This window comes from Quercus lobata, chromosome 4 (assembly GCF_001633185.2).
Source record: "Quercus lobata isolate SW786 chromosome 4, ValleyOak3.0 Primary Assembly, whole genome shotgun sequence".
In the NCBI taxonomy this organism is placed as follows: Eukaryota; Viridiplantae; Streptophyta; class Magnoliopsida; order Fagales; family Fagaceae; genus Quercus; species Quercus lobata.
Genome location: NC_044907.1, coordinates 80,021,515 through 80,093,603, shown reverse-complemented (window position 1 = coordinate 80,093,603; position 72,089 = coordinate 80,021,515). Strand labels below are relative to the sequence as shown.

At 34.4% G+C, this 72,089-nt stretch overlaps 2 protein-coding genes across 2 annotated transcripts; both read left to right on the top strand.

Moving 5' to 3' along the window:
• Positions 1-33,975: 33,975 nt before the first annotated feature.
• On the top strand, positions 33,976-37,545 carry LOC115985895 (protein ACCELERATED CELL DEATH 6-like). The gene is made up of 3 exons (XM_031108788.1): positions 33,976-34,503; positions 34,696-35,158; positions 37,202-37,545. The coding sequence occupies exons 1-3, from the start codon at positions 33,976-33,978 to the stop codon at positions 37,543-37,545; spliced, it is 1,335 nt and encodes a 444-aa protein (XP_030964648.1).
• Positions 37,546-58,442: 20,897 nt separating this feature from the next.
• Positions 58,443-68,050, top strand: LOC115987265 (nucleolar complex protein 3 homolog). The gene is made up of 13 exons (XM_031110776.1): positions 58,443-58,705; positions 59,519-59,688; positions 59,919-60,106; positions 60,614-60,822; positions 60,963-61,065; positions 62,557-62,720; positions 62,804-62,942; positions 63,361-63,540; positions 63,625-63,761; positions 65,198-65,527; positions 66,400-66,539; positions 66,634-66,731; positions 67,258-68,050. Exons 1-13 carry the CDS (start codon positions 58,545-58,547, stop codon positions 67,756-67,758), a joined length of 2,520 nt encoding a protein of 839 aa, XP_030966636.1. The 5' UTR covers positions 58,443-58,544; the 3' UTR covers positions 67,759-68,050.
• Positions 68,051-72,089: the final 4,039 nt, after the last annotated feature.

Genomic DNA, 72,089 nt, shown 5'->3' with positions numbered 1-72,089 from the left:
AAACATATATTTAATAGAGTTTTACTTAAACTAAACTATTGTAACAACCTAAAATAAAAAGAATCTAAAAAATAAAAAAATAGTGGTGACGTGGAAAATTGTGGGAGCTGCAAAAACTTCGATTTTATATATATATATATATATATATAGATTATATCCCATTTTCAATTTATAATCCATAGAAAATCTTATGGTGATTTTTCTAAACTTAAAATTTAAGTTAATTAAATTATTGAGAGTTATGGAACAATAAATTGAAAAAAAAAAAAAATTTGTTTTAACATTTGATACTCTCGCTGTGAATAAATGGGCTTATTGAATATATAAATTTCACTTTTTGGCTGAATGAATATTCACCTATTAATGAATAAGAATTTTGACTAATAAAGTAGTGGTGATATTAGGAACCATTTTCTAAGCAAGCCCACATTATAAGCCTAAATTTTTTCAAAAGGATAAGGAGCCCAATATCAAGGCTCAGTTGGTCTCCATCGCCATCATCATTAATTTATGGTTCAACGGTTCAACTAAATATTTACCTGTAACTTGAATTAATGATCCACGGGTACAATCAACCAATAAATTGTTTTAGATTTGATAGGTCCCAAGCAACATAAATGATTTGAGGGGGACCATCATAAGGTTAAGGTATATTCACCTAGTCTCATCTCATGTATTTTATGTGTGGGCTGAGCTTGGTGGTGAACATGGAAAGGCACTTGTGCTTGGGGTTTATTCACATTCATGGGGGAATAATCATGTTGGCCATAAATTTCAGTGTAATAATATATAACGTTTGTGTATGGGCATGATGACCTTTTAACAAGAAGCTCTTGGTCCCCAGTCCCCTCCAAATTTTGTTTGTACCAATATCATTTGTAAAGAGAAATTAATGTTACAGACAACAAGAATTCTATTGTTCAATTCTCATTTTTTAATGCACGAATTACAAAGTTAAGATGAGAGAGGTTTGAACTACATAGATAACTATAAGAGCCTTACGCAAAAAATGAAAATGGGCAAAGATTAATCACTTGAGATATGCTTTTATTTTGTACCAGAACCATCTAAAATCAACTATTACAATGGTTAACTATAAGAGTCTAAACACAAAAAAATAAAATAGAGAAAATATGAATTACATGAGAATTGCCTTTATTTTATACCAGACCCATCTGAAATCAACTATGACTATTGCTACGAGCCTACAAGATAGCCTTTTACAGTCAATGGGTTTGATCGAATGCCATTTGTTGAGACTAAAAAATATACTAGGATCCAACAATGACTGGCTCCCATCTTATGACAGAATATGAATTATTATAATGTGTGGCTCTGTAGGTATGATGAGTAATTCTTATAAGTATTTTCGGTACACGGAGAATAATATATTTTTTTTTTCTTACATTTTGGTGCATTGGATCTATTTATTAAATTCATGGTGAGGTTCAACATAAATATAAGATAAAGAAATACCATTTATCTATACTCCACAAATACTTAAGAAGTCCATATATGACACTCTTTAACTGCAACTAAACTCTCCTGCATACTTTCACACTTCTTGGCCAGATCTTCATACACAGTGGCGGCGCCACATACAACTCAGGGTGTTCCTAGGAACACCCTGAATTGAAAAAAATTAAAACAAAAAAAAAAAATTATATTTAAGCTGTATTAGGAACACCCTGATCACAAAATTAGGAACACCCTCAATCACAAAATTAGAAACGTCCTCAAATTAATAAAAAAAAAAAAAATTATCTGTTCTACTTTCAAGCAAAAAAAAAAAAAAAAAAAAAAAAATTGTAATCGAGCCAAGCCCACGGCAAACCAAGAAATTGTGACCGAGCCAAGCCCACGGCAAGCCCAATAGATTACAGAGGTAGCAAACCCACCCACGGTTTCTCAAAAAAAAAAAAAACCGATGCAGAGAATCAGAAATCAAACCCTTACCCACAGTCACGTCGCTGGCAGAGAAAACCAAGCCCCAATACAGTCAGTCCATAAAGAGCAGAAGCAAAACAAACTCCAATACAGAGGAGGTGTTTTAGTGTTTATCAAAAAAAAAAAAAAAACCCAATAGAGAGCAAACCAAAGGTCCAAAACCAAACCCACGGTCACGTCGACGCCATCGCCGTAGATAGATCGCAGATCGCTCGCAGGTCACGTCGCCGTAGCAGTAGATCGCTCGTCGTAGCCGTAGATCGCACGTCATCGCCATCGCTCGCTTGCCCCTCATCGCAGATCGCAGATCGCTCTGCTTCGGTGCTCAGTGCTCGGTGCTCGGAGCTCGCCGCTCGTCGCTCGCAGCTCGATGCTCGCCGCTCGGTGCTCCCTTCCTCAAGGTATTTCTCTCTTTTTCTCTCTGAATCTCTCTCAGTCTCTCAGTCTCTCTCTCTCTCTCTCTTTATCTCACTGAAATGAAAACATGAAACGAAAGTAACGAATGGTTCTCACTGAATGGTTCTCTCTTTATTCTTTAATATCTAACTTTACTCAGTATCTCTCTCTCTTTTGAATTCTCTGATTGGCTGGCCGAATTACCTCTATTTATATTTTGCTTTTTATCTGTTTTTTTGTTTTTTTGAATTTGGCTGTACTCTATCTGTTGGTGTTGGTTCTGGTGCTGTTGTTGGTGAAATATTGGTTGTCTCTTAGTATAATGTGTACTGTGTATTGTGGTTGTGAAATTTTATTGTGATTGTGAAATTTTCTGATTGGCAGGCTATTGTGATTGGGGCATTAGGCTTGTGCTTATTTGTTGAGTGGGAGGAGTAGATGGGCTGATGGGCTGGAGTCGGGTAAACAATAATTAAAACAGTGTAATGTGCTGCATATTACACTACTTTAATTATTGTGCTACACATGAAATGTGTAATGTGCACAAGGGGCTAAACAATATAATAAATTAAAACAGTATAATTAATGACAAACAAATTAAAGTAATATAATTTATTGTTACGCTAAACAATAATAATTAAAGTTGTATAATTAAATTAACCAATACATTATAAAAGATAAATAAATTAAATTATGTTAGGCTAAATAACAATTAATAATTTTATAATTCATGAAACAACAAATTTTATAATTATAGTTTATAAAAGATAAACAAATTAATGAAACAACTAAACAACAATAATTAATAATTTTATTAATATTTCAAATGAACTTATAGTTTATTGTACGGTTACTTTTGTTCATTTCTTTTCTTTTCATTTTTTTTTTCCTTTTGAGGTTTTTTGGTGTACAGAATGCAAATTTGCTTTGGTTTTAAGAACATTTTTTTTTTTTAAGCACAAGTTTCATGCCAGCCAAATCTTAAATTTCGGCCTGTATTTACCGAAACGTCCCAAAACACTTGAAATAAACCAAAATGACCCGAAATTTTTTCAAAGTGAAATAGGAACACCCTGGACAAAATTCCTGGAGTCGCCATTGTCCCTCCCTCAAGGTATTTCTCTCTTTTTCTCTCTGAATCTCTCTCAGTCTCTCAGTCTCTCTCTCTCTCTCTTTTTATCTCACTGAAATGAAAACATGAAACGAAAGTAACGAATGGTTCTCACTGAATGGTTCTCTCTTTATTCTTTAATATCTAACTTTACTCAGTATCTCTCTCTCTTTTGAATTCTCTGATTGGCTGGCCGAATTACCTCTATTTATATTTTGCTTTTTATCTGTTTTTTTGTTTTTTTGAATTTGGCTGTACTCTATCTGTTGGTGTTGGTTCTGGTGCTGTTGTTGGTGAAATATTGGTTGTCTCTTAGTATAATATGTACTGTGTATTGTGGTTGTGAAATTTTATTGTGATTGTGAAATTTTCTGATTGGCAGGCTATTGTGATTGGGGCATTAGGCTTGTGCTTATTTGTTGAGTGGGAGGAGTAGATGGGCTGATGGGCTGGAGTCGGGTAAACAATAATTAAAACAGTGTAATGTGCTGCATATTACACTACTTTAATTATTGTGCTACACATGAAATGTGTAATGTGCACAAGGGGCTAAAAAATATAATAAATTAAAACAGTATAATTAATGACAAACAAATTAAAGTAATATAATTTATTGTTACGCTAAACAATAATAATTAAAGTTGTATAATTAAATTAACCAATACATTATAAAAGATAAATAAATTAAATTATGTTAGGCTAAATAACAATTAATAATTTTATAATTCATGAAACAACAAATTTTATAATTATAGTTTATAAAAGATAAACAAATTAATGAAACAACTAAACAACAATAATTAATAATTTTATTAATATTTCAAATGAACTTATAGTTTATTGTACGGTTACTTTTGTTCATTTCTTTTCTTTTCATTTTTTTTTTTCCTTTTGAGGTTTTTTGGTGTACAGAATGCAAATTTGCTTTGGTTTTAAGAACATTTTTTTTTTTTTTTTTAAGCACAAGTTTCATGCCAGCCAAATCTTAAATTTCGGCCTGTATTTACCGAAACGTCCCAAAACACTTGAAATAGACCAAAATGACCCGAAATTTTTTCAAAGTGAAATAGGAACACCCTGGACAAAATTCCTGGAGTCGCCATTGTCTTTGTGTGTTGAAAAGAGTGTGAGTTGAATTTTTTGTATGAGTCATGTTCTTGTTTCATTTTTCCACTTTTTTTTTACCTCTTTTGCAATTAATTTTACTTCTAATTTGGGTTTCTTGGTTAGCTTTTAATGGGCTCAGTAGCTAGTCTTCTACCATTCTCTCTTTTTGCCCTATTATCCATCATTTCTAACTCAATGGGCCTGGATATTGTGGGTTCTCCCTTGAAGTGGAACTTGGCACTTTCAATTTTAATGGCCAGAATTGCCTATTTCTTGGGTGGGTCATTTAATTTTTCGCACGGTCCATTTTTTCATGAGAGAAGTTCTAAGATCTACAAAAGGGGGCAATGAGCTTTGAGCCCAATCCATGGATCACGAAATTTTGGGCCTTTTGGGTCCATGATATGGAATTATAGATTTTTCTACCCCTCGTGCCCAATTTGTGTGGCAAAGAGATTTGGGTCCATAAACAATCTTTTACACTATATTACACCGTCTAATAACTTTTTCTTAGATTAATATTTAAAAATTTTCATTGTAGGATTAGATGTTTTCTAAGTTATTAACGCGCATGCCAAATTTTATATCAACTGAATGTTGTTAACCATGTCATCTATCAAATATTTGAATTTTAAATTTTCGAATTTTAAAACTATGCATAAATAATAAGTTTTGGATTAAGTAGTAAACAACATTCAATTGACATGCAATTTGATATTCTTCTTTAGAACATAGAGAATATGTAATTCAATGGTAAGATTTTCTAAATATTAATCTAATAAAAAGTTATTAAATGATGTAATATGGTATAACTTTTAAAAATGTTATACCACTCAATATTTTTTTATTGGATTGTGAACTTCAAAAAATCCACTATTGGTTACATTATCTCTTATACTTTTTGTACTTGCAAATATTTAAGATGATCAAAGATCAATAACTATGTCATCAATCAACTTTTTATTATTTAAGTTTTTATAATGAGTTTATAGATCAAATAATAAATAACACTCAATTGGTACGGAATTCAACATGCATGATAAACATATAAAGGACATGTAATAAGGTAGTGAGATTTTCAAATTATTAATCCAATAAAAAATTATTAAGATGTGTAACATTCCGTAAGATTATATGATTATATCAGGTATAACTTGAACCCCCAACATGTGTGTGTGTCTGTGTGTCATGGTTTTAAAAATTGGACTAGGGGCAAAAACTGATTTTGCCCCCGATTCTCGGTTTAATTTGGTTTTTGAGTGATTTTCATCAATTTTGGGGGTTTTTGCCAGACCAGACCAAGCAAGTGCTCGGTTCTTGATTGAACTAGTCGGATTGACTGGTTCGGTCTAGTTTTTAAAACCATGATATATATATATATATATATATATATATATAATATCTTTTTTACTAGTTTAATTTACTCATAAAAATATTTTTGCACACATTAGCCTAAATTTTTCCAGAAGGATAAGGAGCCCAATATCAAGGCTCAGTTGGTCTCCATCGCTATCATCATTAATTTATGGTTAACAATTCAACTAAATCTTTACCTGTAACTTGAATTAATGATCCACGGGTACAATCAATCAATAAATTGTTTTAGATTTGAAAGGTCCCAAGCAACATAAATGATTTAGGGGGACCATCATAAGGTTAAGGTTTATTCACCTAGTCTCATCTCATGTATTTTATGTGTGGGCTGAGCTTGGTGGTGAACATGGAAAGGCACGTGTGCTTGGGGTTTATTCACTTTCATGTTGGCCATAAATTTCAGTGTAATAATATATAACCTTACTGTATGGGCATGAGGACCTTTTAACAAGAAGCTCTTGGTCCCCAGTCCCCTCCAAATTTTGTTTGTACCAATATCATTTGTAAAGAGAAATTAATGTTTCAACAGACAACAAGAGTTTTGAAGTTCAATTCTTATTTTCTAATGCACAAATTGCAAAGTTAAAAAGAAAGAGGTTCGAACTACAGAGATAACTATAAGAGCCTTATGCAAAAAATGAAATTGAGCAAAGATTAATCACGTGAGATTTGCTTTTATTTTGTACCAGAACCATCTGAAATCAACTATTACAATGGCTAACTATAAGAGTCTAAACACAAAAAAATAAAATAGAGAAAATATGAATTACATGAGAATTGCCCTTTATTTTGTACCAGACCCTTCTGAAATCAACTATGACTATTGCTACAAGCCTACAAGATAGCCTTTTACAGTCAATGGGTTTGATCAAATGCCATTTGATGAGACTAAAAAATATACTAGGATCCAACAATGACTGGCTCCCATCTTATGACAGAATATGAATTATTATAATGTGTGGCTCTGTATGTATGACGAATAATACTTAGGTATTTTTGGAACACAAAGAATAATATTATTTTCTCTTACATTAATGGTGTATGAGATCTACTTATTAAATTCATGGTGATGTTCAACATGAATATAAAAGAAAGAAACACCATTTATCTATACTCCAAAAATACTTAAGAGATTTCCGTATATGACACTTTAACTGCAACTAAACTCTCCTGCACACTTTCACACTTCTTGGCCAGATCTTCATTCATTACTTTGGCCTCAATTTATTTATTATTATTTTACGAATCTAGTACTATGACTTTTACTTTGGCTTAATATGCTTAAGGTATTTCTCATTTTGTAACTTAGATAGAGAAAAATCTTAATATGCTTAAAGCCATTTTGGCTCAGGATGTATTGAATTTCTCTTCTTCTTAATAAAGTTGCAGTATTCTTATTTTAAAAAAAAAAAAAAAAAAAAAAAACATAAACATCGGTGGACATAAAATTTGGGTCAACGTTATGATTTGAAAATTCTTTAAATTGTCATTTGTAATTGTTTGGTTTTTTTTAACCAATCTCCCCCCCCCCCCCTCCCCAAAAAAAAAAAATCTCTCTCTTTTGTGGCTGTATGTTTCAAAAAAAAAAAAATTATATATATATCAATTACACACAAAAGCACAAAAATTTTACATGAAAATTTTGTGCTTTTGAAGGAGGAGAAAGCCACAAGACCAACTTTGAATAAATAAAAAAATTTAAAGGTACAACAAAATCTTACATTACATGAGATGTTTCGTTGAGATGAGAATTTTCCTAATTGTTAGGTTTGTTGTTTCAATGATATATATCACCAATGAGTGGTTTTTAGGGGTTAGTGTGATACTAATAACAATACACATAAACATAAATAACATAAAAATAAAAATCAACATAAGATAAAAACTAATGATTACCCTAAACTCCCAATTACTGGATGATATATCTTTGATTATTGAAAGAGAATCTTATTCTAAGATAAAAGAAAAAGATTAAACTAATGACGATAATATACTTCATGATTGTGATTGTGTTTTTGAGCAATACCCATAAGCTTCCATCAAAATGATATTTCAAACAAAAATGAATAATGAAAATTCTTAAGTATTTGGAAGATAATAAAAATTCACATGAGATCTTCACTCACTTTAGATACAAGAATTTTTTGTGATTGTAATACCTCGAATCTCTATTTAGGGTAAAGTTTGGAAGGAGGGGAGGTAAGAGGGTAGAGTAGAGTTGGTTGAAAAAAATGAACAAAAAGATTGATCACTTAGAGTTGAAACATCTTCTAAAGAAAAAAAAAAAAAAAAAAAAAAAAAAGAGTTGAAATGTAGTGGTCAACGGACTTGTAGCTCAGATTGCATCTCCTAGTATTTTTTATGGAGGCTTAAAATTAAAATCCGTCCACCACAACTATCAAATTATTGAAAAAAATTGAAACATGATCTAGTTAAAAAAAGAGAATTTACCTCCATGGTTACAATCAATCGTTGCTAATGTAGATCCTAGTCTATTGGTGGTATCAATAATTCATCATGCTGCCGAGAAAGACATGGTGAATTTATTATTTGGTGGCACACCACTGGTGAGCAAAAAAATGATTGCAAGAGATGCATAAAAATTACGAAATTGAAGGTCATACAAGTGACGTAATTTGTGTCCTTTGAGTGAGCCAGAATAGATTTACCAGCCCCACAAGGATATTCACCACAAGCTGCCCCTTCTGTAAAGCTCGCCTGCCATAAAGGATGAAAGAAGAAAAAGAAAAAGAAAAAGAGAGAAGAGAGAAAGGAATAAGGGATGAAAGAGAAAATGAATAAAAAACTTTTTATTTTTATTTTTTTAGCATTTCAATTCGTACCGTTCCATGCTACCCCTTCTGTAAAGCTCGCCTGCCATAAAGAAAAAAAAAAAAAAAAAAAAAAAAGAAGAAGAAGAGAGAGAAGAGAGAAAGTCATAAAGGATGAAAGAAAAAATGAATAAAAAATTTTTTTTTTTTTTTTAGCATTTCAATTCGTACTGTTTTCAAGATGGTATGGTAAAAATTATAGTATTTAGGGTGCGTTTGATTTAGGTAAAAATTATAGTATTTAGGGTGCGTTTGATTTGGGTGAAAATGATTTCAGGAAATCATTTTCCCCCAAACCCGCATGTTTGGCTGTCATGGAAAATAATATTTTCCGGAAAATGACTTCCGGTTGACCAATATTTTCACCTTTGACCTGGAAATGATTTTACACCCTTATTTTCATTTCAAATCATTTTCGGGTCACGCAAAACACAGAGAGAGGGAGAGAGAAAACGCAAAACACAACACAGAGAGAGCGAGAGAAAGAACAAAAAAACCATCGCAGAACACAACACAGAGAGAGCGATTGAAAGAACGAGCGAGATCGAAGCCAACGAGCGAGATCGAAGCCAACGAGCAAGATCAAGTGCGAGAGCTTCGATCGATCCAGCCACTGAGAGCTCCGATCCAGCCAACGAGCGAGAGAAAGAACGAGAGCCAACGATCCACAAACCGACATCGATCTACCTCACGCCGGTCATGCCGAGCTCAGCTAGACGATCACCGCGCCAAACGCCGCAGACCCACAGTGAGTGAGAGCTCAAACTCACACCGATCCAGACCAATGCACCCGATCTAGCTCAGCTAGTCGATCACCGATCCAGCCACTCCGATCACCGAGCCAAACACAGACTCACGGTGAGTTTTCCGGAACCGATTGACCGCCACACACTCACCTCACCTCCGACCCACACGTTCGATCCACACACTCACTCACCTCCGATCCACTCACCTCATCGGTCCAACCCATCCTCCCGATCCGATCTCTGCACTCTGAATTATATATATATATATATATATATATTTATATAAATATTTATATAAATAAATATAAATATTTATTTATGGTATCAGAGCCACTCTTTTCTGGCCGGTGGTAGTGTGGTTGTGTTCTTTGTCTTCTTATCAGTGTCTACCCGAACGCTTGATATTCCGTTGTTGTGTTCCCTTCTTACCGTCGTTGGCGCCACCCTAGTCGTAAAGTGAATTCCTAGGACCTAGCTGTAAGGCCCGTTTGAGCCAAGAGAGGGCGTGTAGGGCATGAGAGGTATGAGGTTGGTTAGGGTATGTGTTACGAAATGCAACGGTTGTGAGAAAAACATGATAACTGAGTGTTAAACCTAAGATAGTATGGATAAGTTGTGGAGATCCAACTCCTCTATCAGCTCCAGGACTAGTTGTCCTCCTGATATTGTAAATGAAGAAGATCACACTATTGATGATAATGAGGTGATCCCTGATTTTCGTAAATGGACAATTCCTAAAGTTGATACTAAAACTATTTATAAAACTAGTTTTGTTGAAAGTACTTTTCATTCTGCTTATAAAGCTAGAACTGTTGAACAAATTTTCTCTATCTCGAGAATTCATGAAAAATGTTGTTTATTCACTAAAAAGAACATTAATGATTTCATTGCTGCTAAAAAATTCTATTATTTACATATTGGTATGGTTCAAGTTGCTATTAAACCGCTTACCCGAAAGGGTATTAATGCTTCTGTTCTTATGTGTTTAAGAGATGCTAGATTTAAAATTTTTAAAGATAGCATTCTTGGTATGATCATTGCTTCTTTGTATGATGGTCCTGTTTATTTTAACTGTTATCCTGATCTTACTCTTGCTTTGGATGATCCTAATATTGTTAAAGCTTTAACTTTGAATATTGCTTCATCTGGCTATCACATGGAAGAGGGTAGTAAGCCTTTTGCTTTAATCTATCGCATTTATTACAAACTAATGTGTACTCAAATGAATCCTTGTGCTATAATGCCTAGAGAACCTTCAGGTAAAACCATGTTAATTCAATGTTCAACTCCTAATGCTAAAATCCAAGTTCCAAAAATGATTCAATGGCACGATGTTAAACTTCCTAAGGATTGGTTGTTAGAACAAGAAACCCCTCCTGCTAAACCCATTTTTGATGAGCTTGATCTCACCCATATTCAACAATATCTTGATGGTACTGTTAAAATAAGTTTTCAAAACAATCCACCTTTGAGGATCAACGAAGGAAGACATTCCTTTGCTGGATCTGAAAGTATTTCAAAAAGAGATCGCGAGATCAATGAATTTTTGAAAAAGAATTTAGAAACATCCTCTGATTTAAAGCTAAAAGGTATTTCAAGTGATAAATCTCAATTCAGCTCTGTTTATTATTCAACTAAACCTGAAACTTCCACTCCATTTAGTAAAACTGCTAATGAAGATGAGGAAGATACTGTTTCTGTTACTCCATCTGATTTTGATTCTCCTATTGAAACTCCTCCTGTTTACCAAAATCAATTAAGAGTTTTGACTGTTTTAAATGATGATTTTGAAATTGATTGGGATTCTTTGTACAATGAGTTTATGCTTGCAACAAACAAAACCAAGAGAAAATATTTCCAAAATAATTTTGCTCAGTCTGATAAAGACCGTGTTAAAAGAAAATGGTTGGAAATGATGAATCAATTGAAAAAACATATTTTGTTTTTTGATTTTCTTGAAAACCATTATGTTTCAAATAATGAAGTTTCAAAACAACATTTAAATGTGATAAAGAAATCAAATTTTGTTAAGACTGATAAAACCGTTATTAGGTCTAGTCATCCTCCTCTTGATTCAATTTTGATAACTACTAAGAAAGATGAAGTGACAAAAGAGGAAGTGAAGGCTTCTCCTTTCAAAATTGCTGATGATAAAATTCCCATTGTTAACCTTATTGAACAAAACAATTTTACTAATCAATCTTTGCATATTATTGGTCAACAGCTTGATCGTATTGAAGAAAAAATTGTTGAAAAATCTGTTCCTGTTAAAACTGAGAAACCTTTGATTGATTTACCCAGTCAAAGGGAAAAAGTTATGTTTCAAACTTCTCAGTCCAAGACTCTTGAAATTGTTGAAAAAATGCTTTCTGATTTAAAAGTTAAAACTGAGGGTACTCCTACAAGTACTCCAACTGCTCAAATTATTTCCAAAAAAGAAATTGTTTCTGAAGAAAATACAGATTCTGATACTGTGTCTTCTGTTTCTGCTGATGAACTTTATGAATGGAATATTGATGGTTTGTCTGAACTAGAAATCGTTACTAAAATGATTCACATGTCTATGGTTAGTATTGCTTATCAAAATAAACATGCTCTTGATCAACCTGATATTATTAACTTGCTTGTTACTGGTTTTTCTGGTGCTCTTCGTGGATGGTGGGATTCATATATCACTGAAGAATCCAGAGAGTCTATTAAACATGCTGTTAATAAGAATGATGAATGTTTGCCTATTTTTGATGAAAGTATTATTTGTAATGGTGTCAATACCTTGATCTATACTATTCTCAAACACTTTGTTGGTACTCCATCCAATATTTCATCTCATGATTATTTAAATGATTTGAGTTGTTCAACTATGTCTGAATACAGATGGTATCAAGATATTTTTATTTCCAGAGTGATGCTCCGGAAAGATTGTCATAAGTATTATTGGAAAGAAAAGTTTGTTGACGGTCTGCCTCCTATCTTTGCTCATAAGGTAAAACAAGAATTAATGGCTAAAAATGATTCTATTGATTATAATAATTTAACCTATGAAGATATTTTCAGTACTATTAAAAAACTTAGTACCAATAGGTGTAATGATAAAAAATTGTTAAAACACCAATTAAGATACAGATATAACTTTGTTAAACCTAATTATTTCTATGCTAGGAAGAGACGTGTTAACTGTGGAAAATCTGGATACTTTAATAAAAATTGTAAAAGAAAACCTAGTAATTTAAAAAACAAATTCAACATACTAAATATTGATTATTCTTCTGATATTAAAATTGGTAGTAGAGGTTCTTGCTGCAATGTTATTAAAACCAATGTCCTCACCAAGAGTAAAGAGGATAAAATTTTGGGAAAATTTAATATAAAGAAACCTAAAGAACTAACTGTTAATGATTTACAACATGAAATTAATATTGTTAAACAAGAGATAAGCGAATTAAAACATAATTTTAAAGATATTAAAAGTGATAAAAATAATCTTAAACAAGGACTTGAGCATAAAGATGGAGATGAATCCTGTCACCAAGCTCTTCTTTCTGGTAAGGGTATTCCTAATGATGTCACTACTTCTCAACTTGCTCTTGTTGATAAAATAATTCCTCCAAAATGGTTTACAAAAGTTAAAATTGTTGTTTCCCTTGATTATCATTTCACTGTTATTGCTATGATAGATTCAGGAGCGGATATGAACTGTATCCAAGAAGGACTGATTCCTTCAAAATACTTTGAAAAATCTACTGAAAGATTGGTTTCTGCTAATGGTTCCCAAATGAAAATAAAGTATGAATTGAATAATGCTCATGTTTGCCATGCTAATGTTTGTTTCAAGATTCCTTCTGTTCTTGTTAAAAATATGACTGATAAAGTGATTCTTGGTTTGCCTTTTATAAATGCTTTATATCCTTTTCTTGTTGAACATGATGGAATTACTATTGATCCTTTTGGACAAAAAGTAAAGTTCAAATTTGCTTCAAAGACTGATATTGATACTAGTATTGCTTCAAACATAATTCATGCTAAAATTAAACATCTTAAATTCCTTCAGCAAGAGGTTAGATACAAGAAAATTGCTGAACAAATTTCTGATAAATTGTTGCAATCCAAAATTGACGATTTTCAGAAAATATTGATTAATGATGTTTGCTCCGATGTTCCTAATGCTTTCTGGCATAGGAAGAAACATATTGTTGATTTACCATATGTTAAAGATTTTGATGAGAAAAATATTCCCACCAAAGCTCGTCCTATCCAAATGAATGTTGAAACTGTTGAATTTTGCAAAAAGGAAATCAATGATTTGTTGCAGAAAAAATTGATTAGGAATAGCAAGTCCCCCTGGTCTTGTTCAGCTTTTTATGTCCAAAAAAATGCTGAGATTGAAAGAGGAACCCCAAGATTAGTCATTAACTACAAACCATTGAATAAGGTTTTAGAATGGATTCGGTATCCTATTCCCAATAAAAATGACCTTGTCCATAGGCTAAGTGGAGCTGTCGTGTTCTCCAAGTTTGACATGAAATCTGTGTTCTAGCAAATTCAGATTAGTGAGAATGATAGGTATAAAACTGCTTTTACCACTCCTTTTGGACATTATGAGTGGAATGTTATGCCATTTGGCCTTAAAAATGCTCCAAGCGAATTTCAAAATATCATGAATGACATTTTTAACTCTTTCAGTCACTTCTCCATTGTTTATATTGATGATGTTCTTGTTTACTCTAGCTCCATTGACAAACACTGGAAACATTTGAATTCGTTTCTAGACACTATTAAAAGAAATGGTCTTGTTGTTTCAGCCAAGAAGGTTAAACTGTTCCAAACCAAAGTTCGTTTTCTTGGCTATGATATCTCTGAAGGACAAATTCGTCCTATAGATAGAGCTATCCAATTTGCTGATAAGTTTCCTGATGTTATCATTGACAAAACACAGCTCCAAAGATTTCTTGGGTCATTAAACTATGTTGCGGATTTTTACAAGGATATGAGGAAACAATGCAAACCTTTGTTTGATCGGTTAAAAAGTAATCCTCCTCCTTGGTCTGATGTTCATACTTCTCTTGTTAAACAAATCAAATCTCATGTTAAGACATTGCCTTGTCTTGGTATTCCTACTGTCGGTGCCTTCAAAATTGTTGAAACCGATGCCTCTGACGTTGGTTATGGTGGTATTCTAAAACAAAGAGTTTCTCCTGAGTCACCTGAACAAATTGTTCGTTTTTATTCTGGTATTTGGAATAATGCACAGTTAAATTATAGTACTATTAAAAAGGAAATTTTATCTATAGTACTATGTATTTCAAAATTTCAAAGTGATTTGTTAAACCAAAGGTTTCTGTTACGTATTGATTGCAAAAGTGCTAAATATGTTATTGAAAAAAATGTTGAAAATATTGCTTCAAAACATATTTTTGCCCGATGGCAAGCTATTTTGAGTGTTTTTGATTTTGATATTGAATATATTAAAGGATCTCAAAATGCTATCCCTGATTTCCTTACCCGTGAATTTCTGCAGTGTCCCAATGGCAAGTAGAAGGTCGAATGACAAGACACCTGCCACTACTAATCCAATTGTTAAAAAAGAACCTGTTTCCTCTTTGGATATTGTTAATCGTTTTACTCCCCTAGGTACCATCCCCAAACCTAATTATTCTTCTATTTTAGCTTCACAATATGATCCTTATGCTTTAGCCACTGTTCACCAACCTGTTAAAACTATTTACCCCAATGCTTCCAATACTTCCCAGTATGTTAGAAAACAATATATCCAAAACCTGTTCTTCGTAGAGCCAAATAGGGCCTCCATCACTAACCCTTTTTGGCTTGCTACCAGTTATTTTCCTCCAAATTTTCACTGGATTCCGGAACACAGCCAAAAGACTGTCCAATATTATTCTGAAATGCTTTGACATGAGAATTCTATTGTTATCAAAGCCATAACTGATAAGGCTAATAATAATAGGATTATTTATCACAGTGCTTACATAAAAAATATTATTTCTGAAGAAATGTGGGGCTCCAACCCTGCCGCCACAAGAAGATTACCAAATTTCTCTATTCCCTATTCATATCATGATTATGTTACTGCCTGGTTCAGATTCATGCTCCACCAAAATGAAAATATGTCCCATTCATGGTTTATTAATTTTGATAAAGAATTTGATTCTGAACTCCCTCTCTGGTTCATCCGTTGGTGGACCCAATTTGGTTCAATTGTTGAAATATTCCCTGTGCCATTGAAGGATTCTTTCCAAAATTTTACATTAAGGTTCAGAACTGATGATCATGGAGCTAAGTTCACTCCCCTGCTTCATTTCACTAAAAAATACAAGGTTCCTTGGATTCTAAAATGGCAGTATGTTAAAGATGGTGATGTTCTCACTCGCTGTTGTTATGTTAAATGGTGGGATAAGTTTGCCCACACCCAATCCATCATTACCAATGTTGCCAGAGATTTCCCTTCCCCAAGTGCTTCCCCATTACGAATCACTACTCCTATGCAAAAAGCTGTAATTGGCGCACCTGCTTCCTCATCCGCTAAAAATGTTAAGCCGCCTGCAAAGACTAAGAAGAAGAGTTCTCCTTTGGATGCAATCCGCAAAGACCCTGATGCTTTATATGCCCTGCTCACTAAAATGGTTAAAGAAGATGAAGCTGCTGATTCAGATGATAAGCGATCCTCTCAAGCCTCTGTTTCAAAAGACCCTTACTACCCTTACAATCAGGAGTGGTTTGGTCATGATGACGAAGATGCTGATGACTTAGCAAAAGATTGATTGAAAGCTTGATTCCCCTATTTGTCTGGCCTGCATAATGGCCAAAAATGTTGCAATGTTTACTTTCCAGTCAAATTCTACTATTGATTTCCTCCACTGATGATAATGTTCTTAAAAGATGATTCCCCATGTTTCCCGTGACTTTTAGTCACACCAAGATCGCTTTCAGCAGAATTATTACTGTTAACTTTTACTTTTCACTGTTAACTTTCACTATTCACAAGTACTGTTTATTCAAAAATATTGCCTATTAAAGGGGGGTTGTCCCTTAAAAGTTTTTTAAGTCAAGTTTACTTCTGATTTCTCTTCCCTTAGAACTGGCCTTCTTAGAGAGAGAACTCACCCTACTTCTACTACTACTACCTTGTTCATCCTTATTCACTACAAACTTTGTAATTCTACAAACCTTGTAACTAGGACTAGTTCAAGCTTTGTAACTATTAACCTGTAACTGTTGAGATCTTGTATTCACTACTACTACTGTAAGTGTTTATCTTACTTTCAATAAGAAGTATTTTCAATTCTATGTTCATTACTTTACTTGTTGCTACCACCACCTTGGACGGATTACCGCCATACCGGATGGTTCTAAATTGCTTTCATTTATTTTAAACTATTGTTCTTATTTACTTTGAATTATTTTGATATATACTGCTTGGCTGGTTCTACCGCCTTATTATTGTTCTTACATTCAAGTTATTTACTTTCAAGCTATTTATTTTCAAGTCTCTTTACGTTATTTCCATTTACATTATTACTGTGCTTCCACTCACACTCTTCAACAGTGCGTCCCCTTCCCCCTTTATGGTATATTTATATAATTATTTACATGTTTTTATTTATTAATTTTTTTAATTATACATTGTTTATTAAACAGTGTATTTGTGAGTTATGCGTATGAAATTTTGGGCTTTTCTGATTGCAGGTTATTTATTAATTTTTTTAATTATCCATTGTTTATTAAACTGTGTATTTGTGGGTTATGCATATGAAATTTTGGGGCTTTTCTGATTGCAGGTTATTTATTAATTTTTTTAATTATCCATTGTTTATTAAACTGTGTATTTATGGGTTATGCATATTGTTAGAGATATATATTAAACATATTAACCCAATGTAATAGGCCCAAGCCCATTCCTGCTTGTACTAGTAGTCTAGGGTTTAGTCGCCTATATATACTCATGTTAGGGTTCATTGTAACACAGGAGGTTATTGTACTACACTCTCATATAATAAAGATGTAGCCCTTAAGGGATTCCTCCGTGGATGTAGGCCGTCAAGGCTGAACCACGTAACCCTCGTGTTCTCAGTGTTCCTCTTCTATGCTTCCTCTTCCGCATCCACTCTAGCATACACAACATGATATAACACATCTCTATGCTAATATTCTTAACACATATGAAATTTTGGGGCTTTTCTGATTGCAGGTTATTCCCGATTGGTTTGTGGTTTGATTTTTTTTTTGAATTTTGGAGCTTGACTGATTATGCATGATTGGTTGTTGCTGTGATTTTTTTTAGAATTTGGCTAGTTGGGTTATGTGTAGAACTTTTGCTGTGATTTTTTGTTTAATTTGGCTAGTTGGGTTATGTGTAGAAATTTTGGAGCTTCACCCATGCTTGGTGTTATTATGTTCTTGCAGTAGAATATGTGTGTGTTTAAACCTTAATTGAAGGTGCTTTGAGTATATAGGTGATTGTAAATAGAATGCAATATGATGGTATTGTGATATATCAATGTGATGGTATTGTGATAGTGTAAATAGAATGCAATGTGATGGTATTGTGATATATCAATGTGCAATTATCAATGTGATGGTATTGTGATGGTGTAAATAGAATGCAATGTGATTTGGTATTCGTTATCAATATGGTTTGGATGTTTTATGTTTGTGGCTGATTTTATTTATGGTGTAATCAATAGCATACTTGTTTACATACCTCTTAGACCACAATGTTTGTGATTTTGTTAGATGAAGAAAAAAACCAAATCCGCAATTCTTGCCTCAGTTGCATCTGTCCTCCTTGTGGGGGTTGCATTGTTAAGGGAATTGTGACGTAGACATAGACAACTGCCTAAGGCGCCTTATGTTAACCATGCCGCCGAGAGAGAGGAATACATAAATAGTGTTCTGCATGGAAGTGAGAGACATTGTGTGAATCAACTTAGGATGAAGCCTATAGCTTTCCACCACTTATGTCACATTCTCACTGAGGGGGAGCACGTACGTCCGACTATTCACATGTCTGTTACGGAGCAAGTGTTCATTTTCTTACACATTATTGGTCATAATGTGAGGTTTTGTGTAATGGGTAGTCGGATCTATAGATCAACTGAGACTGTTCATAGATACTTCAAGGTCGTCCTTAAGGGGGTCTTGAAATTATATAGAGTTCTAATAAGACTGCGTAGCAAAGATACACCTTCGGAGATAAGGAATAGCAGAAGGTTTTACCCATATTTTAAGGTAAATATTGCGACTTGTGTATTTTTGTAAATTGTGAAGATTTATGTAATTTTAAACCATTATGTCTGTCGAAAATTAGGATTGTGTTGGAGCAATAGATGGTACACATATTCGTGCATCTGTGCCACTTGAAATACAAGGAAGATTTCGTGGTCGCAAAGATGGAACCACGCAAAATGTGTTAGCTGCCATTAGTTTTGACTTAAAGTTCACGTATGTATTGGCTGGATGGGAAGGCAGTGCACATGATTCACGTGTGTTAAATGATACATTTGCTAGGCCAGGGAGATTTTCAATTCCCGATGGTATTACACGATTACTTCACCTTTTTGGTTTATTAGTTTAATAAATATTGTGCGTTTTCCTAAGCATAATAGTGATTTGGTTTTATTTTTTAATATATGTAGGTAAATATTATCTTGGTGATGCTGGGTATGGTAATAAAAATGGAATATTGTCACCGTATCGGAGTGTGCGATATCACTTGAAAGAGTTTAGTGATCGTCCTTCTGAGAATGCGCAAGAATTGTTCAACCTCCGACACTCTTCATTGAGAATTACCATTGAGCGAGGGTTTGGAGTGGTGAAAAAACGTTTTCGAGTGTTGGATGCAGAACCATTTTGGTCTTTCCCAACCCAAGTGAAAGTAGTGTTAGCGTGTTGTATGGTTCATAATCACATTATGGGGGTTGAACCAAATGACCATATTATGGAAGATGCAATGAACCAAGTAAAGTCTAATGACCACCAACAAGAAACACAATCACGTCGGGAGTCCGTCAAAAATAGTAGATCATGGAATGCTAAGAGAGATGAGATATGCCAAGTCATGTGGTCTGATTATATCAGGAGTGGAGAGTAGTACTTTATTTAGATTTCTATGATTGTAATGTGTTTTTTCTTTTTGTTTTTTTGTAAAGACAATGTATTTACTATAGACTTTTGGTGGTGTAATGAAAAAGTATTTTTAGCATTACATTGTTATTTGATGGTATTACATTGTCATTTCCATAGTTAGCATGTTTCATTCTGTTGTGCACATTTATAAGCGTGGTTGTATGTGTGTTTGATTTGTTGTTCATGTTCCGAGCATAATTACTAAATGCTACTCTCATTTTTAAATGTTACTCTCACTATACTATTTTCATATGTAGTAATGTCAAAGGGCAAAGAAAAAGTTAGCAGCAGCAAGCAATTTAGGTGGCTGCCACCCATGCATGAGATGATGCTTAGGATACTTACAGAGGAGGCTGCAAAGGGCAATAAACCCTCTAGTACTTTTAGGGCCGGCTCCTTTGCTCTTGTAGCGAAGGAGATAACGGCCTAATTCGGGGTTGAGTGCCACCCGTCCTATGTTGACAACCGGATGCAAACTCTAAGGACCATGTGGTCCACTATTCAAACTCTTAGAAAGAAGAGTGGATTTGGTTGGGACGAAAATCTGAAAATGATAACTTGCGACGCTAAAACATACCCAGAAGAAGTTATGGTATGACTTCCAACTATATTTTCTTAATATAGATAATAATATATGTTTTTGCCTTTTATATGAAATTTATAGTGTCATTCTTTTTCGGATTCCATTGCTTTTATAAGGTTTTTCAAATATAACTTTCATGTCACCTTAGCTATGTATTATATCTATACATACCTATGTGTTTTGTTTTGTGGCATTACTTCAAGCTAGCTAGACATGTATAGTTTTGAGTTTTTGAACACTTATTTAAGCGGTGAGTTACAAACAGAATAGCAGCATGTATGGTAATTTTCATTCCTCTTAAATTTTCAGTTCTCAATTTTTGTGTTTATTATGAGTTGCTAAAGATTGATAACAGTGGAGATGATTTTGTTTAGATTTTATAAACAAGTGTAAATTTGTATACTATGTGAACTTTGGTGTTGTGTACTTTACATGGTGAAAAGTTCTTTTTAGATCAATTGAAATTTTCTTCTCTTTTATTTATTTATTTATTTATTATTTTTCTTTCATATTGCATGGTGTTTGAACTGATAGATTAGACTAGGTTGATCAGAGGGAGAAAACTAGCGTGATTCAACTTCTGGTTGCACATAGAATGTTACTGCATTGTTTACTTATGAAAGGTGCTTAAACCATATAGCTCACAATCTTGGTTTTTTAATTTGATTGAATGATGTCTTCGTTCTGATATTTGAATGTCCAATTTTAAGATTCTGCCCATGCCAAAAAACTTGTTTGATTACTGAGAAAATATAGGAAAAAGTATGGAGTATTTGCTTTAATTGTTATTTCATAGTCTTTTATATTGAATTTATGAGTGAAGTTATTATTGCATTGTTATATACGTTTCTTTCTCCCTTACAGGCACATCGAACGCATGCCCAATATCTGAACAAAAAAATTGAGTTTTATGATGAATTAGCGATTGTTGTGGGGAAGGACATAGCCACAAGTGGCTTTTCTAAGTCCTATGTGGATATCGAAAATGAGCCAGAGAATGGGGATAATGGGGATGGTGCGGAGTTTGTTGCAGATAATGTGGAGGAATATGTGGTTGAAAAAGGGAAGAACGCAGTTGAATCATTAACCACTGGGTCGGGAATTTCCAAGTCCCGCAAAAGAGGGCGTGCAGCTTCTAATGCTGATGATAGTGTGCTGACTGATCTGTCTGATCAGCTGAAGGAAAAAGCTGTCGCTCTGAAAGAAATAAATCGGGTCCCGGTAGATTACACAGCTTTGTACAATGAGGTAATGGCTATGACGGCGGATGGATATAGCGAAGATATGCTCGCTACTGCCTTCGACCATCTCTATGAAAATGAGAAGACGGCACGTGGATTTTTAGCCAAGAATGCTAGGTTGAGGAAGCTGTGGTTAGATGGTTATTTTTTCTCACAAATTTGATTTGCTTAGTTCATGTTGACTGTGATGGTAGATTTAGGAATTAACCTTTGTTGTAGTATTAGTATTGACCTATCAATGTATTATATATGTACTCTTTTGTATTATTGGGACGGTACAATTGCCCAAATTATGTATTTGTACCGTTCAGATACCACGAATAGGTATCATTTTTGTACACCATTGAGGTGTAATGCCAATGATGAACGATTGATGTGGCTGTTTTTATATAAATATTATGGGTATATTCAAATGATTATGTTTGATGTTGAACCAAATGACCATAATTTTTGTATTGTTATAGATATGTATTGGGAATGCAGGTTCTTGAATTTGAATGCTTATTTTTGATGTTGAAGTGGATGATTAGTTTTGTATTGTTACAAGTTTGTCTAGATAATGCAGGTGCTTGAATTTGTAACACATTTTATATTTTCCGTAAAATGATCCACAAACCAAACACCAGAATTGGTTTTCCGTAAAAAACGAATTTTATTTTTCGTAAAATGTTTGACCGAACCAAACACCAGAATTGATTTTCCGTAAAGTATTTTCCGTAAAATGTTTGGACGAACCAAACACCGGAATTGATTTTCCGTAAAACGATTTCCGTAAAATATTTGGACGAACCAAACACCGGAACTGATTTTCCGTAAAACGATTTCCGAGACAGCCAAACAGACTGAATACATTTTCCTTTTCCGAAAATTAGCATTTCCAGAAAATATGTATTTTTCGGAAAACGTTTTACAGCAACCAAACACAGCCTTAGAGGAATTTTTTGATATTTGACATTTGTCATACTTGAAGATAATGCTTGCTCCCCATGTAGGACTGTTGTTGCTTTTGGCACAAAATACCAAACTGTTAAAGGCGGGCTCTTTTGTTAGAGCTCCGAGTTTTACTCCTACTGTCCTTCACGAACCTGTTATGAATAGTGAAAAAAGTCACTATTTCTTCCACTGCAAAACAATCATTTCTTCCACTACTCTCTTTCCACACTCATTTCTTCCATATTACTCTTGTTCACAAAGCTTGTAACCAGTTTCAAGCCTTGTTGCTAAACTTGTTGTAATCCTATACAGGGCCGGCTCAATGAATTTGGGGTCCTAGGCGAATATTTTAAATGGGGCATTTTATTTAATTTAATTATAAATTCATATATTTTTTTTAATTAAAATTTGTTTTTCTTGCTTTTTGAGAGTCAAAATTACTAATTAAATTTTTGTATTCAAGTTCTGCTAACATTTCCTTTTCAATTGATAATATGGCTAGTCCACTTAATCTTTCTTGTGACATAGTTGATCTTAAATAGGATTTTATTAGTTTGAATTTTGAAAAACTTCTTTCTGCGGAAGCAACTGTAATAGGTATAGTTAGTAATATTCTAAAAGCAATACATGCATTTGGAAAAGATTCTAACTTCTTTATATAATTTAGTACATTAATTGGAGAGTTATCATTTATTTGCAAAACTTCTTTTAAAACTTTTAGTTCTGAAAATAAATCTAAGCCATCAATATCTGAATAAGTTTCATGTGTAAGAAAACATTCAAGATTAAGACAATTTTTTTTCAAACTACCATTATCTAGTGATTTTAGTTTTTCAAAATTAAATAAAAAACCAAAAATATTTTTCATATATTTGAAAATTTTCAAACCTACTTTCAATTGAAGAAATAGCTTGATCTACTACATATAAAAAATAATTAATTCTAAAATATTCTTCAGCGGATTGTGTTGGCTCATCATTGACATTCTCATCAAACTTTTTCTTTCTACGAATTATACGTTTTTCACGAAATATAGGCTCTATTTCCATTTTGGTTGCAATTTCTTTGGATGAATTCATAGCAGATGTAAATCCATCTTCTCTATATTTTTTTAGAAAAGACATGAGACCTTTTAATTGATCTATAGCAACATCAATATGCATGTCTTTTGATTGTAAATTTTTACTAACAGAGTTAACAGCAAATAATATGTCATACCAAATAATCATAGCTAGCAAAAACTCAAAACTTTCAATCTCATATGTTGCTAAACAATTAGTTTCACTTTTTGTTTTTGGATCTTCACTTGTGTTTGCCAATTGTAACAAAGCATCTCTTATTTCTAGAACTTGAAATTTTATTGCTTTTACACTTTCAATTCAACTTTCCCAACGTGTTTGTGACAATGGCTTAAGAGTTAAACCTGTCACATTATCTTGTAAAATTTTCCATCGCTTTGTGGAAGAAGAAAATAGCGTGTATATACGTTGTACTACTCCAAAAAAAGATATAGCTTTAGGACAAGAATTAGCCATATCACATAAGACAAGGTTGAGATTATGACAACCACATGGTGTGTAAAATGCTTTAGGATTTATATCAAGAATTCTTTTTTGTACCCCTTGTTTTTTCCCTTTCATATTAGACCCATTATCATATCCTTGTCTACGTACATCATTAATATCAAGTTCAAGATTTTCTATTGCACTTATAATTTCATTGAAAAGACCTTTTCCAGAAGTATCATCTACCTTTAAAAATTCCACAAAATGTTCATCTATTTTTATCGGACTTACTGAAATATCCACACATCTTAGTATGAGAGTCATTTGTTCTTGATGACTTACATCGGGGGTACAATCAAGTATAATTGAAAAGTATTTTGCTTCTTTAATCTTTTTTATAATTTTACTTTTAATTTCATTTGCTAATAATTGTATCACTTCATTTTGTATATTATGTCCAAGATAATGATTATGGAATGCACCATGTTGAATACGTTGAACATGTTCTTGCATTATTGGATCAAATTCTGCAATCATTTCAATTATACTTAAAAAATTTCTGTTATTTTCTTGATAGATCTTTTCATTTTTTCCTCGGAATGCCAAATTATTTTTACTAAGATTTTTTACCACCGCTATTATCTTAATAACACTTTTTTCCAATGATCTTTCTCTTTCTTAATTTGTTCTTGGACATTTTTATCAATTGTTTTATTCTTCAATAATCTTAGTTCTAAATCAATCCAAGTATTCATATTAGTAATATGCTCATTGGTTGTTTCGTGATTTTTAAGAATAGAACTAATATTTTTCCAATCCTTAGTTCCTCCATTAGCTAGTTGATTTGTATTAGATTTTGAATTAAACAACTTGCAACAAAAACAAAATACTTTATTTAGATCTTTCGAATACACTAACCATTTTCTATCATGTTTCTCTCCATTTGGTAATTTTCGAATATAATGCATAGTAGAAAAATGTCTAGAGTTCTTATCTATAGGAAAGTTTAGATCATCAACTCTTATTGGACCATTTTCTACTAACAAATCTCTTAATTTTATATCAATAGTTTTCCATTGACTTGGATCAAAAATATTTGTAGGAATATAATTAGGTTGATCATTAATATTTTCACTCTCCTCTAAATTATTTTGAGCTTCATTATCAAGAATGGTGACATTACATGTTTGAACATTATCATGACTATATTTGTTATTATCATTTTGTTGTATATTTTCATTATCTTCCAACTCTTTTTGATGAATTTCTTGTTCATTTATGAAACCTTCACTCAAATTTTCTACAAACTTTTGTTTTTTAAAAGTAATAAATTTGTCCATAGCTCCTTTTTGAGATTCAATTAATTCTTCTCTGTCTTTTTTTTTTTAGTTTTTCATATCCAGATGGATATTTTCTAGTAGACATTTGTAATTAAAAAATATTTATGAATAAATGAAAAAAAATCTATAATAAAAAAAAATAACAATTTAACTAGAATAATATAAATTTAATGTATAAAACAATAGAACCTGGTTTATCAAAAGCACAATTGTAGCTCTACTTAATATAATCACTTTACAATTTAAACCTACACAAAAAAAAAAAAAAAAAAAATTTAAAATTAATATTAATACAAAGTAAATTATTCTAAATTTATAATTTTGTTATCACTTATCAATACTCTTTTTTTTGTGTAGCATTAAACCTTTTTTTAGCAAAAGATTGAATCTACTAAGACCAACCCACTAGCAACATGTGTAAGACCCAACTTGATCCACACTAAAACTATGACCAGCCTAGAGCCCATTATCCCTCATGGTTCCATCCCACCAAATCTGATTTCTTAAAAAAAAAAAAAAAAAAAAAAAAAAAAAAAAAAAAAAAAAAAAAAAAAAAAAAAAAAAAAAAAAACATGTAAAGCCAAAAAGAAGAATAAAACAAAATGTGTAAAGCCAAAAGCTAAAGCTAGGTTCTATCCCTCTGCCTTATCAAAAGCTAGAGCCCACTATCCCTCTGCCTTAGTCTTTCTTTTAATGTATCCATTTGACCAAAAAAAAAAAAGCTAAAGCAAAAAAATACTTTACATCTTTAAGGGGTCTGACCCTTCCATAGACAGATAGGCTTCTAGAGAAATCTGTAGCCAAAAAGAAAGAGCTAAAACCCAGCAGCTCCTTTTCCAAAAAAAAAAAAACTCAGACACGCAGCAGCTGAAGAAGACGAAAGAGGCAAAGGAAGAGAAAGCAAAAAAGAACCTGAAATGAAGCTCTGTGAACACACCAAGTCTATTGCTAACACCGATTGATGAGTAAGTTAACTAAAAACAGTGTTTTTTTTAAAAAAAATCAAGATGGAGAGAGAGTCAGAGAGTGAGAGTTTTTTTTTTTTTCTTCTTCCTTTTTTCTGCCTTTTCTTATCTGTTTCTTCTTTTTGCGGTTTTGCCTATAAGCTAAAGATTTCTGCCTTTTGCAATCTTTTCTTCTGCAAGCAAAAGATTTGGGGATGGGAATAGTATCACTTCAGTGTGAGAAACGACCCTTTTTTTATTTATTTTTTTATTTTTTTCAGATGGGAATTGGGATTAGCTTTAATGTCAGTTCAGTGTGAGAAACAGCTATTGGGATTAGCCTTCACGTCAGTTCATAGACCTCTTTTTTTTTTTTTTTTTTTTTTTTTATGGGAGTTGGGATTAGCCTTCAATCTTCATGGGCTCCTTTTTTTTTTTTTTTTTTTCCTTCATGTTAGGTTCAGAGTGAGAAACGGGGCCATTTAAAAAAAAAAAAAAGAGAAATTAATATTATATAATATATTATATTACTATTTGGGGGCCCTCTTAGAAGTTGGGGCCTTAGGCGGTTGCCTAAATCGCCTATAGCTTCAGCCGGCCCTGGTTACAAGTATAAGGAATCTTATCACTATCCTGGCCTATCCCGAAATACTAACCTATAGTTGAACCTTTACTCCAATACCCAATTGAACTTGATCTTATAGTAGCCTTCTCTCATTTGTTGCACAAATCTCCAATTTGTGACTAACTCCTTTGTATGGATCCTAGTATGTGACTAACTCCAGCAACTTGAATAATTATTGTTGGCTGTAAAGTTTTTCACTTCATCAACATTGAAGATTAGGAAGCACTTGGTTACAAAACACTATGGAGTACAAATGCAGTATTTTTTCACAGAGAAAAATAAACTCTTGATCTCTGTATTTGTGTGTGATGGCTCTTAAAAAAAAAAACCTTATATATGTCTAGGGTTGTGAGACAACAAACCTTAATCAAATACATCAACATAGGCTGAAATTCAAATTTGAAAATTCTGAATTCGTAAAACTCGATAGATCGAGCTTTTGTCAAGCTGCCATTAAATCTTGTAGCAGCTTGTTGTCGAGCTATCTGTCAAGCTTCAGTAAAATAGCTTTTTTTCACTTGTTTCTTGGAACAATCTTAATGTCTTTAATACAAACATTTGATGTGTATCAAACCCAACTTAGATCTACCCAATTTACAAATAAAGTGCTTTTTGTCAAAGGATTAGCCAATTACATATAAAATATGACCCTAACAATTTCCCCATTTGGCAATTCGTGACAAAACCACAAGCATAATTATGAGAGAAGTATAACCAACAATCTCCATAATTGTTACACATAGAATTACATTAGCCTAACTAATACAATGAACTCTTGAAAAACTTTTTAAGAAAATAGATTATGACATAAAGGACTTGCAACCTGTCTTATTTGAAACACTTAAACAAGATTCATCAAAGCATCAAGTGTGAAACATAGACAAGTAGTATAAAAGAGGAAACATGTGTATAAAAAGAGAAAAAAAAACAACACATGTAAGATAAAAGTGAAGAAACAGACATCATCATCATCATCATCATCATCATATATATATATATATATATATAGCAAATGAGTACAATGTATGTAAAGTGGTCACAAAACCTCACTACATCTCTCAAAGCACTCTTTCCCTAACTAATCTTTCTTTATGCTAGCTCTCCTCCTAACAACATGACTACTCTCTCATAACCAAAACTACTCCCCCTTTTTGTCATGAGTGACAAATGGTGAATCACTGAGAAGTAGTCATCTCATCATCATTAGAAGACCCAAAAGCATCATCTCCACCATCAGAAGAATCCTCAATAGGCTTGGGTGAAGGAGAAGGAGAAGGAGTAAATCCGCCAAGACAAGACTAATGGCGAGCAACGCGACCAATCCTGATGTTCATATGACACATCTCATCTGAAAGATGGTCAAGACGACTACCAAAATCAGCATGCATGTGCTGAAGCTGATCCAAGATGGTAGCAAGCGAAGCCTCCACTCTAGAAGATGTGGATGGAGCAGATGAGAAGAGGGTTGAGTAGCATAGGTAGCATCCTTAGCAGCATGGAAGGCAGCCTCCTCTTGTTGAGTGGGGGTGGACTCATCACGAGGCCGCTTGGCCTTAGAGGCCAGCTATGCATCACTCTTCTATAAAGATCCTTGAGTAATGGCAACCATGATCAGAAAGAAAGGAGTAGAAGGGATAGTAACGTGCAAGTGTGTGAGAATGCGTGTGATAGCTGAAGAAAAAATTAGCTTATCATGTCTAGCTATGTCTTGATAGATATCTATTATAGATACTATCATATGTGAGGGAAAGTCTATAGAAAGACCTTCCAAGCGAAAGAAAAGAAAATGAGCACAAGGCTCAATGATAGTGTTATAATGTGACCATGGAGTGAGAACAAAAATCATCACCATAATAAAGATTCAAGGACCCTTAGCAAAGTCAGTGGTGGTGAAGTTTTGAAGTCCACCCCACACTTTGGCCATTTCGCAGAAATATGTGGCCAACTCGTCTCGAGAGAGAAAATAGAGACAAGGATGACTAGGATAGTCTAAATGAGCTACCCTAAGAATGTGTAGTACCTCAGAAATGAGCTTCGGAGTAACTACGATACGTGTGTCTCTGAATACTGTAGTAAACTGAGGGATAGAGGTATCGATAGCGTGTATGTTAGAGAAGAACTCCTGTATACACACGTTGGGAAACGTCAAGGGTTTCTCACATAGAGATTCCCAACCCCGAGTGTTAAACGCACCGGGTAGAGGAGTGTCTAGGAAATTAGACAGAATGACTTGGCATTCTAAATGAATTGCCCTATCACTGAATCAAAATCCTTTTGGGAGTCTGAATCATGGAACCTATCCCTAGCAGAAACAAAGGGGAGAGAAGAAGAAGAAGAAGAACCACGTCGAGTGATCGGGTTCTTGGAAGGGACTGACTTTTGGGTGCCATAGTCATAAAACTAAATGCGAAGAAAAAGAAAAAGAACAACACGGCAAGGAAGATGTGTAGGAAAGAAGGAAAGAGAAGTGCAATGCATGGTAATGCATGAACATGTTACGTGCAAACCAAAAAAATTTGCTTCATAGGCAAAAACCTAATCCAAACATGCACGAAGGGCATTTTCATCCCGAAGCACAAAGGAGATAGAAAAAATTATACCCAAAATTATTTCTTATCAAGTTAATAAAAAAATGTGAGTATTGTCAATGCCCTGCGATGATTAACCACTCATCGCGATGATGCTCGCACACCTTTTTGGCTTTTGCAGAGCTTGGTGCTATGGAAGAGGGTTAGGAAAAAGGTGAACCTCTAGTAAGTGACTGAATTGAATCAATTTTAACCTATTATTACCAAAGGCAGTAAAGTCGCCACCAATCATTGGGTTTTTTCTAAGGTGTAATTGGTCACCTGACTCTATTTAATTTTATTACCAATCCTAGAGAAAAATGGTTGTCTTTCCTAATCTAACGTAGACGGTAAAAAATCTTTATTCTTGAGTTCAAAAGTCTGGTTATGTGTGAGGAAGGTATTAGGCACCCCACAACGCCTGCCCGAAGACAGTTCTTTGTTTTGGTAAAACCTTAATTTTCAGACATTGGCAATTAAAAACAAGCTATTGGCATTAAATTTTGGCGCTTTAAAAGAATTGATCTTTGAGGTTTGATTTTGGAAAGGGATGTGACCTTTATCAATGCTTTCCTAGCACATTTGGAATTGTTGCCAAACTTCCACAATGAAAATTCGGTAGCATTTCGGGCCAAGTGCATCATAGCACACAAAACACTATTCTCACTAAGTTTTCGCTATGAGAATATGGCAAAATGATGCCATATTTTCACTACAAAAACTTGACAGTATTTCTCGTTTGGTGTGCTATGGCACACCAGTGGGGTTTTGTGCCTGTGTATATGGCATGTGTAAGTATGTTCATACTAAGGTAAGCTAGAGCTTACAAAAGCATTAAACCAATTGACACGTGTTGCATACACGGGGAAACCAATGTCACTAGTTGACATGGATTGAGACAATCATGCACACAATGTAACATGAATATGCATTTATAGCAGTCGCCTTGAATGCATACCCACACTTGAAAGATCAAGAGCACCCATGATCATGAGGGGGTAACCTCCTAACCACATGAGTCCATCATACAAAGTGCATGACCATTTTTAAACAAGCAGATATATATATATATATATATATATATATATCCAACATGCACAATGCAAACACACAAAGCGGGAAAATAAACCAAACATTGCCTACATCCCAAGGGTATGTCCCAAGCAAAGTATAGGAAAGAAAGTCCTAATCTAAAGACATGGTTCTAAAAAAAAGGTCAAGAGAGAGAGAAAACCACTTGGAGAGGCTAAGCTCCCTAATCTACTGATCATTGCCCTATTTGGGCTTGCTCCTTTTCGGGCTTGCTCCTTTTCTTGCATTTTTGCCCTTTTAAGCTTGCGTTTTGGAAGTTGTGCATGCGCTCCAAACGTGTACATGCAACAAACAAAGAAAATACAAAGCCAGCAGACAAGCAAAAGATATAGCAAAGAAACAAAGAAAACACTAAGCAAACAAGCAAGACAAGCAAGCAAAGGAAATGAGACATGCTAACAAGCAAACAAGTAAAGAGAACATACAAAAGAGCAAACAAGCATGTTAACAAACAAGCAAACAAGAAAGGGTTTCCTAGAAGGACAAATGTAGATTTGGGTTTGGTGTCTGTAGTTCCATTAGATTGGAGTATGGACGACACATATGCCATCAAGCAAAGCTCCTAAATGGGGATCAAGATTTCGTGTACAAAAAGGGGCATGAACCCGCAAGAAATCATAGGTAGGAGCTATACTTGATGACACAAACAAGCAAGCAAAGGCACATGCATGAACATAAGCGAAGATGCAAATAAGCAAACAAAAGCAAGGAAACCAAACAAGAAGGCATGAAGCAAGAACAAAAGAGGCTAAGCATGTTATCACACAAAGGGGAGAGTCAATCATGTTATAAGGCACATACAAGGCTAACACAAGAAACCATAACATGCAAAGCTAAACAAATAAGAAAGGCAAGCAGCAAGCAAACCAACATCACTAGGATGTACTCTCACCACTCGATTGCATCCACACAAGCCACAAAAGAGGAAAAGATGCAACCAAATAGACAAAGAGGCACCGAGGGTGCAAGCACTCAAACCCACAAAGAGAAGACAAACATGTGAAGCATGGCAAGAATGCAAGAAATGAGATCTAAGCATACAAGCATGAATTCAACCAAAAACACATGGAAAAGAGTAGATAAAGCACAAATATGCAAATAGAAACTAATTCAAACCCTTTATTGAACTTAGGTGTACGGATGTAAGCCTAGACCACTAGATCTAGATCTACACCCTACCCAAAAATCAAAAACAAGAAAAAGGAACAAACAAGACATTTAAAGCTATAAAAAGCATTAAGCATAGCATCCAAATAAAGCTTTAAGTATAAACATGGCAAAGAGCACATAAACATGGCAAAGGTAGCAAAAACAAGAAATTTAGACATATCCTAGCCCAAGAAGGCTAGGTCAACAACATCAAAGTAATAAAACATGTTAGGAAAGCAAGAAGACATGGTAGGAAAGCAATAAAACAAGCTAGGAAGCAAAATAAAGCACTAAACATGCTAGAAAAAGTAAAAGGAAGCAATAAACAAGCTAGGAAATTAAATGGGTGTAGATTGTAGCTAAAAAACTACATCTATTGGTGCACCCAAGGTACAAGGACCAAGGAGAGGGAAATGAGAGCAAGAACACTACCTCTTGATATGTAGGGAAAAAGGAAAATCAAAGGTTTTTTTGTGTGTTTTTGGAGAGAAATTAGTAGAGGAGAGAGAGGGAGAGAAATTTTGTTTTTAGAAAAAATGCTCCCAATGCCCAAAAATCTTTTTTTTTTTTTTTTTTTCAATTCTGGGGGGCTCAGGGTTTTATAATTTTTTTGTGACCTTTCAGCTATCGATGCACCCTTAGAGACTGACGAGCCTGGCCTAGCCTACGGCCCTTTTGGGTGCATCGAGCCTATATGTTGTCATCAACAATCTTCTCCATTTCCCTTGCTTTTCCACTTTGAATTCGATTGATCATTTGAAGGCCTTTCCAAACTTCGATTGAGCTAATCTTGGTATCAATGGAAAGGTATTGGTGTATAGTTTCCATAACACTTAACAATTTGAAAATCCAATGGTCGGATCAAAAGGTATGGCCTCGGGAAGTGAGCTTATGCACCCAACATGATTTTCAAGATATCTCAACTGTTTTAGCTCTGATTTCGATCCACAAACAGTCGTTGGAAAAGGGAATTACATACTCTTTGCAATGATATTGGTTCCAACCTATTCTGAATGGTTGGATCAAAATTAGGTTTTTGGGGGCTCCTAGGAGTCAGCCTCGGGTCAAACTTGGTCAAAGCTAGTCAAAGTTAACAAAAATATTTAACAAGCTCGAGTTTGATGTAAAATATGGAAAAAAAAAATTTTGGGATGGTTTTGACCAACTTTAACTTTTGCTTAACCTAGGGTTAACTAAGGGCATTTGGGGTCAATTTGACCTAAAAAGGTACTTCAAGTGCTCCGATGCCCGAACGAGTTGTACCATGTCAATCTAGATGATCCCATGGTCTCCTAATAAAAAATTGATATCTTTTGGAATTTACGAGGTCTTGCAAGCAAATTAAGGTGGACAAAATACAGTATCTACAAATGTTAGAAGGTTTTTGACATAATTAGGCCATGCGATTCATGATAAGTTTATTAAAGTAATTAACATAGTTTACTTCAATTGAAACTATATTAGCAAAGGCTTTTTTTTTTTTTTTTTTAATTCTTTAAAAAAAATTATTCTAGTTAAAACCTATTATCAAAAGTGTCAAGATATGTAAGATGAATTTCTTTAATTATTTTAAATTCTTTTATAATCTATTATATTAATATATACATATATATATATATATATATGATGATAAAACCTTTTTTTTTTCTTTTGATAGGAATGTATGATAAAACTTCAATTTACACTATCTTGTAACTAAAAAGAATTTGTGTGCTTTTATTCTACTCTATATATATATATATATATATATATATTAATTAAATTAAATTATAAAATAAGAGTATTTATTTTAGGTTACATATAATTATTGATTAAGTTGCCGTATTTCTTAGTCTTTCTTCTCAAAAAATAAGTTGCCGTATCTTAAAAAAAGGGTTATATATATGCACTGAAAGCTTTACTTAATAACTAGAAACAAGTAGAAACATTATGTCCACTTCTTTGTTTTTTTTTTTTTTTTTAACATTATGTCCTCTTTCTTTGCATTTGCCTTTTTCATATTGTCTAATGTGAAAAATATAATTTTTTTTTTGGAGAAACAAACACACACACATATAAGGGAGAGAGAAAGGGGTTTTAATACAAAGACACACCATAACTCCACTTAAAAGCCATGTTAACTTTTAACGGAGGGTGTGGCAAGTTATACTACACATAACACACTCTCTTAAGTAATATGGGACAATCGAATTGCGTAAAGACTAACTACCAATTGATGAGGTTGTTAATTTTTATCGGACAAAGAAAGTAAAGGCCACATCATAACAATAAACTCACTCAATTATCTTCTTTGTGTCATTTATAAAATTATTGCAATATAACATATGTCAATATTCTCATAGGAATGACCCAAAAAATTCTGGGAAACACAACTCTTTCAGTTCTAACTAGACAAGCAGACCAACAAGGTTTGACTCCGCTTCACTTGGCTGCATCCTTCAATTCTCTTCGTACAACAATCCCGTTGCTTATGGCTGATAGGCATGTGGCATACATGAAAGACACAGAAGGCAGAACAGCTCTTCACATTGCAGCTTATACTGGCCATAAAACAATCATGGAAAAGATTTTATCAATTTGTCCAGATTGTTATGAACTAGTTGATAAGAGAGGCTGGAATGCACTCCATTTTGCTGTGAACTCATTTTATCCTAGAGGTGCTGTACGTTTAATCCTACAAAACTCGACTCTCAAAAGCCTTTGGAATGAGAAGGATGCCAATGGAAACACAGTTCTCCATCACCATTCTAATTCTTCTAGGTTCGTATTGCAACTCGGAAATGACCCGAGACTTGATCAGATGGCCTTCAACAAACAAAACTTAGACGCTTTTGACGTGGTCGCAACTAATGAAGAAATAGGAGTTGGAAAGGTAATGCAATATTTTCTCTTCCACTCATATTATCTAGGCAGTGTTTTGTTTTTTCCTCTGCAATTTTTTTTTTTTTTACTTCAAACTTTCGAGAACATTGTGTCCCTTTTCAAACATCATCTTTTCATAAATTATGCAGTTGTCCTAGTTTTCCATTTCTCAAACTCTAATTATTCTCCATGTTTTGCATAGTTTTTAGCCCTTCGGAAACTTACATTTGGGAACTTGTGTCTATCAAAGCGTGTATTTCGGAGAATGGTCAAGGTCGAAGGCAAGGAAACGATTATGAAAAAAGATGATATCATCGAAGAAAAGTTTATAATTAAGGTGGAGAAAGCAGCAGAAGCCCATTTGGTAGTGGCCGCACTCATTGCAACTGTGACCTTTGCAGCAGGTATTGCCGTGCCTGGAGGTTTTGTAGATGGAAAAGACACTGACGCAGGCGCTGCAATTCTGAGAACAAATGTTGCTTTCAAAGCATTCATTATTTCAAATAGTATAGCCATGGTGCTATCTACTATTTCTGCCTTAATCCAGCTATTCGTGCCAATGTGGTTTCACCAATACTTTACTTTTTCAGGTGGCACTCTTTTCTTTGTGGCCTTTAGCCTAACCGTTTTTGCCATGGGAGCAATGATGTTGGCCTTTTTCATGGGCATATTTTGTGTGTTAGGGATTCACTCTAGTTTTCATCTTCCCAAATATTATTTTAGTGGCGGTCACATTCCCTATGGTCTTCTTATTCCCTCTCTTATAACCTTCTTATGCTTCTGCCTTCCCTTACTTATGATACCAGGATTCGCGACCTCTTTAAGGATGCATTTATCCCTTTTTTATATGATGGCAAAGCTCTCTTGGAGTATACGGAATGACAAAAAGTGGTGCCCCCGAGTATTAAACAAATACTACCACATTCTTAAAACGAAACAAAAAAAAAAGATCGATCGAGGTTCCCAATTGGTAAAACAAATTAAGCCAAACCATTTGGGAACCAAACAGATATTGTTTCTAATCGATCCCAAATTCTTTTTTCCACTTCTTACTTAAAGCTTCTCTCTTTTAAACCCAATTTCCCAGGAACCCGCTCAGTTCCTTTGTCTTTTCCCTTCAATTCCCGCAATGCAACAGCACCTCATCACTCTTGCTTTGTCGGACTCCTAACCCAAAAGCATGTTGGAAGTCCTTTCCCGTACACCATCACTAAAGCCGTTGTCCAAACACCACCTGTTATGTTCATGCTATTGGAAGTTGCCGTTGAAGCATCTATTTGTGAATTTGAATAATGTGTGAAATTATCCTTATCAATTAGGAAGTTTTTGAGTAAGAGTTGTAAGCATATATGGTGCTTATCTTTATTTGTTTTTTGTTTTGTTTTGTTTTTTTTATTTATTTTTTTTCAGTTTGGAGTTTGTAAGTCTATAAACAACTTAACGCTTTGCAAAATAATATCAATCAGAAATTTATCACATATGTTAGTCTTTTGGGAGGTTTGGTTTTTCCTTGAATTAAAATCATTTTTTTCTTTCTTTTGCTAAGATAGTTATGACATTTCACCATAGCTCCCTACAGTAGAATCTGCGACAACATTGATGCAACGACTAGAAGATTCTGGTGGAAGCCTAAAAATCCGAATGGAAAATTCTTGGCTTGGAAAGCTTGGGAGGATTTATGCATTCCGAAAGGGAAGGGTGGGCTCGAATTCAAAACTACAAGAGCACCAACAAGGCTCTTCTAGCAAAAATTGGCTTGGATGATTGCATCAAAGCGCGATAGCTCATGCATGGAAATTCTGAGAACGAAGTACAAAGTGAGGCATGATTGGCTCCACAAGGACCCCCCAAGAAAGCTTCACCAATTTGTGAAGAGCAGACTAGAGGAAGCCATCTCTGGTGATGAAGAACCTTCAGCTGCTGAAACATCTCTCAAACTTGCAAAAGGAAAGATGAAAACAGTGTCGTGTTGAGAAGCTATACGCACCGTATCATTAAAACCAAAACACTAGCGGTTTATCTCAGTCTGTTTATGATTCAAGGCCAAAATGCAGCGTTTGAGTTAGTCAAATATTTAGCTCCTAAATGTAGTTATTTCACACGTGTTAATGGTGGTTAATTAGTTGTAACTACCTCTCTCTCTCTCTCTCTCTCTCTCTCTCTCTCTCTCTGATTATGTATATAAGCATAGCAGAACTCAATGATGTAACTGAATTAGTCATATTGCAGAAATAATAAAATTCCTTTTCTGTTTTTCCTCTCAATCAATTTCTCTCAGTTTTTTTTTTTTTTTTCCTTGCTTCTTTGTTCATGGTATCAGAGCTTTACTTCCATGGCGTCTGTAACTCCAAATTCATCTTCAACCTCATCTTCCAATTCAACCACAGTACCTACAACGGCTAATTCCATTACTCACATCAATCCCTCACTGTTAGTACTTTCAAATATGTCATCCATGATGACTGTCAAGCTAGATTTCTCAAATTACATTGTCTGGAAGCATCAGATCGAAGTAATTTTGGAGACTTACTCTATGATTGATGCTATTGATGAAACTATTGTAGCACCAGATTAGTTCTTGAAGGATTCCTTAGGAAATTTTACAACAGAAATCAATCTTGCTTTTCTCACTTGGAAGAATCATGAACAGGCCTTGTTCACATTTCTCAACTTAACACTTTCTCCTTCTGTTCTTGCTCTCATTGTAGGGCAGAGATCTAGTAGAGGAGTTTGGAAAGTTTTGGAAAAACGATTTTCTTTAATTTCTAGGTCTAGTGTGATGAGCCTTAGAAACGAGTTGATTGCAGTTAAGAAAGGATCAGATTCCATTGATGTGTATTTCCAGAAAATCAAGAAAATTCGAGACAAACTTGCTACTGTATCAAATGTTCTTGATGATGAAGATTTGCTTCATGTTGCTCTTGATGGTCTGCCATCAGAGTATGACTCGTTTAGTTCTGCTATAAGAACTCGTAGTGATGTTATTTCAGCTGAAGAACTTAATACTCTTCTCATTGTTGAAGAGGGGCTATCAAGAAGAGGTTTGGTATAGTTGATACAACATCCATGGCAATGGCTACAAATTATCAATCTCAAGGATTTCCTAGAGGAAGGCACAATAATCAAAAAGGCCATGGAGGTGGAGGTGGAGGTAAAGGAAATTTCAGTGGTGGTTCCTCAAATGGTACTTTCAATACCACTTTTCCTCAGTTCAATCAATCTCAATTTGGCCAGGCAAGATCTCCAGGCTTTCAGCAAGGATTTTAGGGATAGACTCAAAGATCATAATGTCAAATTTGTGCAAAAAGAATGGACATGGGGCTCTTAATTGTTATCACATGATGGATTTTGCTTTTCAAGGCAAGCATGCTTCATCAAAGCTTGCTGCAATGGTAGCCAATTCTACTTAGGTTCATGGAGCTAATGGTTGGCTTACAGATATAGGCTGTTTTGATCATGTGACACCTGATCTTGCTCATCTTTCCTTGCAACAACAACCTACTTTAGGTATTGAGACTATGACTGTTGGGAATGTCCAAGAGTTGCTTGTTACTCATGTTGGCAATGGTGAATTATGTACTTCATCTCATACCTTTAAGCTTGATGGTATACTTAGGGTTCTTGATCTTTCTTCAGTCTTTTGTCTGTCCATAAGTTTTGTTTACAAAACAATGCATTATGCTATTTTGATGCTTATAGATTCTCTATTTTGATGCTTATAGATTCTCTATCAAGGATTTAATTTCAGGGAAGATCCTTTACGAAGGATTGAGTAAAGATGGTATCTATCCTATTCTTGCATCATCATCTTTGTCCTCAAACTCATCCACTTCCACTACTTACACTACTTCCCAAGTTCATCCAACTTCACCTACTCTTGCTTTATCTTCAGCTAATTCTGCCCAAATTTCACTCTAGTACAAGAGGTTTGGACATCCAAGTGTAAAACTTCTTCATTCTGCCATCCAATCTGTAAATCATGCTTTTACTTTCAATAAGATTGATGAGTGTTGCTCTTGTTGTACATCTTGTATTAGTGCAAAGATGCACAGATTTCCTTTGAATAAACATGATATTCAATCAAATTCTATGCTTCAAATTGTGCATTCTGATGTTTAGGGTCCTGCTCCCATTTCATCTTTTTTTGGTTACTCTTACTGTGTGGTGTTTATTGATGATTACACTAGATATACCAGGTTCTTTTTGCTTAAACAGAAATCTGAGTTGTTTGTTGTGTTTAAGCACTTTAAGAATCTGGTTGAAACTCAATACTTTGCTAAAATCAAGGTTCTTAGGTTTGATAATGATAGGGAATATCTTAGTTCTCAATTTCAACATTTTTGTTCTAATAATGGCATTCTTCACCAAACTTCATGTCCTTATATTCCTCAACAAAATGGTGTCTCAAAAAGGAAACATAGGCACATTGTGGAGACTAGTTTAGCATTGTTGTATCAATCTCACTTGCCATTGAATTTTTGGTCCTATGCCTTTTCCATTGCATCATTTCTCATTAATAATCTGCCCTCATTTGTTCTTGGGTTTATTTCTCCTTGGGAGAAGGTCAATTTTGTTTCACCACCATTGTCAGCACTTAGGACTTTTGATTGTGCCTGCTACCCCTATCTTAGACCCTACAACAAACATAAACTTCAGCGTAGGTCTGTAGAGTGTGTGTTTCTTGGGTACCCTCCTTTGTCCAAAGGTTATATGTGCTTGGACCCTACTACCAATAAAATCTACACTACCTGCTATGCTTTGTTCAATGAGAGTGTTTTTCCGTTTGCTGATAAATCTAATCTCACTGCTACCAATGTTCCTTTCTCTACTTCTATTTCAGAATCTGATTGGTTTTCTGTCAATTCCAATGTTTCTAGTCCTTCTTCTTCTGCTGCACCATCTTCTTCTACTTCTCACTTGTCCACATTCCCTGATTGTTTACCTTTAAATATTCTTCATTCTACAATGTCTAGCTCCTGTGTTTCTGATTCCCCCATTATCTTCTATTCCTTCATTATCTCCTCCTAGCCCTTCTTCAGTTCCTGATATATCTCTGTCTACATCATCTATTCCATCCTCTTCTCTTCCTGTTAATACTTATCCAATGGTTACAAGATCAAAAATAGGTATCCACAAGCCTAAAGTTCTTAAGGTGATTGCTGATTACACATATCAGGAGCCTCCATCTTTTGCAATAGCGATCAAGCATCCTCAATGGAAGGATGCTATAGATTCTGAGTTCAATTCTCTGTTGAAACAACAGACTTAGTCCCTTGTTCCACCTCCTGTAGACAAGAATATTGTCACCTACAAGTGGGTTTATAAGCTAAAAAGGCATAGTAATGGTACTATAGCCAGGTACAAGGCCAGGCTAGTGGCTAGGTGATACCTTCAGCAACATGGGTTGGATTATGAGGAAACTTTTAGCCCTGTGGTTAAACCTACCACTATCAGATTGCTGCTTGCCCTTACTGTGAATTATGGTTGGTCTCTTAGGTAGTTGGATGTGAGTAATGCCTTCCTTCATGGCATTCTCAAAGAGGAGGTTTATATGGCTCAATCACAAGGCTATGTGGATCAGTTCTATCCTAATCATGTTTATTTTTTACATAAAGCTTTATATGGACTAAAGCAGGCTCCAAGGGCCTGGTTTGAAAGATTTAGCTCTTAGTTGCTTCATCTTGGTTTTGTTGCCTCTGGTGCTGATAGGAACTTGTTCATTTATAATCATGATTCTCATTTGGTTTTTCTCTTACTCTATGTGGATGATATAGAAAGCTCGAATTTGTGTGAAAACATAAGAGCTGTTTAGACCCCCAAATTAAAAATTACGGCTCGGTTGATTTTACTCTAACTTAAACTAAGTGCGGAATAGAGTAAATGCGAGCGAAAAAATAATATAACTACTCTAAGCCATATTCATCAAATATCAACAATACAATGAAAGCTAAAAGAGTAGGGAAGAAGAATGCAACACAAGATAACACCCCAATGTGTTATCAAAGAGGAAACCAAAGAACTCAACGAAAAACCTCTCTGCCGCCCTCCAAGTGATAAATCAATCCACTAGAGAATGAGTTGGAGTACACGAATAACAAAAGACCCTCTAAGCCTAGTCTACCCCATGTACTTGAACACTCCAAGCTCCTGCTACCAACTGACTTGACGAAACCTTGTCTTCTTTAGCTCTCCAGATCATGCAATTCAGTCTGATTGCATCCACCAAACAAATGGCTTCTTCCAATGCTTCCCAACAGCACTAAAACCCTCACTTTACACTCAGGATGGGTGTGGTAAGTGTTTGGGCTATCAACCTCTCAAGGATTTGGATATGGAGAGGTAGGAGTTAAGGAAAACCACAATTGATTGTGTAAAGGATTGTGGGTATGACAATCTCTAACTCTCAAGGGTTATGGCTAGGGTTTTCTCTCTGAAAAGCACTCCTCTCAATATGTGGGTAATGATGGTATATATAGTGTAGGTGAAGACATGGTGTATCAAATATGACAAAATAGCAAAACGGAATGTTTTGCGGGTATCTTGCGAGAAGGCCTTACCCGCTAAATACTTGCAAAAACCAGCTGTCACCAGTTGTCATGACTCTTTACATTCCAATCATATGTTGTGCACATGTCTTTACTTCGTGGGAAGTCTTCTTGCGAGCTACCGGTGAAAACTCCTTTGATTCTTCAATGTTGTCTTAAGTCTTCACATTCTCTCTTCCACACAACCCATACAAAGAAATCCTAAATAAAATATAGGGTACATAAGATTGAACAAAATTACAATCAAATTTGACACAGAATTAAAGCCAACACAAAATAGTTGTAAATAATGACTTTGCAATCTCTCCCTTTGGCTATTCCGTGACAAAACCCCTAAAACAGACTCTAGACTTAAACGTGAGTTTGGGAACATTTGTAAAACTCACTCACACCTAATCTAGAAGCTATGAAGCACTTGCACGTATACACCTGTATCTTGAAACACTCGCACACAAACAAAACTTTCATTAAGCTAATGACAAGCTGAATACACGATACGTATATGATCAAGTAAAATGCGATCAAGATAATAAACAATATATAAACAATTAAGCATAACTTGATCAAACAAGAACAGTCATTAAAGAATTACTACAATGATCATTTAGCTAATAGATGATCATCCGGACATGCAATGCAACTAAGACCAACGCAAAGATCAATTGCATATCCAACACACAATCAATGCGAAATACAAGAAGTATTTGCATCAAGGATACAAGATCTAACAAGGGCACAAGTGTGTAGTACTAAAGATAATGCAACAAAATCTAAAAGTACTTACAAACGCTACAAAGCAAGGATACAAAAACAAAGTACTAAAATAAACTGAAGTTTTAAACTAGAGTACTTTAAAAGCTTTAAAAGAAAGCAATGTAAATATCCAAGAGTTATAAAAACTATAAAGGTAAAGGAAAGTGAACTAGTAAAACCAAAATTAAACCACTAAGCCTCTATGATATGCTATGCTATGCTCCCCCTTAAACTTTCTCCCCCTTTTTGACCAGAATGGCCAAAGAGGCTAGAACTGCTCAGATTCTGAATCGAATCCTTCTTTTTGCTACCATTGCTCCATCATCATGTCTTCAATCTGAGACAATAGTGCAGTAATCTGGCCTTCAACATATGTAAATTGATCTGAGGTGTGCTGCACATGGGATTCCAACATACCATACATCTGCTCAACCCTTGTAATGAGATGACCAAGACGATCAAGTCCCCATGCTTGTGCTTGAGAGGATGGTTGTGCAGAGCCCTTCGGGGCTGATGTGAACCTGTCAATCTCTTCCTCCATGTCCCCATCTTCTTCCTCAACATCTTCCCTTGGGATTTCAGAAATGCTGGTTTTTGGTCCGGTGATGTGGGCTTTGCTTTGAGTCACCGTTTGAGCACCAATCGGATAGTTCCTTTGCACGATGGTAAGACCACTTGGAATCTTCAGCCTTGTCTTTGCTATGAGAGCCATAATGAGACTTAGGAATGGCAATATTGTTCTTGAGTTCCTCTTGGTGATGCTTTTGGTCAGGAGATAGTATATGTGACCACATATGTCAATCTCCTTATGTGTGTAGAGATCATACAAAAACATAGTTCTTGGTCCGGACAATGTCATCAAGTTCATCACCAGGTAGAGGTTGTGGATCATTATATAGGCCAATGTCCTCATCTCCGCAGTGAAAGGAATTGTGTTCATTGACTTCTTTTTGAGAGAGCCACCGAGGAGATCCACCATTGGCTCAAAAGAATCCAATCTATCATCATATTGTATAGAAATTTGCTGAGATGGTGGACGAACTTCTAATACCTCTTAAATGGACTCTCTTGTGATAATGAATTCCTTTTGCCGCACCCAACAATTTATGCTCTCCCCTTCCACAAGGGCGTTTGCAAAGAATTCTCTTATGATTTCGGCAAAGACATTCCCATTTAGGTTCAGCAACCTTGTCCATGTCCTCTCCTTGAATACCTTAGGAATGGAGGTGTTTTCAAGGGTCTCCATTCTTATAACCCTTTCCATGATGATCATTGCCTTTTTGTAGAAGTCGTTGTAGGCCATGTCTACCTTAATGCTTCGAAAATTCTCTGAGTTCAAGCATGGATGCTTTGATGATTTCTTTGTGGCAGAATGCTTAGTAGGAGACATCTACAAAAATATTCACAAAGCACAAAAAGACAAGTACAAGAACACAAACTTGATTAGAACCAAGTTAGTTCAAAAACAAACACAAAGTCCTAAAAAGAGCATAAACAATGTCACAAAATCATGTTGTATGAGCTAAACATATAATAACATAAATTTAGCATGATTGAAATGCAAAAACATGACAAATGAACAAGTGTGTGCATCAAGTGTGCCTGTGGTGTGCAAATGTGCTGCATGTGCAAGGCATGATTAAGCACAATTGGGTCAAAGTGAGTAAAACACACAACTAATTATCAAAACATGATAAAGATGTATAATCATGGTAATCCCTATAGTTTGGTACTCAATGGAGTCTAGAACAACACCAAAATACCATTTGGGCATTTTATCAAACACTTGGTGTGCACCAACACAACTAGCATGTAAAAACAATGCATGAACATGTGTGCATCTTGCCTAAATACATGTTAAAATGCCACAAGGAACCAACACAAACACAAACAAACCAAATGGAACAAAACCCAATCAAGAAATTGAAAAAAAAATTACAAAATTTAAAGTTTCCAACCCCTTTTTCAAAAATGAACCCAACTCAAGCAAAACCTAGAATTTTCTGCATAATCTAAGGAAATAAAGAGAAAGGATTGAATAAACATACCTTAGAGATGATTTTGAGACAATTGCACTTGAGATTTGGTTGGGTTTTTTAGTGAACATAGGTTTAGGATAGAGAGAGGCTCGAGGGAGGCAAAGTGAGGGAAAAACAATTGTGTTTGAAAAACTATCTACATAAGCCCTTTAAAATTGAAAACACGTGTTTTAAGCAGGTTAGCTTCTCGCAAAGTTACTTGCGAAAAATGCCTCTAAAGCACAAAAAACTTCGCGAGTAGTCTTAACTCGTGAAATAGTTGTGAGATAGTCGTGAAAGTTTTTGTCTGAAATTTTGTGTTTTCATTTTTTGCCTAAGCCGTTTTCACGAGAAGAGCTTACTTGCGAGCTTCTCGCGAAAATGCCTCTGAAGGAGTTTTTGATGAAAAACATGAAGGATGCAATTTGAACAAAAACTCAAAACACGAAAGCATAAAAACACTTTCAAAAACATATAAAATACTCAAAAAAAAAAAATTTGGGTTTAATCGACAAGCAATTGAGTATACACATCACATTTGAACATGTACAATCACACAAATAAAATAAGTGTTGTGTGTATGTGTATCAAATGTGAAATAGTCCTTTGTCTAGAGTGAAGTTTCAATGATCAATTCAATCAAGTCATACACAACTAGTACTAAGTCAAGTGGTCTATCTCAATTATAGAAATGAACATATATGACCTCCCACAAGAAAATGATTACATATCTTTGAAGCTTTTCTTTTGGCTTCTTTCAACTCATAACATTTGATCATTTATGAATAATACATCTCATTTTGAGATCGATGCTTGAAAGTTTTGATATTTCAATTTTGAGAGTAAGCCTTTGGCTTTTTGGACACCATACATTTTAATACAAGTCATTTTCCTTTTTTCTAGTCAAATACTAGTATGTGCGACGACTTTTGTAGCTCATTATCTTTTTTCAAGATTTGACATTTGTTGAGCTATAAAGCAAAAACATAAAGGAATGGGAAGATATATAGGCATAAGTCTATGCATGTATCAAAACCATCAAAACCATTGACTAATCATTCATGACAAGCTTGAAGATCGATTTAGAACAGTCACACATAGATGTCAAGATTTTTCCCACAGAGATAGATGTGCATACATAACAAGCTAAGCTCGTAAATGCACTACGCCATTAGTACGAAAGTACTAGGCCAAACTCACATGTGAAATACACAACACAAGCGATCAAACTTTTTACAGATTTTTCAATTTTTATGGGTTTTTGAATTTTTCAACACCCACAGAAACAGAATATGAAAAATAAGATCAACAAAAACAATAAGTACACAACAAACTTGAAAAGAAACATGCTAAAATGAGAAACATAAGCAAAAAACCAACCAAAGTCATAACATATAGGAAGAATTGATGCATGGACATGGTCTAATGCTTATGCATGTGTACCCTTCTTCACCCACACGGCACGTGCGTTTGGGGTGATATCCCTAAAGGATTGGGTACTAGTGCTATGATTCTCAAACCTTTGGCTGAAACTTGCCAAACAAGAAGTGATGGTATCTATTATCTTCATTACATCACCAAAATCGGAATCAGCTTCTTGCCCTTTTGATTGCTTGGCATTTCAATTCCCCTTTCTTTGTCCTCTTAGCCTTTAAGAATCTGCTTTCTTCAATGTGTGAAATTTATAGCAGTTAGGTCTTGTGTGTCCTCGAACTCCACAATGGTGGCAGAAGTGTTGAACTTGAGGACCTCTTTGACGCTTTGGGAGAGACTTCCCTTTAGCCTTGGATTTGGTCACAAATGGATTTTGAGGTTTTGTTAAAACCTTTTGAGCAATTCCATTTGGCTTCTTCTCCACTTTTACATTCTCAACACTTGGAGTCGCTACCATTGGTTCCTTAGCTTTAACAAATTTCATCTCCTTGAACACATTGGCACTTGAACTACTCTCTCTGGAATATCCTAAGCCACTTTTGTAAAAAAAAATGGCTTTTGATGTACAAGCACTTCGTCAAGTTTCTTGGAGGAAATGCACTCTACTTTCGCATTAGCTTGAATCATTTCAAGCTCAAGAAACTTGATCTTGGAGTAGGTCTCGATTAGTTCTCCATTCAGTGTCTCAACTTCACACTTCGTTTCTTTGTACCTTACAAGTATGCCCTTGGAGTCTTGTTCAGCTTTCTTCATTTTTCTGACGGCTGCCTTAGCCACTTTAGCGTACTCTTCGGTTTTCTCAAGAAGAGAATTATAGGAATCTTGCAATTCCTTGGTTCCTTCATCTTCATCATCAGATTCTTCCCCAATTCCCACAGACTTTACTTTGGTGTGCTCATTGAGTTCTTCCACTAGAAGGCTCAAATCTTCCGATGAGTCCACGGGTGCAATGGCCATAAATGCAAAATAATTTCCTTCTCCATCACAACTTTCTTCCGAATCAGAATTGAAACCATCCAAGTCACTCAGGGTGGTTGCAAAGACTTTACCCTTTGCTTTCAAATATGTGGGGCATTCTTTCTTCACATGCCCATGCTCTTTGCACTCAAAGCACGTGACCATTTGAGATGGTGAGGAATCTTTTGAATCCTTCTTCTTGAAGTCTTTCTTGTCCTTCTTGAAATTTAAGAATTTGCCCTTCTCAAAAGACTTTCCATCTCTCCTAAACTTTAGGAACTTACGGAAGTTCTTAGGAAGATACGTCACATCCTTTTCAACCTCATCCTCATCCGAGGAGTCTTGAGCTTCCAATCTCTCATTGATTGTCTTGAGAGTAAAAGATTTGCTCTTCCTTTGAGATGGTAGAGATAGCTCATAGGTTTAAAGAGAACTGATGAGTTCTTGAATTTTAATCTTGTCAAGGTCTTTGCTCTCTTCAATGGCAGTGACCTTTGCATGGAAACTCTCCGGCAATGATTGTAGAATCTTCCTCACAATCTTGGAGTCCTCCGTCTTTTCTCCCAAGTTGAATTTCCCAATCACCACTTCATTTAGCTTCCCATAAAATGAGTTGAATGACTCGTCTTCACTCATCTTCAACTCCTCAAAGCGTGTGGTAAACATTTGCAACTTGCTGTCCTTCACCTTTTTGGTGCCTTCATAGGTCGTCTCCAAAATTTGCCATGCCTCCTTGGCAATTGTAACATGAGAGATCCTGTGAAATCCATTAGACGAAACACCACAGAAAATAGCATTTAAAGCCTTGCTATTAGCATTAGCTGCCACAAGAGCTGTCTTATCCCATATGGATTTGGTAGCCTCCGACCTAGTCCATCCTATCTTGACAATGTCCCAAACACTATTATCAATGGAACATAGAAATGCCCTCATACGAACTTTCCAAAAAGCATAATTGCTCCCGTCAAAGTATGGAGGAGCATTAAGCGATTGAGATCGATCCATCTCAAAAAGGGTCTAGGATCACACTTAGGTAATGAAACCACAATAAGTGCACCCACTCTGATACCAATTGAAAGCTCGAATTTGTGTGAAAAAACAAGAGCTGTTTAGACCCCTAAATTAAAATTTACGGTTCAGTTAATTTTACTTTAACTTAAACTAAGTGCAGAATAAAGTAAATGCATGAACAAACAATATAACTACTCTAAACCATATTCATCAAATATCAATAATACAATGAAAGCTAAAAGAGTAGGGAAGAAGAATGCAAATACAAGATAACACCCCAATGTGTTATCGAAGAGGAAACTGAAGAACTCGGCGAAAAACATTTCCGCCACCCTCCAAGCGGTAAATTGATCCACTAGAGAATGAGTTGGAGTACACAAATAACAAAAGACCTTCCAAGCCTAGTCTACCCCATGTACTTAAGCCCTCCAAGCTCCTGCTACCAACTGACTTGACGAAGCCTTGTCTTCTCTAACTCTCCGGATCACGCAATTCAACCTAGTTGCATCCACCAAACAAATAGCTTCTTCCAGTGCTTCCCAGCGATACCAAAACCTCAATTTACACTCAGGATGGTAAGTGTTTGGGCTATCAACCTCTCAAGGATTTGGATATGGAGAGGTAGGAGTTGAGGAAAACCACAATGGATTATGTAAAGGATTGTGGGTATGACAATCTCTAACTCTCAAGGGTTATGGCTAGGGTTTTCTCTCTGAAAAACACTCATTTCAATATGTGGGTAATGATGGCATATATAGTGTTGGTGAAGACATGGTGTATCAGATATGACAAAATAGCAAAACAGAATGTTTTGCGGGTATCTCATGGGAAGGCCTTTCCCGTGAAATACTTGCGAAAACCAGCGGTCACCAGTTGTCATAACTCTTCGCATTCCAATCATGTGTTGTGCACATGGCTTTACTTCGCGAGAAGTCTTCTCGCAAAATACCCGCGAAACTCCTTTGATTCTTCAACGTTGTCTTGAGTCTTCACACTCTCTCTCCCACACAACCCATACAAAGAAATCCCACATAAAATACAGGGTACATAAGATTGAACAAAATTACAATCAAATTTGGCACGAAATTAAAGCCAACACAAAATAGTTGTAAATAACAACTTTACAGATATCATAGTCACTGGCAATCATCTAGCCTTTATTTCTTCTCTTCTTGGTGTTTTGAGTACTGATTTTGATCTTAAGGACTTAGGCAAGTTGCATTATTTCTCGGGACTTCAAATAGACTATACACCTAGTGGTTTATATGTTCATCAGACTAAGTATACTTTAGATCTTCTCAGGAAATTTCCCATGTCTAGCTGCAAGCCTTGCAACACTCCCTGCTCTCCTAATGCTCATCTTCTTTCCAATGATAGTCCTTTGCTGCAGGATCCAACCATTTACAGAAGCACGTTGGGTGCTTTACAGTATCTGACTTTCACTAGGCTTGGCATATCTTTTGCAGTCCAACAAGCATGCCAATTCATGAGTAGTCCTACTTCCAATCATCTTCAAGCAACTAAGAGAATTCTGAGGTATCTTCAAGGGTCTATTCATCAAGGATTAGCCTTTACACCTGGTCTTGACTCTTTCTGCTTACAGTGATGCAGACTGGGCTGGTGATCCTATGGATAGGAAGTCTATTTCTGGCATTTTAGTATTTCTTGGTAATTCACCAATTACTTGGTCTGCCAAGAAGCAACCAACAGTGTCTCGTTTCTCCACTAAGGTAGAATATTGAGCTCTAGTCACTTCTGCTGCTGAGCTTTGTTGGATTAGAATGCTTCTCAAGGATTTTGGTGTTTTTCTATATAATCCTTCTATCTTGTGGTGTGATAATGTCTTAGCACTTGCTATTGCTTCTAATCCTGTCTTTCATGCTCGAACCAAGCATATAGAAGTGGACTACCATTTTGTTCGTGAGAGAGTTTTGAGGCATGATCTTCAAGTAAAGTTTATTGCCTCTCAAGATTAATTGGCTGATATTCTGACTAAAGGGTTGGCTTCTCCTCGTTTTCAATGGTTGGCTTCCAAACTCATGTGGCAATTCCCCATGAGCTTGAGGGGGGATGAAGAGCAGAAGACAATAGAGGAAGCCATCTCTGGTGATGAAGAACCTTCAGCTGCTGAAACATCTCTTAGACTTGCAAAAGGAAAGATGAAAATGGTGTCGTGTTGAGAAGCTATACACACCATATCACTAAAACCAAAACATTGTTGTTTTATCTCAGTCTGTTTATCACTTAAGGCCAAAACGTAGCGTTTGAATTAGTCAGATATTTAGCTCCTAAATATAGTTTTTTCACACGTGTTAATGGGGGTTAATTAGTTGTAACTATCTCCGTGATTTACTCTCTCTCTCTCTCTCTCTATGATTATGTATATAAGCATAGCAGAACTCAGTGATGTAACTGAATTAGTCATATTGCAGAAATAATAAAATTCCTTTTCTGTTTTTCCTCTCAATCAATTTCTCTCAGTTAGGTTTTTTTTTTTTTTTTTTTTTTTTTTTTTTTTTTTTTTTTTTTTTCAATTCGGAGGGCCATTGAAAATGCTAAAGAAATTATAGTCAAGGGTGATTGCTATCTAATTAGAGATGGAGCATCAATCAACATCTGGCAAGACCCATGGGTATCGTGGTTACAAGGCTTCATCCCAAAACCGAAAGCTATGCAACCCTTCCCAACTTTGTTAATGGTTTCCCAGCTTATCAATCAGAACTCACATGAATGGAAGTCCAAGCTTGTCCATGAAATATTTGAAGCAGAGTCTACCCAAGCAATCCTATCTATTCATTTACCAGAAAGAGTCAGACCAGATAAACTCATTTGGGTTCTTGATCCCAAAGGCAAGATTCTTCATAAGGCCTGCTTATCGTGTCTTCACTGTACAAATTCACAACAATATTGATATTCCTTGGACCAAGCTGTGGAACCTAATGCTATGTTTGGATGTTGGGGGAAGGAGGGGGAGTTTAGTAGAAGGAGGGAGAGTAATTTAAATACCTTGTTTGGATGTTTTTTAAGGAATGAGGGAGATGGATTTGGAGGGGTTTGAACTACTTCCAACCCCTCATTTTTAATTCCCCCAAATTGGAGAGATTTGGAGGGAGAATGGAGCATAAAAATACTTGACCAAATAAATTATCAAATTTATCCTTACCATATTAACAAAATTACAAATAAAAACACTAATTATTCCCCTCCCCCTTACTTAATTTTAAAAACATCCAAAAAAGGTGGAGGATAACCATTCTCATCTACTCTCCTCTCCACTACTCTCCTTCCCTCTACTCCCATTTACTCTCCTCTCTCTCAAAACTTCCAAACATAGGGTAAGAGCTCTGGAGAGGGTTAAGATGTTGCTATGGAGAATCAGCTCTAATGCACTTCCTCCTTTAAAGGAAAATTTGATCCAAAGAATTGGTTCAATTGACCCTACATGTGTTTTGTGCAACCAAGATAATGAAACAGGACCACACACGTTCTTCAAATGCCCAATAGCCAGAGCAATATGGTACTTAGGTTGTTGGGGCTTCAGATCAGAAGGTCATCATTTACACAACTGTGAAGATATCAAAATCATTCCTAACCCTCCAAAACTTCATGCCCAACAAATGGTGAATGGCTTATTCCCCTAAATATGACCTTTGTAATTAATGAGATTTGGTACCTAAGAAATCAAGTTCTAAACCAAAGTGTAGAAATAAATATAGAAGAGTCCATCAGGCGAGTACGGTATAAGCTATAAGAGTTTTCAGCTGTGTGCAAAGGAAAATGTCTCCCACACCCCAACTCCTCCTACTGCCACCTGGGAAGCTCCTCCTCTTGTCTGGATCAAGCTGAACGTTGATGCAGCACTCTCTGAATCATCATCTGCTCTAGCAGTTGTTGCCAGAAATAGTAGTGGGTGTTATTAAAGTTTGGACTAAACTCCATATATGTTGTCCCCCACTAGTAGCCAAAGCCTCTGCCATTCTCTGGGCTGTCCAGCTTGCACATCAGGAGTATTGGAACCACATCATCATAGAAGGAGATGCAAAAAACTGTATTGATCCTCTGGCTTTAGAAAATGCAATTCCTGACTGGTCCATTGTTAATATTATTAGCAGTATTTTAGACTTTAAGACTAGCTTCTTAGGATGTTTGTTTCGTTGGGTTAAGCGAAATAGTAATGTGGCTGCCCATGCAGCTGCAAAGCTGTCTCCTAGAGCCAAAGAACCTCTTTGTTTCAATAAAGACAATCTACCGGAAGCTCTTGTCCCTGCCTGTAGGTAGTTGTCTCGTTTGTGTTCTTTTCCTTTAATGAACATCGCAGATTAAAAAAAAAAAAGTGGAGCTATTCAAGTTCGAGGTGGTCATAACATCACCAATGCAACTAATGATGACTGAACAAAGTATGAAAGTTATGTTCAACAATTTACTACCATTTTTTTATTATCAATTAAACAAATTCAATTCAAGTAGTTAATTAGTTAATTTCATTTGTTATATGGACAAAACAATAAAAGCAATCATAACAGGAAAAATCACACAAAAAAAGACGAGGAATTGTTCACAAAGTGATAAAACAACCGAGAAACAGGGCGGCTGAAGCTATAGGCGATTTAGGCAACCGCCTAAGGCCCCAACTTCTAAGAGGGCCCCCAAATAGTAATATAACATATTATATAATATTAATTTCTCATTTTTTTTTAAATGGCCCCTTTTCTCACTCTGAACCTAACATGAAGGCAAAAAAAAAAAAAAAAAAGAGCCCGTGAAGATTGAAGGCTAATCCCAACTCCCATAAAAAAAAAAAAAAAAAAAAAAAAAAAAAAAAAAAGAGGCCTGTGAACTGACGTGAAGGCTAATCCCAATAGCCGTTTCTCACACTGAAGTGACACTATTCCCATCCCCAAATCTTTTGCTTGCAGAAGAAAAGATTGCAAAAGGCAGAAATCTTTAGCTTATAGGCAAAACCGCAGAAAGAAGAAACAGATAAGAAAAGGCAGAGAAAAGAAAGAAGAAAAAAAAAACTCTCACTCTCTAACTCTCTCTCCATCTTGATTCTAAAAAAAAAAACACTGTTTTTAGTTAACTTACTCATCAATCGGTGTTAGCAATAGACTTGGTGTGTTCACAGAGCTTCATTTCAGGTTCTTTTTTGCTTTCTCTTCCTTTGCCTCTTTCGTCTTCTTCAGCTGCTGGGTGTTTGAGTTTTTTTTTTTTTGAAGAGGAGCTGCTGGGTTTTACTCTTTCTTTTTGGCTTTAGATCTTCTTTCAGCTGATGGGTGTCTGAGTTTTTTTTTTTTTTTTTGAAGAGGAAGAGGAGCTGCTGGGTTTTTGCTCTTTCTTTTTGGCTACAGATTTCTCTAGAAGCCTATTTTCTATGGAATGGTCCAGATGACCCCTTAAAGATGTAAAGTATTGTTTTGCTTTAGCTTTTTTTTTTTTGGTCAAACGGATACATTAAAAGAAAGACTAAGGCAGAGGGATAGTGGGCTCTAGCTTTTGATAAGGCAGAGGGATAGAACTTGGCTTTAGCTTTTGGCTTTACACGTTTTGTTTTATTCTTCTTTTTGGCTTTACACGTTTTTTTTTTATTTTAAGAAATCAGGTATTGTTTTGCTTTTGCTTTTGGCTTTACACGTTTTGTTCTATTCTTCTTTTTGGCTTTATACCTTTTTTAATTTTTTTTTTTTAAGAAATCAGATTTAGTGGGATGGAACCATGAGGGATAGTGGGCTCTAGGCTTAGTCTTAGTTTTAGTGTGGATCAAGTTGGGTCTTACACATGTTGCTAGTGGGTTGATCTTAGTAGATTCAATCTTTTGCTAAAAAATAGGTTTAATGCTACACAAAAAAAAAAAAAAAGAGTATTGATAAGTGATAACAAAATTATAAATTTAGAATAATTTACTTTGTATTAATATTAATTTTAATTTTTTTTTTGTGCAGGTTTAAATTGTAAAGTGATCATATTAAGTAGAGCTACAATTGTGCTTTTGATAAACCAGGTTCTATTGTTTTATACGTTAAATTTATATTATTCTAGTTAAATTGTTGTTTTTTTTTTATTATAGATTGTGTTTCATTTATTCATAAATATTTTTTAATTACAAATGTCTACTAGAAAATATCCATCTGGATATGAAAAACTAAAAAAAAAAAGACAGAGAAGAATTAATTGAATCTCAAAAAGGAGCTATGGACAAATTTATTACTAGTAAAAAACAAAATTTTGTAGAAAATTTGAGTGAAGGTTTCATAAATGAACAAGAAATTCATCAAAAAGAGTGGGAAGATAATGAAAATATACAAAAAAATGATAATAATGAATATAATCATGATAATGTTCAAACATGTAATGTCACCATTCTTGATAATGAAGCTCAAAATAATTTAGAGGAGAGTGAAAATATTAATGATCAACCTAATTATATTCCTACAAATATTTTTGATCCAAGTCAATGGAAAACTATTGATATAAAATTAAGAGATTTGTTAGTAGAAAATGGTCCAATAAGAGTTGATGATCTAAACTTTCCTATAGATAAGAACTCTAGACATTTTTCTACTACGCATTATATTCGAAAATTACCAAATGGAGAGAAACATGACAGAAAATGGTTAGTGTATTCGAAAGATCTAGATAAAGTATTTTGTTTTTGTTGCAAGTTGTTTAATTCAAAATCTAATACAAATCAACTAGCTAATGGAGGAACTAAGGATTGGAAAAATATTAGTTCTATTCTTAAAAATCACGAAACAACCAATGAGCATATTACTAATATGAATACATGGATTGATTTAGAACTAAGATTATTGAAGAATAAAACAATTGATAAAAATGTCCAAGAACAAATTAAGAAAGAGAAAGATCATTGGAAAAAAGTGTTATTAAGAATAATAGCGGTGGTAAAAAATCTTGGTAAAAATAATTTGGCATTCCGAGGAAAAAATGAAAAGATCTATCAAGAAAATAACGGAAATTTTTTAAGTATAATTGAAATGATTGCAGAATTTGATCCAATAATGCAAGAACATGTTCAACGTATTCAACATGGTGCAATCCATAATCATTATCTTGGACATAATATACAAAATGAAGTGATACAATTATTAGCAAATGAAATTAAAAGTAAAATTATAAAAAAGATTAAAGAAGCAAAATACTTTTCAATTATACTTAATTGTACCCCCGATATAAGTCATCGAGAACAAATGACTCTCATACTAAGATGTGTGGATATTTCAGTAAGTCAGATAAAAATAGATGAACATTTTGTGGAATTTTTAAAGGTAGATGATACTTCTGGAAAAGGTCTTTTCAATGAAATTATAAGTGCAATAGAAAATCTTGAACTTGATATTAATGATGTACGTGGACAAGGATATGATAATGGGTCTAATATGAAAGGAAAAAATCAAGGGGTATAAAAAAGAATTCTTGATATAAATCCTAAAGCATTTTACACACCATGTGGTTGTCATAATCTCAATCTTGTCTTATGTGATATGGCTAATTCTTGTCCTAAAGTTATATCTTTTTTTGGAGTAGTACAACGTATATACACACTATTTTCTTCTTCCACAAAGCGATGGAAAATTTTACAAGATAATGTGACAGGTTTAACTCTTAAGCCATTGTCACAAACACATTGGGAAAGTCGAATTGAAAGTGTAAAAGCAATAAAATTTCAAGTTCTAGAAATAAGAGATGCTTTGTTACAATTGGCAAACACAAGTGAAGATCCAAAAACAAAAAGTGAAGCTAATTGTTTAGCAACATATGAGATTGAAAGTTTTGAGTTTTTGCTAGTTATGACTATTTGGTATGACATATTATTTGCTGCTAACTCTGTTAGTAAAAATTTACAATCGAAAGACATGCATATTGATATTGCTATAGATCAATTAAAAGGTCTCATGTCTTTTCTAAAAAAATATAGAGAAGATGGATTTACATCTGCTATGAATTCATCCAAAGAAATTGCAACCAAAATGGAAATAGAGCCTATATTTCGTGAAAAACGTATAATTCGTAGGAAGAAACAATTTGATGAGAATGTCAATGATGAGACAACACAATCCGCTGAAGAATATTTTAAAATTAATTATTTTTTATATATAGTAGATCAAGCTATTTCTTCAATTGAAAGTAGGTTTGAACAATTTCAAATATATGAAAATATTTTTGGTTTTTTATTTAATTTTGAAAAACTAAAATCACTAGATAATGATAGTTTGAAAAAAAATTGTCTTAATCTTGAATGTTTTCTTACACATGAAACTTATTCAGATATTGATGGCTTAGATTTATTTTCAGGACTAAAAGTTTTAAAAGAAGTTTTGCAAATAAATGATAACTCTCCAATTAATGTACTAAATTATATAAAGAAGTTAGAATCTTTTCCAAATGCATGTATTACTTTTAGAATATTACTAACTATACCTATTACAGTTGCTTCCGCAGAAAGAAGTTTTTCAAAATTAAAACTAATAAAATCATATTTAAGATCAACTATGTCACAAGAAAGATTAAGTGGATTAGCCATATTATCAATTGAAAAGGAAATGTTAGCGGAACTTGAATACAAAAATTTAATTAGTAATTTTGCCTCTAAAAAAGCAAGAAAAATAAATTTTAATTAAAAAAATATATGAATTTATAATTAAATTAAATAAAAGGCCTCGTTTAAAGTATTCGCCTAAGGCCCCCAAATTCATTGAGCCGGCCCTGCCGAGAAACACTCTGGTGTCTAGCCTAGCTCATCAAATCCACTATGGAAAAGTTGCGATACAATGAAACTTACAAGACCTCCAATACATATAATTCGCCTTGTATCTAAGCTCTTAGTTTTTGACATTTTGTTGCAATTGCTCTTCAAACCTTCGTCTTCAAAGTGATTTTGTAAGTCAAGACACCAATTGCCAAATCAGCACACCAATTGCCAAATCAACCTCTTAGTTATTTTAAGGCTACTTCAAAATGTCTGATGTCCAGGGCCGGCTCAATAGATTTTGCGACCTAAGGTGGAACTAAAATTGAGGCCTTGAATATTTAATTATTAAAAAAATATTTTATTTAATTTTTTAATAAAATTATATTTATAAAGATATATTTACAGTTTTTATATTTCTATTGATCCACTAACTAAATCTACTAGTGAAGTTAATATCCAAACAATTAGATTTTTTTTTTTTTTTTTTTTTTTTGTAATGAAATAAATATTAGAAATTTATTTCCAAGTGCCAATAAAATGACCAAAACTACATAATACAGATTAAAAGCATTAGTATTGGTGGAGGCAAATTGTTAAAATTCTAAATTTATCAACTAAATATAACAAAAGTGGATTGCATTAGTAGAGATAAAACAATATTTTATTAAAAGATATATTATTTTATTGTGTTAGTAGTGGTGATTGTTGTTTATTGTAATAGATATATTATTTTATTGTGTTGTTTATATTATTTTACTATATTAAATACTAAAATAAAACCACCAATATTAGATATTTTGTAAAATAAAATAGTAAAATAGATAAAATGATTTACTTAGGTGCCAAATTACTAAATTTTTGAAACCATCAATGTTGATGCCAACTTTACTGCTCACGGACAAAATAAAAGAAGTTTACTTAGGTACTATATATATATATATATATATATATATATACACGTAAAACAAAATTATTAAAAAAAAAAAAAATTCTCACCGAATTGTCTTGTCATTGTAAAAGGCATTAGGGACCTCCCTTTTACACGTATAAACACAAACTTCTTAATTATCTAGATATATAAAATCAAAATTCCCAGTTAAAAATTTTTTGTTGAAATTGATTTTTTTTTTTTTTTTTTTAAGTATGTAAAAAAAAAATGGGGGCTAAAAGTTAGCTTTTAGAGCAATGAGATTCACTTAACAATACAATGGGACCCATTTTAAGAGGTAAAATAAGCTAATTGTTTCTCAAATCCCAAACGCAGCCTTAAAGAGTCAAACCTCAAGTAAAAACGGAAGAGAACTGAAACGTAGGCCTCGTCAATGGGCCGGGCCGGGCTAGCCTGACCCGTTTTTACTTGGCCCATGGGTCTAATGGGCTGGGCTTAACGGGCTGTTGATTAGTCAATGGGCTGGGTCGGGCTGGGCTGGATGGAAAAACCCTAGCCCATGGCCCTACCCATGGGTAATACCCATTTGGGTTTTAGCGGGCTGGGCCAGTGAGGTGGGTTTAATAGGCTACCCATGGGCATTTTTAACAGGTCTTCAATGGGGTTATAAAAGTTTAACCAAAAAAATTATAATTATATATTATTACAAACTATCAAATTGAACAATTAAATCTACTAAAAAGATTCTATTAAAAAAAATACTAAGACATACCTCTTAAAAAGGTACTAAAATAAGATTAATTAACTTTTATTGATAAGAATAAATAAGTATATTGAATTAAATATAAACTTTTAAAGGAAATATTTGAAGAATAATATATCAATTCTTTAAAGGAAATATATGAAGAATCAAATATCAACTCATTAAGGAAAGAATTTCTTCCAACCAATGTTAAGCTTTTTTTTTTTTTTTTTTTTTTTTTTTTTTTTTTTTTTAAGGAATTTCTTCTATAATTGTAACTTGTAAGGAAATAATTGGAATTTATCAAAGGAAAGAATGACTTTCTTTCTAGATGCACAGAGGTAGGGCAATAATCATCTTAGTAACTTTGTTTTAAAAATCAAAGCTACTAGACTAATACCAAAATATATATTTATTATGCATATTGTATCACAATCATTCCAAGTATTTAATGGTTAGGTGTGTGGTCTTAAAGTTTTTATAATGTCTAAAGTTCAATCCCTCACCCACCCAACCCCCAAATTATTTTATTATAAATTTTGGGCAATGAGTCAGGCTAACGGGTCGGGCTACTGGGCTGGGCTAACGGGCCGGCCCACCGGACGCCCATGGGTAAAGAAACCAACCCATAGCCTGTCCCATTGGGTTACTGGGCTACCCACGGGCTTCAATATTACCTGGCTGGGCTGCCCATTAGCTTGGTGGGCTAGCGGGCTGCTGGGCCAGCACATGGGTCATGGGCTATTTGATGACCCTTACGTGAAACGGCAACAATACCAGCAGGCTTATGAAAGAGAAAAAGAAACCTTTGGGCCCGTTGGGTTGGGCCGATTACGTCTACAACTGAGCCCAAAACAAAGGGTTCGAACAAAAAACCGAAACCCACAAAAAGAAAAAGGAAAAAATCGCTTCTCTCCTCTGTGTCTCTCTTAAACTAAAACCCTAATCAAAAACCCCAAAACCACAGCAACGCAGCAGTGACCAGTGAAACAGCGATGGGGAGGAAGAAGAGCGAGAAGATTATTCTGCCGCCGGAGCTTCCGCCGGAGATACCTGACGACGAAGTCGAAGTCTCCGACGAGGACTTACAGTTCGTCCAACACAATCGCCAATACGCTCTCGGATTTTCCCGCCTCGACACCCAATCTATCACCAAGTCCGTACACACATATTCTCTCTCTCTCTCTCTGTCTAAACGATGTCGTTTTGCTTTGATAATAACCTAGAATGTATTTTGCGTTTCACTCGCTCTGGTTTTTCAAATACAAATTGATGATAACGCTTTCGTTTCACTCTGTATTTTGAAGTAAAATTCTGGAAAATGATATGTTCAGAGTTTCACATGTAGATGATAGAGACGAAATTTATTGAGAAAATGTGTATTTTTATGTGTTATTATGATAGAAATGGTAAATTTTGATTTTTTTTTTTGCTTTTAGTTTGTAAATTTAGTTATAGTGATGTGATTGCGTGGAAAATATATAGCTATTGGAGAGTAGAAAATATTTGAGAATTTTTGAAATTTCTGTTCTGGTAGTTAATTCAGAAGAAATTTATTGAGAATTTGTGTATTTTTTATAGAAAGTCTAATGTGTTACTTAGGTTTTGCTACGTGATTACATAAAATAAAATGTAGCTATTAGAGGGTAAAAACTATTTTTTTTTTTAATAATTCAATAGTTGGAGGGGATTTGAATCCTACACATTTCCGTTTGAGACGCTAGGAGTTGCTAGTTGAGCAACAAGGCTGTTGGTAAAAATAAAAAATTGAGCTTTGTATTGTGTGAGTTTGTAAACTAGAATTTCAAATTTGAGCCTTTTTTTGGGTAAGGATTATTATAATGATACCTACATACATATATACACAAGAACTCTGGGTGTGATGGGTTATTATTATTATTATTTTTTTTGGGTGAAGATTGTGTTATGTGAGTAGTGGATTTTTATGAATTTTATTGTATGTGCGAAGGCATGTTACTCGTGTAGCTGATGCGAAAGAAGATGCTTTGGAGGCTTTGTATGAGAAGCGCTTAAAGAAGAAGGCATTGCAGAAAGAAAAAGAGGAGAGCGGAGTTCAGATTGATCCTGTCGATGCCCTTCCTGTTAAGACCTTAGATGGAAAACTCTACTATCGAACACGTATGTTGTGATTATTATTGGCCTTTTTTACATGTGTGTGTGCGTGCGTGTGCCAATGAGCGAAGTTCCAAAAACTATATTCTCCCTCTATATTAATGGGGTGGAGGATGAAGTTTGTGGATTTGAGACCCACTTTGTGTATTTGTATTGTGGTGTCTTATCGGTTTGTAAGAAAGATCTTTAGTTGTATAATGTGTTTGAATGGTTTGTGTTGTTGTTATGTGATGCAGTTACGAAGACATCTACATTATCTGAACTTGGTGACGAGGAAGCTGGTAGCACAGATAGAGGCATAGTGAGGCTGACAAAACCAGAAAGGAGGGCAAAGCTTAAAAAGCAGAGGAAAGAGGCAAAGAAACTAGGGAAGGAGTTGGAGAAAGTAGAAGAAGTGCAACAGACCCCTCAAGCAGCGGTGCTGGTATTGTCTAACTGGAGTCACTTTCTGATGTTATTAAAAAATTTAACTTTTTTTTCCTCCCTATATCTGAAGCAATTGGAAATTGAATAACCTGAGATTTAAATTTATTTCAAAAAAGGAAAGAAATTATTTTTTGAAGTTTTGCAACTGCGTGATGAGTACATTTGTGACAATTGCCAAGGAAAACCACGTGCACTGACTTTGTAGCTATGGTTGTCACTTGTTACCCATGTTTTTTCTCACTGCATTTCATAGTCTTCCATTGTCTGAATGCATTAGCATCCTTAATATATAAGAGAATTGCAGTTTATTGGACAATACTTAAATCTACATTTTTGTTAAAGAGTGAAAGTTGTAGAATTGTTTCAATTGTTCTTCCCCTTTAAGAAAACATCAGCAATAATTCTTTCTATCTTAGGATGTGTATATGCTTCTCTGCATGCAGACTAATTCTCTTGAATTTGTGCTCTGCATATCCCTTAAAGCAATCTGTGTTTCCTTGCATAGGCTGAGGTGAAAGAAGATCTCACAGCTGAAGAAGCATTTGAAAGTAAGAAGCAAAAACTTGCAGAGCTGGGAATGGCACTCCTTTCAAATCCAGAGCCGAATATTAAATCATTAAAGGAGATGTTACAAATTTCTAAAGATAATGATCATGCTATTGCCAAACTTGGAGTACTATCCATGTTGGCTGTTTTTAAAGACATCATCCCGGGGTAGGACCCATGCTTTTAGTCTATAATGCACATTGTATATCTTATTTACTCCCCCCACCCCACCCCCCCTCCTCATGTTAAAGCTTTAGTTTCTTACTTTTTTTTTTTTTTTTTTTTTTTTTTTCTTTTGAGCATCACAGCTATCGGATCAGGCTTCCTACTGAAAAGGAGCTGGAAATGAAGGTTTCTAAGGATGTTAAGAAGATGCGGTTCTATGAATCAACTCTTCTATCTGCATACAAGGTTGGTGCACTTCCTTTTGACTATATTCAAATCTTAATGCCAAATTGGATTTTGGAAGCTTGCTATTATATATGTTTCTTTCTTTAGAATTTTATCATGTATCTTGTCGCTCGCTTTTATGGGAAGGTTTTCTTTTTCCTGGTTTTGTGGCATTTCTTAATTCTAAAATTGATACCAATACATTGTTTTGTCATTAATTCTCTGCCTCATCTGATTTTAACTTGTTCCATGACCTCAAATATTTAACATTTTGATAAAAGATATTACCCTGATATAATATACAAGTTACAACAATAAATTGGTTTTTCATAAATTGTCTGCCTCATATATTTTTAATTTTTTTCATGAGCTGTAATGTATAAAATTTTAATGAAACAAATTACAATCTTTTGTTATACCTATTGATGTTATTAAAGTTTCAAGAGCATGCAGCTTTATTATTAATTTTTTTTTTTACCAGATTTCATTAATTAAAATATAGTGTGTGCTTAAAGAAGAAATGGAGTGCCTGTAGACTTGATCTGATTTATAAAGTTCTTGATGATTGTTTTAAACTCCATAGATATAAGAGTCTAGGTTTTTTTTTAACTGATTTTTCAGTAAAACAATTTTGGTTCTTATAGTTCAAAAAAATTTTAATTACTTATTAAAAGAAGGTCTGTGTGGGTGTGAATTTGTTTTACTTACAAAAAAAAGGTTTTTTTTGTTTGTGTATCTGATAAGTAGAAGACAATAAGATTATCATAAAATGAAAAAGGGTAGACGGAAATGTATAGAAGGGCCAAAAAAGAAAAAGAATTAAAGTCCACCTAGCTTTCTCTTACTAATTTTACTTTTGTTCTTGAGATTTTTATATGTATAGACGAGTGCTATACTGTTTTTTTTCCTTGTAATTTGTTTTTTTTTTTTTAAATGTAAAACTTTATCTAAAAACTTTAAGACTTCACTTTTTTTTCTTTTCTTTTTTTAAAATATAAATAAATTAGATTCTGATAATTTGTATAGAACAGCAATAACAAAATTCAATACCAATTACACACAGGAGTCACTTGTTATGCTTGGTGGGTTTATTCAAGATACAAACCAGTGGGTTTATTCAATGATACAATCCGTTTATAGTGGTAAAGTTTGATCAATTCTGTGTTATGGAGACTCACATTAGGTAACTGTTTTAGGAATAAAAGGAGAGCAATCCATTGAGTTTAGATAGCTAGGGTTTTTGGTTTAGCTGCACTTCTAGTTAAATCCATGTCATAATGTGGATTGATTTCTTTTAATAGTTGATAACAGATTGGAATTTAATACTGTTACATGCTCGACATATTTGGCCGCTTTCATGATTCCATCAGCAAGGTATTTTAATTAGAATATATTGGCAATGTTGCAGAATGTTTATATTTCTTACCTGTTTGGATTGTCTGAAAACTGAAGGGCTTGAATGTTCATTGTGATAAGTTTTAATGGGTTTATTCTTCTAATTCATGTTTACAGGCATACCTGCAGTGGTTGATAATGTTAGAAAAGAAGCCTTCATTTCAGCATGTTGCTGTTCGCTGTATCTGTACTTTGCTTGATGCAGTTCCACACTTTAACTTCCAGGAGAGCTTGCTAGGTGTTATTGTCAGAAATATAGGTTCCTCAGATGATGTGATAAGGTTTTCATATATTTATTTGCCTTTTATAGAGAATTTAGTTTTTTTCTCAAATTCTCATTTTGAAAATGTCTACTACTGGACAGGAAACTCTGCTGTGCTACAGCTAAGTCACTTTTTACCAATGAGGGAAAACATGGTGGTGAAGCTACTGTGCTGACTGTTCGAATGATTGCAGATCATGTGAAAGCTCATAATTGCCAGTTGCACCCTGATTCCATTGAGGTGCAAGTTCATTTTATTTTTATTATATTTTTAATTGATTCTTTTGCTGTAGTCAACCCTGGATGTGAATTACTAGGAGAAACAAAATCTGGTTTGATTCAAAATTTGGATGGTAGTGACTTTGTAGAAAGTATAGCAGCATCCTACTTACACTGTCAGTTGCTGTACAAAAACTAGATTTATGATATGATTGTTTATACCTTATCTTTGGTTGTCACCTAAATTTGGACTCCATGAGTAGCTAATGTGAAAGAAGATATCTTGGGTCACAGAGGTGCTTAAAGACTCTTTTGATGTCTAGCCCTATTGAGACTTGTCATTTTGACTGATCTTTGCAATTTATATTCTATAAGTTCATCCCCACTGATTTTTTGCCTGTCTTTTTTATATCACTTTTATTGTTTTCACTTTTTTTCAGGTTTTCTTGTCTCTGTCATTTGATGAGGATCTCCGGAGGCAAGAAAAAGCAGCAAAGGAGGACAATAGAGTCAAAAACAAGAAAAATAAAAAAAGAAAGAATCTTGAGGAGCCAAGCCAAATGCCAGGCAGTGATAAAAAGAAAAGTAGGAAAGAGTTGATGACAAAGATGAGAGAGGAGGTATTCCTTTATCCATGAGAATAATTGTCTACTTGGTTTTTTATGTTTCTTATTCGATTTGTTCATCATGATGCTTTTTTACAGGTTGCTGCCGATTATAAGGCTGCTTCTTTTACCCCTGATGTTACAGAGCGGAGGGTGATGCAAACACAGACGCTTTCTGCTGTATTTGAGACATATTTCCGTATTTTGAAGCATACCATGCAATCAACATCTGCAAGGTGTGTTCACATGTTTTTACAAGAAAGAGAGACATAATATGAATTTAGTAGTCCAATCTGTCCTGTCCGTAAAAGGCTAATTGGTTAACTTGCATAATTGGGGCCAGAGAGGGCAGATCCACTTTCAATTTGGCTCATGTTTTGCATATGGCAGATCAGTCATTAAATGAGAATTTAGCTCTGCCTTATGCTTCAGAGTCTAGGCAACTAACCATCTATCCAATTGCCTTAGTTCTTATTTGTTGCATGTTTATATCTCGGAAATAGTTGATTTGCATTGGCTGTTGTACACATTTTATGCATGTAAGTGAACTTCTATCACAATTTTAGGTGTTTGAAGATGATTCTGGAAATTGATGCTCACTTCTACTGCTGCTTTTGTCACCTTTGGGTATAATTTAGTCTTGGGCTTTTGTTTGACCTTGCAGAATCATATGCTGACTAAGAGTTATTCTAAGACCACAACCAATTCCACACTCATTTTCACAACCATCCTATGTGGCAGACTGTAACTGGTTGCTTGTTACTTTCACATGGACTTGCCACGTTTTTCCGACCACTCACAATTAGTCACATTGGATGGTTGTGAAAATGGGCATGAAATTGGTTGTGGTCCTTTTTTTGTTTGAATAATGATATTGCTTGATATGATTGTTATAATGGTTCATATGAAAATCTGTAGTGTAGAAAATCCTATGAAAGTTGACTTTTCACTGGCTTGATTTTAGTAGGTTTTATCTTTTGTTGCTTTGACTCTTCTTTAGAGACAGGGTAATTGTTCTTAAGTTGCCTCTAGGTTGGACAACAAGCAAGCAGTTTTGATTTTCTCTTGCCTGCTCTATTTTCAAACAATTAAAATCTGAAATGCTATGTATTTATAGATACGAGCATGCAAATAATATGTACCTTATCCTGAACTTTTTGTATTACTGCTCTCTGATATAGTAAAATTTTTCTTGTAATCTGGTATTGGTATCTTCTTAGTTGCCATCTTTCTAACTGTTTTACCTGTAGGCAATTTTATGTTGATACCATCTTCCTGATTATTTTATCTATAATTAATTATGTTCACATCTAAGACATTATAGTTGCTACATATTGAATCCATTTTCAATATGATCTGCGTGAGTGCAAGTAGGTTTTAAAATTTTGGACTTGGTTCTATAGATTGAAACTGTTCAGAGATAGGTGATTGGAAAATAATGTCTGGAGTCTGGACGAATGCTTAATTCCATGAAAACTGTTTATGCATTGAATTGAGTTCTCCTATATACTCAGATTAGCACCAGGTCATAATATTTGTTTGTTTGTTTTTTTTTTTTTTTTTTTTTCTTAGAGGTTTTTGTTCAGATATACTTTTTTTTTGTTGATAATTTGTATCAAAAAGTTAAATTGGAGTTAGACTTACTAAATATTTTCCTTATTTTATTTCTCAGCCAGGAAGAGATTGCTAATTCAGATTCTGGTGCATCTGGGTCCCACCCACTGCTCTCTCCATGTCTGAAAGGATTAGGAAAATTCTCGCATTTAATTGACTTAGATTTTATGGGCGATCTTATGATTTATCTTAGAAAGCTTGCTTCTGGCAGTGGCAACTCTGGCAATTGTTCACAGAAAAATTCGAAATATTTGACTGTATCTGAGCGCCTCCAGTGCTGCATCATTGCTTTTAGAGTGATGAGGAGCAATCTTGATGCCTTGAATGTTGATTTACATGAATTCTTTGTTCAGCTTTACAATATTATGCTTGAGTACAGCCCTGGAAGGTTAGTAGCGATTGTGCTGATTCGAAAACCTTGCTTTGGAAACATATATTCTCTACTGCTACCTATCAGGAAATGTTGTCTTTTATTTTATTCTATTTTATTTTATATTATATTATAACTTGTATGCTTATCTGCTTATCTGCAAGAGCTTTCTGAAACAGCCTTGTCCACCTGCTTTAGCTTATTATAGTCTCTTGGGGAGAGTCCGCAGCCCTATTTTCTTAGATAAAAAAACGACCTTTGATCTAAATGAGAGTTTCTGTTTAAACTGATTTATCTGACATGAAAGAATAATTCGTAACTACGACATTTATGCATTCATGTGCACCATACTATTGGACAATGGATACTTTGTCTTTATCTGTTGTAAGTTTAATTTGTACATGTGTATTGATATTTCCTGACCTGCATATCCTTTATTAATGTGCATGTTCTCTCTCTCTCTCTCTTGTTTTCTCCAAATGGAGTCAGTTAAGTCATCCTTTTTTACCATACATGGATCCAGCCCTCTCTTTCTCACTCACACACGAATTCGCCCCTCCTCCCTTCTCTTTCCTAGATGTGCATATTGAATACTTGTGGACACAAGTGCTTTGCTCTGTCCAGTTCAAGTCAGGCAACTATTGAAACCTTTACTGTAAATTTATTACCAGATGTGCAGCATAACATTTTCTGTTTCTCTTTTGGGGTTGGTCTGATTTGTTTCCTTCCATCTTCTTTTGGGTTGGGTTTTAAGTGTGTTATTTCTCTTTTTCATTCCTTCAGTTGTATTTAACATCTCTCTCTCTCTCTCTCTCCAAATAGTGGCTGCACGCAAGGGAGATGCAATGTATTTATTTTTATATTTTTTTTTTTTTGGGTTTGTGGATCAGAGACCGGGGTGAAGTGTTAGCTGAAGCTCTAAAGCTGATGTTGTGTGAGGATAGACAGCATGACATGCAAAAGGCTGCTGGTTTTGTAAAACGCTTGGCCACATTTTCGTTATGCTTTGGATCTGCTGAGTCCATGGCTGGTATATTATTTATGTGCAGTTACCTAATTAGTTATCAAAAACCTGTTGGTATGCTTCTCTTTTATTTATCTGGTTCTTCTTTGGGACTTTGCAGCCTTGGTTACATTAAAGCATCTTCTTCAGAAGAATATCAAATGCCGGAATCTGTTAGAAAATGATGCTGGAGGTGGTTCTGTTTCAGGTATCATTGCGGTAAGTTCTTGGCAATTCTTGTGCAATGAGAAAATATGCACATTGTTGTGTTTTTTATTTCTAACCTCTGCTCCACCTTGATTGTTTGTAATGCATGAGAATTCACTCATTTTTTTAATTAAATTTTTTTCACATGCTCTACTAACTGTGAGACACATTTAGTTCATCAAGAGACTTATAAAAAAACATTGAGTTCATCAAGAGGCCTTTTAAAATGAGATGGAACATTTTCAGTGTGCTTTAATGCCTACAACAACAGGATTATTACACATTCATGTTGATAGTTGCACTATATATATATATATATATATATTTATATATATATTTTTAAAGATATTATTTAGAAAGGTATATTTGTCTACATAAAAGTTGTCCTTGGATGGACTATAATATATACCTGTGGTTTGGAATTTAGCTCGCTTCCATGAGCTTGTGTCATTTTATTAAAGTGGTGCTCTGCTTCATTCCTTTGGGAATTCAATAACTAACCTGAAATTTTCCTTCTCTTTCTCTGTCTGTTGTGCAGAAATTTCAGCCATATGCCTCAGACCCCAATTTAAGTGGTGCTCTTGCTTCAGTCCTTTGGGAACTCAATCTACTATCTAAGCACTATCACCCAACAGTCTCAACAATGGCTTCAAACATTTCAAGTATGAGCTCTGCTCAAAACCAAGTTCATCTATCTATCGTCTCTCCTCAACAAGCTTTCATGGACTTGTCACTTGAACGTGAATCCTTCAAGCCACATAATGAGAGTATGAAATTGAATAACAAGAGGAAAAAAGGAAGTGGGTCTTCCAAATCAGCTTCTATTGAGCCTATTCCAGACGCTAGTTCAATCGATGAGGATGAGGTTAGAAAGAAACTTTCAACACATTTCAATCTCCTTCGTGACATTAAGGAGAACGAACGATTGAGGAGCGAGTTAGATCGCACAACATTATACCTACAGCTATATGAACAACATAAGAAGCAAAAGAAAAAAGGGAAGGCAAAGACCAAGAGAAGTAAAGTCTTGACTGCTTAGTAATTTTATTGTCTTCCAAAAATTTTGTGATTTTCTTATAATGTATATTTTTCTATTTTTTTTGGTTCCCATTTTCTACATCTCCTTTCCCTAGATGCAATTCTTTACAGTTTTCTTTATAAATTTAGCGGGGCAAAACTTATTTCTACCGGTGGATTAGCAATCCTAATTTTGTGTACCTAGCATCCAAAGAACAATGAAGTTATTTTTGACGTTCCGACCTTTTCCAATGTTACTTTTGTAAGATCAGACTTCTCACTACTCGTTCAATATCAGCTGCAAGTGAAACAAATTGCTTTGAAAATCTCTCTTTTAAATTATTTTTCTTTAAACTTAAATATTATTTTTTGAGGTGACTTCATCGGCTCAATTCCTTTGTTTCTTTTACTTATTTTTATTTGCAAGCAAAAAAGAAAAAGAAAAGCAGAGAAAGAAGTCACTAAACAAATGTGGCGTGTGGCGTTGTCATGACCATCAGGGCTTTGATGGGGCTATTATTATGGGTATAATACACTTGTTGAAGTATCAATACTCGAATTGTTCAACTTTTATCAAATATCATGTGAAGTGATACCAGAACCAAGGAGCATGTTCTCTCCACATAATTGAAATATTAATTATTTCTCACAAACTGTACCTCATAGACAATCTCAATATATCAATTAAGTCCCTCTCTAACGAGTCCAAATCTTCTGTCCCATTTTTCCTGCTCCACTTTCTGCTCCACCAATAAAAACTTGCCACATGTTCACCTAACTAATTAAATATTACCATTATTGACTTATTAATACTACCATTATTAATTAATGGTAGTAATTAATTAATTAAGTGAACATGTGGCAAGTTTTTATTGGTGGAGTATAGGGTGGAGCAGGAAAAGTGGGACAGAAGATTTGGACTCCTCTCTAACTTCAAAACATAATAAAAATAACCATTACATAAGAAAAATACATGCTTTCTACTTTGCTAGAAGGATGAAAAACTTGCTTCAGTCTTTACACACTCTTATTGGTAATATTACACAATAATAGAATATGACATTAGGAAAATCTAGAAGAAATGAGACCTAATAGGTATCCCTTTTCTACGTCTTTTCGGATTACATTGACAAGGTTCATCACTCCTATTAGTTGCCAAAGATATCATCTCATTGGAAATATCTCCTTTTGATATCATTGTATCTTTCACCTATAATCAAATTATATGTACTAGTGAGAAATCTTTTCGAACATGTATATCAAATTACAAAACAGAGTATTGAAAGGTAATTATAAATTAAAAAATATACATATATCTCACCTTGCATGCGAGTGAGCAAAACTTGAATGACCCTCTTGAAAAAAATTTGGATAAATCCAATAGTTCATATCCACATACTTGACACTTGTAAGTAGCATTGGCTCGACATTTATCCAATTTGTTTCTTGAGCGAAGAAAAACTACTTTAAAGCCATTAAAACTATATTTTTGTATATCGGAAATATCCAATAATTCAAATATATTTATAACTCGAAGGGCATTGTGACGTGAAGCTTTGTAAACCTAAAAAAAACTTAGTAGTAAGATATATGACAACAAGAAATTGGGATTATATATAATATATATAAAAGAAGTAACCACCATTATCGAAAAAAAAAAACTTACTTGGAGAACTTTGTGGCCTTCATCATCATGCTCTTGTTTGCAACTTTCACAAAATACTTCGCTGCAGTCTATACAGAAGAAATTACAGAGTGTACCTTCGTGTTCGTCACAATTCTCATAGAATTTAGAATCTAAAATCAAAGTTAGCCATGGTGGTGGAAACATGGAAGGCATACTGTTCATCGGTATACTTCTCCCTTAAAACCTCTAAAATTATATGCTTGTGTTGTGGTACATATTGCCTATTGGGTTCTTATTTATATATACTACTACTACACGGGTTATTTCGAATTGGACAATCCTATTCCAACTAGTACTAGCTAGTTCTCCTCTAATTACATCCGGAGTTGTATTCTATAACCGCCTCTACTTCTTAAAGGGTTTTAGGTTTTTGGGTGCAACACTTCTATTATGTATATACAGTATATACACATCTCAATTCTCTATTTAAACAAAAACAAAACAACCAAAACAAAAAAACCTATATATACATATCGTTTAGGGTTCCATATTCTTACTTTCTTTCAGATCCTAACTGAGAGAGAGAGTGCACACTTGGTACACCGTACACCATGAAATCACATTATTGTTTTTGCCACGTTAGAGATTTTTTTTTTTTTTTTTTTAATAAATGTGATTTCATAACGTTGTCTCTATGTAACAAAATCTAACTTGATAAAATCTAAAACACTAATAAGAGAGGGCTTCAGGGACTCTTCAGAGGACCCAAAATTCGTTAGACCCACGGACAATGTGGGTATGACACCGGAAGAGGCAAAAGAAAAAGATTACTGTTGCTCAAATCGCATTTGATACTTGTTTGAGGTCTTTTTGTGGCCATGATAGCATGAGTCACTTTTTGATAGGTTAGCAGCTAGACCCAGCTTCTTTGGGGCCAGTAGTCAAGTTTAGTACTCATGCCAATGGGTTCAGTTGGTCACTACTGTTGAGTTTTCTCCTCGTAATATAATGAGTGATAGGGATAACAAATTAATGGTAAAAAAAAAAGAAGTGTAATTATGTGTAGGCAGTTTAACTATGAGGCATGTACAAATAAGAGTATTCATAGCAAGTTTCTAAAAAAATATAGCTTTTAGCAACTCAAAAACCTATTTTATCTATTTTAACAACTCACTTAACAATACACCTAAAATCAAAATTATTATTTTAACAAACAACACATTAACATAATATAAACAAACAAATAAAATAAATATAATAAATACTATACATGGATAGACTTGAGAGAGAGAGAGAGAAAGAAAGAAAGAGAAAAAAACTAATTTAATAATAAAAGAAGAAAGATAAAATAATTTAATATTTGTAGCAACTTGCTACAGTGAGTTGTTACTACTAACAGCTCACTATAGCAAGTTAGTAAAATATTTTAAGTTTAACAACATTACTGTGAGGTGTTTTTGTGTGTTTAGAGTTATAAAATATTGAGTAACTTAAAAACTATTTTAAGAGCATTGCTATGAATGCTCTAATTGTGAGAAATATGTTTGGCTAAGCAATATTTGCCCATGTTAAACAAATATATTTGTCTATGCCCAAATAAATAAATATATATATATATATATATATAGCATCAAACTCATACAAATAAATGATCAAGAGAGAGAGAGGTATTAGATACTTATCTTATAATACAGTTGTTAGCAACTCATACTTCTCTCTTTACAAAAAAAAATCATGTATGTGTCATACGTCAAGTCCTATGGATTGACACTGGCAAGTGTGGATGGCAGCAACAATACCTGGGTTTTGTCTCCTATCATAATAGAGGATGAAAATACAAGAAAGATAATTTACACCAAATTCTCTTTGTGAGATATTTAGTAAATTAAGGGAGAATGGTATGGCTAGCTCACAAAAACTTAGATAAATCATGATGTTAACTTTGGAACAAGGATAATTGGGATTAATGGGATGAAGGAGAAAGGAAACGCTTTTGTTTTTGTTTTGTGCACTTAGAAACTCATGGAAGTGTATTGAACCACCTGCTGAATGTGTTGGAAGATGCAGCATAGTGTAAGACTCCTTATGATAGTGTAAGAAAATTGTTGTATTTGTTGGATATTAGGTTTTGCTTACTTTGACGAGTGAGGCCACTATTTTTTCCTCTGACACCAGGCAATTAGCTAGCCAAAGGCCACAAAAATTGCTTCTCTGAAAGGAAACCTCACTTCCCAATTTATTGAATTTAATAGATATTTTATAACTGGTTAACCCTCATAAATGTGTGTTTGGGTGATATATTTCAATTCAACATGTATTTGGTTCTTCTATGAGTAACCGTGTGTTGCACTTTGCACATAACATGGGTTCATTAGTCTCATTGGTGTTCCAATCCCAATGGGGGACTGTTTAGTAAGTCCATACCGATGTAAAATGACTCTTTTGTTCTCTAATCCACTTCTCCTAATTATCCTTTTTGTTAGGTTCTTCCTTTTACATGTGGGCTTGTCCACATAACAAATGGTAATACAAAAATAAGGTCAACGGTAAATTCTTTATGGATTAGCATTGGACCTTGTGGGCTTTGTCTATAAGCATTTTTATAGGCCCTAGAGAGTGGTTCTGGCCTTCTAGGACCACAATTCTTTTTGTCACAACTTTAACATGGTAGACTATTAATAGTGGCCTATTATTTTCATATGGACTCATATTTTCATTTTTTTTTT

Excerpts from the sequence above, each read along its gene's own strand:
- LOC115985895 (XM_031108788.1), top strand. The coding sequence starts at position 33,976 with ATGACCCAAAAAATTCTGGGAAACACAACTCTTTCAGTTCTAACTAGA. Across the intron at positions 34,504-34,695 it reads AAGAAATAGGAGTTGGAAAG|TTTTTAGCCCTTCGGAAACT; the intron begins GTAATGCAATAT and ends TGTTTTGCATAG. Across the intron at positions 35,159-37,201 it reads GATGTTGGCCTTTTTCATGG|GGCAGAGATCTAGTAGAGGA; the intron begins GCATATTTTGTG and ends CTCTCATTGTAG.
- LOC115987265 (XM_031110776.1), top strand. The coding sequence starts at position 58,545 with ATGGGGAGGAAGAAGAGCGAGAAGATTATTCTGCCGCCGGAGCTTCCG. Across the intron at positions 60,823-60,962 it reads TTTAAAGACATCATCCCGGG|CTATCGGATCAGGCTTCCTA; the intron begins GTAGGACCCATG and ends TGAGCATCACAG. Across the intron at positions 66,732-67,257 it reads CTGTTTCAGGTATCATTGCG|AAATTTCAGCCATATGCCTC; the intron begins GTAAGTTCTTGG and ends TCTGTTGTGCAG.